Consider the following 72089-nt stretch of genomic DNA (forward strand, 5'->3'; position numbering starts at 1 on the left):
CAACTCTGGCAAAACAGTTCACCTTCCAACGTTTTCCCCTTCAAATTCTAAGTAATTTTTTAAATGTATGTGTCTATTCACTACGCGGTGCATGTGTACTCACCTAGTTGAGGTTGCAGTGGTCGAGTCCTAGCTCCTTCTTCTAGCTTCAACTTCCAATTGTGACCTCTTGTGTCTGTGTCCCATCTCTGGAACATCCCGTCTTTGTCCACCTCGTCTATTCCGCGCAGTATTTTATATGTCGTTATCATGTCTCCCCTGACCCTCCTGGCCTCCAGTGTCGTCAGGCCGATTTCCCTCAACCTTTCTTCGTAGGACAATCCCCGTAGCTCTGGCACTAGTCTTGTTGCAAACCTTTGCACTTTCTCTAATTTCTTGACGTGCTTGACTAGGTGTGGATTCCAAACTGGTGCTGCATACTCCAGTATGGGCCTGACGTAAATGGTATACAGAGTCTTGAACGGCTCCTTACTGAGGTATCGGAACGCTATCCGTAGGTTTGCCAGGCGCCCGTATGCTGCAGCAGTTATCTGATTGATGTGCGCCTCAGGAGATATGCTCGGTGTTATACTCACCCCCAGATCTTTTTCCTTGAGTGAGGTTTGCAGACTTTGGCCATCTTAACTATATTGTGTCTGCGGTCTTCTTTGCCCTTCCCCAATCTTCATGACTTTGCATTTGGCGGGGTTAAACTCAAGGAGCCAGTTGCTGGACCAGGCTTGTAGCCTGTCCAGGTCTCTTTGTAGTCCTGCCTGATCCTCATCCGATTTGATTCTTCTCATTAACTTCACATCGTCCGCAAACAAGGACACTTCTGAGTCTATCCTTTCCGTTATTAACTTTTTTCACTAAGGTATTTGAGGAGGTAGATCATGGTAATGAATATGATATTGTGTATATGGACTTCAGTAAGGCTTTTGACAGGGTCCCACATCAGAGACTATTGAGGAAAATTAAGGCACATGGAATAGGAGGAGAATTTTTTTCCTGGATAGAGGCATGGTTGACAAATAGGCAGCAGAGAGTTTGCATAAATGGGGAGAAATCAGAGTGGGGAAGAGTCACGAGCGGTGTTCCACAGGGGTCAGTGTTGGGCCCCCTGCTGTTCACAATCTACATAAACGACATAGATGAGGGCATAAAGAGCGACATCGGCAAGTTTGCCGATGACACCAAAATAGGCCGTCGAATTCATTCTGACGAGGACATTCGAGCACTCCAGGAAGATTTGAATAGACTGATGCAGTGGTCGGAGAAGTGGCAGATGCAGTTTAATATAGACAAATGCAAAGTTCTAAATGTTGGACAGGACAATAACCATGCCACATATAAACTAAATAATGTAGATCTTAATATTACGGATTGCGAAAAAGATTTAGGAGTTCTGGTTAACAGTAATCTGAAACCAAGACAACAGTGCATAAGTGTTTGCAATAAAGCTAATAGAATCCTTGGCTTCATATCAAGAAGCATAAATAATAGGAGTCCTCAGGTTGTTCTTCAACTCTATACATCCTTGGTTAGGCCTCATTTAGATTATGCTGCACAGTTTTGGTCACCGTATTACAGAATGGATATAAATTCTCTGGAAAATGTACAAAGGAGGATGACAAAGTTGATCCCATGTATCAGAAACCTTCCCTATGAGGATAGACTAAGGGCCCTGAATCTGCACTCTCTAGAAAGACGTAGAATTAGGGGGGATATGATTGAGGTGTATAAATGGAAGACAGGAATAAATAAAGGGGGATGTAAATAGTGTGCTGAAAATATCTAGCCTAGACAGGACTCGCAGCAATGGTTTTAAGTTGGAAAAATTCAGATTCAGGAAGGATATAGGAAAGTACTGGTTTGGTAATAGAGTTGTGGATGAGTGGAACAAACTCCCGAGTACAGTTATAGAGGCCAGAACGTTGTGTAGCTTTAAAAATAGGTTGGATAAATACATGAGTGGATGTGGGTGGGTGTGAGTTGGACCTGATAGCTTGTGCTACCAGGTCAGTTGCCGTGTTCGTCCCTTAAGTCAATGTGACCTGACCTGACTAGGTTGGGTGCATTGGCTTAAGCCGGTAGGAGACTTGGACCTGCCTCGCATGGGCCAGTAGGCCTTCTGCAGTGTTCCTTCGTTCTTATGTTCTTATGTTCTTATGTCATTCACATATACCAAGAACAGCACAGGTCCTTGGACTCACCCCTGTGGAACCCCGCTTGTCACAGGCGCCCACTTTGACACCTCGTCACTTACCATGACTCGTTTTTGCCTCCCTATAAAGTATTCTCTTATCCATTGCAGTGCCTTTCCTGTTATGTGTGCCTGATCCTCTAGCTTTTGCAGTAACCTCTTGTGAGGAACTGTGTCGAAGGCCTTCTTGCAGTCCAAAAAAATGTTTTGCTCCTTCTTTCCCTACAGTCCCCTTATTTGTGACTGAGGTAGCAGTCTCTGTTGACAATCCCAAAATGTTTTTTAGTTCTTTAGGCCGTTTCAGATTTTTCAGTTCCTCTTCTAAACTCTGTATCCTGGCCTCTGCTGCTTTGACTTGCACCTCCCACTTCCTGCTTTCCATGTCTATCCTCTCTTCCATTCTCATGCTAAGTTCTTCTAGTTTCTTTTCCCATTCATGTTCCCTTTTTGTGAGCTCTGCTGCCCAATCTTCCTTTGCAGTTTCCTCCTCCTGTCCCTGGTTTTTTTTTCTTGTTGCTCTCTGGCAACCCATTTTTGTTTTATCCTGATTGCCTCAGAGTGGGAAACCTATGTAATTCTGTATGTTAGGTTAGTATTGTGTATGTCAGTGTGGGGGGGGGGGGAGGTAGAGGAGGAACTGTGGCTAAGTGGGAGAGTAGTGGGAAGGGGGAGTGGAAAGGAGAGTGAAGCAAGTGGGTGAGAGGGAGAGGGGGAAGGAGGGAGAGGTGGGGAGGGGGAGGGTGAAAGAGGGAGGGGAGGGATCAGGTGAAGGAGTGAGATGTCGGTGGGGGAGGGGGGAGTGTATGTGTGAGTCTGGCAATGTGTGTGTGTGTGTGTTGTGTGTGTGTTGCGTGTGTGTGTGTGTGTGTGTGTGTGTGTGTGTGTGTGTGTGTGTGTGTGTGTGTGTGTGTGTGTGTGTGTGTGTGGGTGGGTGGGTGGGTGTGTGTGGGTGTGGGTGGGTGGGTGTGGGTGGGTGTGGGTGGGTGGGTGTGGGTGTGTGGGGGTGTGTGTGGGTGTGTGTGGGTGTGTGGGTGTGTGGGTGTGTGTGGGTGTGTGTGGGTGTGTGTGGGTGTGTGTGGGTGTGTGTTGGTGTGTGTGGGTGTATGGGTGTGCGTGCACACACTAGGCTACGCTACTCTTTTGAAGATTATAAAATTTTTTCACAATCAATTCCTTATTAATATACACTAATATATACTATATAATATTAATTGTGTACACTTGTGTTTGTGTGTGTTTACTAGCTTGTCGCTGTCAGGGGGGGGTTCACTAGGCTACACAACTCTTCTGGAGTTTACCTGGAGATATTTAGATAATTTACTAAACATTATCAGGGTTACCACTATCTATCTCCTGGTACTGAAATAGGGAGAGAGTGATGGTATAGCATACAACCAGCAGGGCGAGACACTGAGACTTTAGACACTAACCAAAATTAACCACAAATAGGCAAGTGATGTCGTCTGCACAACAATGGAGGTTCCTGCTGGTTGGCTGCTATCAACTCCTTTAATTTTGTAACTCCTTCAGGAACTTTATCATGCATTCAAGTTTTTATTTTCTTTTTCTTTTAAGACTTGGTATTCCCTCTTTTTTCTTTAGTACAGTATTATGGTCATAACAAGTCTGATGATGTTAGCTACCTTCACAACACCAACAGCTGGGGATTGACTAATTTTTTCTTACTTTCAGTATTTACTTAATCACTCTTTTATGACCTTATCACTACACTGCTGTTATAACCAACTAACATATGTATTTGTTAATATTTCAGATCACACCGTTAACCCAATTAACTGTTTGATTATTTTGTGTCAACACTGCAGCCAGCAGCCTGATCAGCTGACTGCTACCCTCCCTCACTCACTCACAATTCATTCAAATTTAAATTGTAAAAATTCTTGATCTTATCACATTATTCGCACTCTTGAAAGCTATTACACTCTTGTAGGTATGTTCACTGATTCACTCACGTACGATGACCGCTAATAATATCTTAGGACAGCCACTAGAACGCTATATCCTGGGAGCACTATTCAGCGATACTGCTTCACGTGTGTGTGTGTGTGTGTGTGTGTGTGTGTGTGTGTGTGTGTGTGTGTGTGTCTGTGTGTGTCTGTGTCTGTCTGTGTGTGTCTGTGTATATGTCTGTGTGTGTCTGTGTCTGCATGTGTCTGTGTCTGTGTCTGTGTCTGTGACAAGTTAATAGTAGTCAAGAGCATTTGTCTTGTCGTTAGGCACTTCGCTTGTTGAGTGGTATGTACTCACCTAATTGTGGTTCCAGGGGTCGAGACTCAGCTCCTGGCCCCGCCTTTTCACTGATCGCTACTAGGTCCTCTCTCTGCTCCCTGAGCTTTGTCATACCTCGTATTAAAGCTATGTATAGTTCCCGCCTCCACTACATCACTTGCTAGGCTATTCCACTTCCTGACGACTCTATGACTGCAGAAATACTTCCTAACATCCCTGTGACTCGTCTGGGTCTTCAACTTCCAAGTGTGACCCCTTGTTTCTGTGTTCCATCTCTGGAACATCCTGTCTCTGTCCACCTTGTCTATTCCACGCAGTATTTTGTATGTCGTTATCATGTTTCCCCTGACCCTTCTGTCCTCCAGTGTCGTCAGGCCGATTTCCCTTAACCTTTCTTCGTAGGACATTACCCTTAGCTCTGGAACTAACCTTGTCGCAAACTTTTGCACTTTCTCTAATTTCTTGACGTGCTTGACTCGGTGCGGGTTCCAAATTGGTGCTGCATACTCCAATATGGGCCTGACGTACACAGTGTACAGTGTCTTGAACGATTCCTTACTAAGGTATCTGAATGCTATTCTCAGGTTTGCCATGCGCCCATATGCTGCAGCAGTTATCTAGTTGATGTGTACCTCCGGAGACGTGCTCGGTGTTATGGTCACCCCGAGATCTTTCTCCTTGAGTGAGGTTTGCAGTCTTTGTTCGCCTAGCCTATATTCTGTCTGAGGTCTTCTTTGCCCTTCCCCAATCTTCATGACTTTGCATTTGACAGGGTTGAATTCGAGAAGGCAGTTGCTGGACCAGGTGTCCAACCTGTCCAGGTCCCTTTGTAGTCCTGCCTGATCCTCATCTGATTTAATTCTCCTCATTAATTTCACATCATCTGCGAACAAGGACACTTCAGAGCATATCCTTTCCATCATGTCATTCACACTTACCAAAAATAGCACTGATCCTAGGACTGACCCCTGTGGGACCCCGCTCGTCACAGGTGCCCACTGTGATACCTCATCACGTACCATGACTCGTTGTTGCCTCCCTGTCAGGTATTCTAATTCACTGCAGTGCCCTTCCTTTTATATGCGCCTGATCCTCCAGCTTCTGCACTAATCTCTTGTGAGGAACTGTGTCGAAGGCCTTCCTGCAGTCCAGGAAAATGCAAGCAACCCATTCCTCTCTCTCGTGTCTTACTTCTGTTACTTTATCATAAAACCCCAGTAGGTTTGTGACACAGGCTTTGCCTTCCATGAATCCGTGCTGGTTGCCGTTTATTATCTTGTTCCATTCCAGGTGCTCCACCACTCTTCTGATAATCTTCTCCATGACTTTGCATACTATACACGTTAAGTCTGTTACTTCAGACTTAATACCCGTTTTTATGCAACAGTTCAAGCGATCTCGGACATACAGTACCACCCCACCCCCCTTCCCAATACTTCTATCTACTTGGAACAATTTAAAACCCTGAATGTGACATTCCACAGGCATGTCCCGACTTTTTGAATTAAACCACGTCTCAGTTATGACAAATACATCAATGTTACCTGCACTAGCAACTAATCTCAATTCGTCCATCTTATTCCTAGCACTACGGGTATTAGCATAATGTATATTTAAAAACCCTCCTTTTTCTTTACTCTTCCTGCTCATTTCTGTTTTTCCACTAAACCTATTACTGTCCTTGTCACCTAGTGCCACTGGCTTTCCAATATCCACCACATTCTGCCTATTACTAGTTCCCCTAGTACTCATATTACTACACTGGGACTTCACTGTTTTCCTTCCAAAGCCCATACCACTAACTATTCCTAGTTTAGTCCTAACAGCTCCCTCCACTGCAGTTGCCAGTGCCCCCACCCCAGACCTAGATAAGTGAACCCCATCCCTGGCATACATGTCATTTCTGCCATAGAAGAGGACCCAGTTGTCAATGAATGTTACTGCATTTTCCTTACAGTATTTGTCCAGCTAGCAATTGACACCAATTGCCCTGGACTACCGTTCATTTCCAACTCCTCTCCTTGGCAAAATACCACATATGACAGGGTTCCCACCCTTCCGGCAACTAACTACACGAATACCACCTGGTGGTTCAGACTTTCACTCACTCATTTGACCATAAACAGAAATATTAATCTCAATCTTAAAATAATGAATCCTGTGATACTCCAATACTGAAACTATGTACTGTGCCAAAACAAAAGCATTCACATTGCTAAACTCACAAACTAGTATTTAGTCACTTAGCCATAATACCAACTTACCTCGTAATTTGTAATATTTTACAATTAAGAATAAAACTAAGTCTGCCCGAAATGCCTAGCCATGCTAAGCGTTCTAGTGGTACACTCTGTAATCACTATTTTACTACATGTAAACCAAACAATAACCAAATTTCTGTAAACTCAGCATTGTAATCCTTATAGAGAATAAACTTTGAATTTGAATTTGAATTTGAATTCCTCCTAAGTATCTCTCTTGCTGACCTATACCTGTTAATCAGGTCCTCACTCCTACGTCTGCCAACATCGTTGCCTCCAGCACTGAGACAGATAATAGGATTGCTCCCATTACCTCTCATGATGTCATCCAGATGGCTAACAATATCCTTCATCCCAGCCCCAGGAAAACACACCTTCTGCCTCCTACTCCTATCCTTAAAGAAGGCCCTATCCATGTACCTAACCAGGCTATCCCCAACAACAACAATGGTTTTACCTTCCTTGGCGTCGTTCGTTGTGATGTTCCCAGTAGTCGACTCACATTCATCAGGTAGCACGGAGAATGGGTTCGATGTTCCCACAACAGTTTCCTGGATCTTCGTTGATTCTACCTCTCCATCCGTCCTTTTGATCCATAACTTTGTCCCATGCTTTCCAGCCACTCTCCAGGTTCCTTTCTTGGCTTGAGGATTCTCAACAGGAGGGTTACTACGAATCTTGTTTTCCTCAGTCAGTCACTGTATCTCAAGCCATCCTCAGTTCTTCCTTTAGCTGCTGGTAGAGTTGCTCAAGAGAGGACATCTTGTTCAGATTCACAGAGACCACACAAGACACGTCTTCACAGAGTTAAGTATAGGTCAACACTTTGTGTGTGTGTGTGTGTGTGTGTGTGTGTGTGTGTGTGTGCGTGTGTCCACACTCTCCTAATAGATCTTTAGATAAAAAAAAATATAATTTTTAGATTAGTGAAACTATAATAATATATGATATTTTATAAGTACAGATATAGGCGTTGCTACAGTTACCAGTACTAGTGTAAACAAGCAAGCAAACCCTAAGATAAACAGTTTCAGTAAAGCTATTTCCACATAGTGTCTTTATAAAAAACATTAACAGAAGGTAATTAAAAGTGTGTGAGAAACCCACAGGCCGGGCATCCATATTAAACAGGAGACATTTAATCAGAGGGGTTGTACCTCTTTAAACAGGCACTGGAATTTCCTAGTGAAGGATTTTTTGGAAGCGGATCTTTGTTTTTATTGTGGACTAAATGATGAGATTAGATGTGCAGGTGAAGGCCTTTGCTGCAGGATTAATTCTATATCATTAAGCACGAGAAATATTTAAGAAAAAAAAATGAGGGATATACTAAAGGTGAACGAAATATACAAGATTCACTAGATACGATATACCCCGTAGCAACCAGCGAAGAGACGGGGCCAGGAGCTGTGAATCGACCCTTGCAACCACAATTAGGCGAGTACAATTAGGTGAGTACCCGAAATCCACGAAAGATGCAAGAGATACAGTAGACACGTAAGGGTTGCATGACATACACATGTGATGAATGGTTTGAAAAACCGACAAGTAGAAGATTGAGACACTTATGCAGCATATGGGAATCTTTATTCAGGAAACGTTTCGCCACACAGTGGCTTCATCAGTCCAATACAAAGAGGAAGGTGTAAGGAGAGGAGGAGAATGAGGTAATCAGTCCCTCAACCTGGAGTCGATGTGTTCAGTCCATCAAGATTGATGGACTGAACACATCGACTCCAGGTTGAGGGACTGATTACCTCATTCTCCTCCTCTCCTTACACCTTCCTCTTTGTATTGGACTGATGAAGCCACTGTGTGGCGAAACGTTTCCTGAATAAAGATTCCCATATGCTGCATAAGTGTCTCAATCTTCTCCATGACATACACAATTTGTCGTTACCGTCAAATTACCGCCCAATAAGCCTGACCTCAATTGTAGGCAAATTACTAGAGTCAATTATAGCTGAGATTATAAGAAGCCATCTGGATAAGCATAGCTTGATTAATGATACACAGCATGGATTCACAAGAGGCCGGTCTTGTCTAACTAATTTATTAACTTTCTTCAATAAAGCTTTTGAGGCTGTTGACCACGATAAAGAGTTTGATATTATTTACTTAGATTTTAGTAAGGCTTTTGATAGAGTTCCGCACCAAAGACTGTTAAAGAAAGTGGCAGCTCATGGCATTGGGGGAAAAGTGCTCTCATGGATCGAGTCATGGCTCACAGACAGGAAGCAGAGAGTGTCCATAAATGGGGTTAAATCCGAGTGGGGATCTGTAACAAGTGGCGTTCCACAGGGATCAGTCTTGGGCCCGTTGTTGTTTATAATGTATATCAATGACCTTGATGAGGGAATTACTAGTGATATGAGCAAATTCGCCGATAACACAAAGATAGGTAGGATAATTGATTCAAACGTAGACGTTAAGGAACTTCAGGAGGATTTAAACAAACTATATTCTTGGTCAGAAAAGTGGCAGATGCAGTTCAATGTAGATAAATGCAAGGTTCTGAAGCTCGGGAGTGTCCATAACCCTAGCACTTATAAGTTAAATGATGTAGAACTTAGCCATACAGATTGCGAAAAGGTAAGAACTTAAGAAAGGAGGAACACTGCAGCAGGCCTGTTGGCCCATACTAGGCAGGTCCTTTACAATTCATCCCACTAACAAACATTTGACCTACCCAATTTTCAATGCTACCCAAGAAATAAGCTCTGATGTGCAAGTCCCACTCAAATCCAACCCATCCCACTCATGTATTTATCCAACCTAAATTTGAAACTACCCAAAGTCCTAGCCTCAATAACCCAACTAGGTAGACTGTTCCACTCATCTACTACCCTATTTCCAAACCAATACTTTCCTATGTCCTTTCTAAATCTAAACTTATCTAATTTAAATCCATTACTGCGGGTTCTCTCTTGGAGAGATATTCTCAAGACCTTGTTAATATCCCCTTTATTAATACCTATCTTCCACTTATACACTTCGATCAGGTCTCCCCTCATTCTTCGTCTAACAAGTGAATGTAACTTAAGAGTCTTCAATCTTTCTTCATAAGGAAGATTTCTAATGCTATGTATTAATTTAGTCATCCTACGCTGAATGTTTTCTAACGAATTTATGTCCATTCTGTAATATGGAGACCAGAATTGAACTGCATAATCTAGGTGAGGCCTTACTAATGATGTATAAAGCTGCAGTATGACCTCTGGACTTCTGTTGCTTACACTTCTTGATATAAATCCCAGTAATCTATTTGCCTTATTACGTACGCTTAGGCATTGCTGTCTTGGTTTAAGGTTGCTGCTTACCATAACCCCCAAGTCCTTTTCGCAATCTGTATGGTTAAGTTCTACATTATTTAACTTATAAGTGCTAGGGTTATGGACACTCCCGAGCTTCAGAACCTTGCATTTATCTACATTGAACTGCATCTGCCACTTTTCTGACCAAGAGTAGAGTTTGTCTAAATCCTCCTGAAGTTCCCTAACATCTACGTTTGAATCAATTATCCTACCTATCTTCGTGTCATCGGCGAATTTGCTCATATCACTAGTAATTCCTTCATCAAGATCATTGATATATATTATAAACAACAACGGGCCCAAGACTGATCCCTGTGGAACGCCACTTGTTACTGATCCCCACTCGGATTTAACCCCATTTATGGACACTCTTTGCTTCCTGTCTGTGAGCCATGATTCGATCCACGAGAGCACCCTTCCCCCAATGCCATGAGCTGCTACTTTCTTCAACAGTCTTTGGTGCGGAACTCTATCAAATGCCTTACTAAAATCTAAGTAAATAATATCAAATTCTTTATCGTGGTCAACAGCCTCAAAAGCTTTACTGAAGAAAGTTAATAAATTAGTTAGACAAGACCGGCCTCTTGTGAATCCATGCTGAGTATCATTAATCAAGCTATGCTTATCGAGATGGCTTCTTATAATCTCAGCTATAATTGACTCTAGTAATTTGCCTACAATTGAGGTCAGGCTTATTGGGCGGTAATTTGACGGTAACGACTTGTCCCCTGTTTTAAAAATAGGAATTACATTAGCCATCTTCCACATATCAGACACTGCACCTGTTTGAAGAGATAAATTAAAAATATTAGTTAATGGTTCACAGACTTCCATTTTGCATTCCTTTAGAACCCTTGAAAAAACCTCATCAGGACCCGGTGACTTATTTTGCTTCAGTCTGTCTATCTGCTTCACAACCATTTCACTAGTGACTGTGATGTTACATAATTTATCTTCTTCTGATCCACTATAAAAATTAATTACCGGAATATTATTAGTGTCTTCCTGTGTAAAAACCGAGAGAAAATAATTATTTAAAATCGAGCACATTTCATTCTCTTTGTCAGTAAGATGCCCATAGTTATTTTTAAGGGGACCTATCTTATCTCTGACTTTTGTTCTATAGACCTGGAAAAAACTTTTTGGGTTAGTTTTAGAATCCCTAGCAACTTTAATTTCATAGTCCCTTTTAGCTTTTCTTATCCCCTTTTTAATGTCCCTCTTAATGTCAATATACTGATTCATAAGATGACCCTCGCCTCTTTTGATACGCCTATAAATTCCTTTCTTATGCCCTAGTAGATATTTCAGCCTATTATTCATCCATTTTGGGTCATTTCTATTTGATCTAATTTCCTTATAAGGGATAAACGTTCTTTGAGCAGCATGTATTGTGTTCAGAAAACTGTCATATTGATAGCTCTCTTCGTTACCCCAGTCAACAGATGATAAGTGTTCTCTAAGCCCATCGTAATCTGCTAGGCGAAAATCTGGGACTGTTACTGAGTTATCCCTACTATCATACTTCCATTCAATTCTACATGTAATTGATTTGTGGTCGCTGGCACCCAGTTCCTCTGAAACTTCTAAATTATTAACAAGGGATTCATTGTTTGCCAGAACTAAGTCAAGCAGGTTATTACCCCTTGTAGGTTCTGTCACAAACTGCTTCAAAAAACAATCCTGAACTACTTCTAAGAAATCGTATGATTCTAAATTCCCAGTTAAGAAATTCCAATCAATATGACTAAAGTTAAAGTCTCCTAGAATTACTACATTATCGTGCCTTGTGGCCCTAACAATTTCCTCCCATAGTAGTCTCCCCTGGTCCCTATCTAAATTTGGGGGACGGTATATCACACCTAAAATTAATTTTTCATGCCCCTCTGAAAATTCTATCCAAACAGACTCTGTATGTGTTACTTCAGACTTAATACCTGTTTTTATGCAACAGTTCAAGCGATCTCGGACATACAATGCCACCCCACCCCCCTTCCCGATACTTCTATCTACTTGGAACAATTTAAAACCCTGAATGTGACATTCTGCAGGCATGTCCCGACTTTTTGAATTAAACCACGTCTCAGTAATGGCAAATACATCTATGTTACCTGCACTAGCAACTAGTCTCAACTCGTCCATCTTATTCCTAGCACTGCGACTATTTGTGTAATAAATATTTAATGACCCTCCTATCTCTTTACCCTTCCTGCTCCTTTCTGTTATTCCACTAAACCTATTACTGTCATTGTCAATTAGTGCCACTGGCTTTCCAATATCCTCCTCATTTTGCCTATTACTAGTTCTCCTAGTACTCATGTTACTACCCTGCGACTTCACAGTTTTCCCGCCAAAACCCATACCACTAACTATTCCTAGTTTAAAGACCTAACAGCTCCCTCCACTGCGTTGGCCAGTGCTCCCACCCCACACCTAGACAAGTGAACCCCATCCCTGGCATACATGTCATTTCTGCCATAGAAGAGGTCCCAGTTGTCAATGAATGTTACCGCATTTTCCTTACAGTATTTGTCCAGCCAGCAATTGACACCAATTGCTCTGGACAACCATTCATTTCCAACTCCTCTCCTTGGCAAAATGCCACATATGACAGGTTTGCCACCCTTCTTCCTAATTATCTCTATTGCTGACCTATACCTGCTAATCAGGTCCTCACTCCTACGTCTGCCAACATCGTTGCCTCCAGCACTGAGACAGATAATAGGATTGCTCCCATTACCTCTCATGATGTCATCCAGACGGCTAACAATATCCTTCATCCCAGCCCCAGGAAAACATACTCTCTGCCTCCTACTCCTATCCTTCAAACAGAATGCCCTATCCATGTACCTAATCTGGCTATCCCCAACAACAACAATGTTTTTACCTTCCTTGGCGTCGTCCGTAGTGATGCTCCGAGTAGTCGACTCACATTCGCCAGGTAGCATTACACCACTTGTAGAATTCGTCATGACGTTCTCGATGGTCTTCGTTGGGGTTTCTAGGGATGTCTCACTCACGTCTGCCAATGCTTCCTTGGTGCTCGTTGTGGCATTCCCAGTAGAACACTCACATTCGTCAGGTAGCACCGAGAATGAGTTGGAAGTTTCCACGGCAGTCTTCTGGTTTCTCGTTGTTTCTGCCTCTCCAACCGTTTTCTTAATCTTCAGCTTGGTTCCATGTTGCCCGACCACTGACCAAGCTCCCTTCTTAACCTGGGGACTCACAACAGGTGGATTACTACGAATCCTCTTGTTCTCCTCCGTTAATCGCCGTATCTCCAGTTTAGCAACTCTGAGTTCTTCTCTCAGCTGCTGGTAAAGCTGCTCAAGAGAGGGCATCCTGGTTCAGATTCACAGAGAGCACACAAACAGGTCTTCACAGAGCTAAGTACACGTCACCACTGACTAAGTACACGTCACCACTGACTAAGTACACGTCACCACTGCTCGCTTCACACGGTGAGGGCCTGGGTTCGATTCCCAGCCAGAGTAGAAACATTGGACGTGTTTCTTTCCACCTGTTGTCTATGTTCCCCATCAGTAAAATGGGTACCTGGGTGTTAGTCGACTGGTGTGGGTCGCATCCTGGGACACTGACCTAAGGAGGCCTGGTCAAAGACCGGGCCGCGGGGGCGTTGACCCCCGGAACTCTCTCCAGATAACTCCAGATAAACTCTCCAGATAAGTACAGGTCAGCTATAGATTTCATTAAGTCTAAGGGAGGGATCCCAATCATATGTAGCATCTTGCCTAGAAGGGGAGTAGGAAATGAATGGTTGTCTAGGGCAATTGGTGTAAATTGCTGGCTAGACAGATACTGCAAGAAACTTGCAATCCCATTCATTGACAACTGGAACAACTTTTATGGCAAACATGATATGTATGCAGGTGATGGGGTACATCTCTCTGGGGCTGGGGTGGTAGCACTTGCAGACTCGATTGAGAAGGCCATTGGTGAAATGCCTATGATTTTAAACTGATGGAAGATAGAGGTATGGGTGTGTGTGGGAAACAAGCAGGTTGCAACACTAGGGTTGGAAACAGTAAATGTATAAAAGGCATTCAGCATGAAGTTATAAATAAAATCAATAGATCAGGTCAGCAAACAAAGGGGGACAGCAGAGGGCAGCAAGGGACTAGCTCCCTTAAGGTTTACTATACTAATAGCAGGAGTGTAAGAAATAAGATAGATGAGCTAAGATTAATTGCAAGTGCAGGAAACATAGATATTATTGCTATAACAGAGACCTGGCTCAATCTGAAAGATAGAGAGATGCCCTCTGAATGTCACATACAAGGCTATAAATTATTCCACACTGACAGGGTCAACAAGAAAGGTGGTGGAGTAGCGATGTATGTCAGAGACAATTTAAATTGTTGTGTTAGACAAGATATTAAATTAGAGGCGTCAGCCACTGAATCTGTTTGGTTACAGCTTCTCGAGGGCCGAGAAAAACTAATTTTGGGTGTGATTTACAGGGCCCCAAATCTTGATAGGGAGTGCAGTAAACTTCTATGGGACGAAATTCGTAAGGCATCTACATACGAAAATGTTGTGCTAATGGGAGATTTCAGCTATAGACAGATTGACTGGAGCAATTTTACAGGAAATTTAGAATCAGGTGACTTTCTTGATACGATCCAGGATTGTTTTTTAAAACAGTTTGTGACAGAGCCAACTAGGGGAAATAACCTCCTTGACTTGGTTCTTGCCAGTAGGGAAACACTAATTAATAATCTTGAGGTTAATGATGAGCTTGGGGAAAGTGATCACAAATCACTCAGTTTTAATATATCATGGAATTCCCCTAATAATGACAATCAAGTCTCTGTCCCTGACTTCCGCTTGGCTGATTTCATAGGACTGAAAAATTACTTAGGTGGGCTGAACTGGAATGACCTGACTAAGGGTCAGGTAGGTGGTGATGGTTACCGATATGACGCTTTCCAGGGCATAGTTCCAGCTGCTCAGTCAAATTATGTTCCAAATAGGGAAATCAGATCAAACAAAAATGATCCTAAATGGATGAACAATAGATTAAAATATCTAATTGGTCAAAAGAGAGGCATATATAGGCAAATCAAAAGAGGAGAGGGGCAATTAAGAAATCGATATATTCAGTTAAAGAGAGAAATAAAAAAAGGAATTAGAAAAGCAAAAAGAGATTATGAGGTTAAAGTTGCAAGAGATTCGAAGACTAACCCAAAATGATTCTTTCAGGTATGCAGAAGTAAGATCAGGGACAAGATAGGCCCACTCAAAAGTTCCTCGGGTCAGCTCACTGACAGTGATAAGGAAATGTGTAGAAGTTTTAACACATACTTCCTCTCAGTTTTTACACAGGAGGATACCAGCGATATTCCAGAAATGATAAATTATGTGGAACAGGACGATAATAAACTGTGCACGATTAGGGTCACAAGTGACATGGTCCTTAGGCAAATAGATAAATTAAAACCTAACAAATCCCCAGGCCCTGATGAACTGTATGCAAGGGTTCTAAAGGAATGTAAAGAGGAGCTTAGCAAACCTTTGGCTAATCTTTTCAACATATCACTACATACTGGCATGGTGCCAGATAAGTGGAAAATGGCAAATGTGATACCTATTTTCAAAACAGGTGACAGGTCCTAAGCTTCGAACTATAGACCAATAAGCCTAACCTCCATAGTGGGAAAATTTATGGAATCAATAATTGCCGAGGCAGTTCGTAGCCACCTTGAAAAGCATAAATTAATCAACGAATCTCAGCATGGTTTTACAAAGGGGCGTTCCTGCCTTATGAATTTATTAACTTTTTTCACTAAGGTATTTGAGGAGGTAGATCATGGTAATGAATATGATATTGTGTATATGGACTTCAGTAAGGCTTTTGACAGGGTCCCACATCAGAGACTATTGAGGAAAATTAAGGCACATGGAATAGGAGGAGAAATTTTTTCCTGGATAGAGGCATGGTTGACAAATAGGCAGCAGAGAGTTTGCATAAATGGGGAGAAATCGGAGTGGGGAAGCATAACGAGCGGTGTTCCACAGGGGTCAGTGTTGGGCCCCCTGCTGTTCACAATATACATAAACGACATAGATGAGGGCATAAAGAGCGACATCAGCAAGTTTGCCGATGACACCAAAATAGGCTGTCGAATTCATTCTGACGAGGACATTAGAGCACTCTAGGAAGATTTGAATAGACTGATGCAGTGGTCGGAGAAGTGGCAGATAAGAACATAAGAACATAAGAAAGGAGGAACACTGCAGCAGGCCTGTTGGCCCATACTAGGCACGTCCTTTACAATTCATCCCACTAACAAAACATTTGCCCAACCCAATTATCTATGCTACCCAAGGAATAAGCTCTGATGTGCAAGTCCCACTCAAATCCAACCCCTCCCACTCATGTACTTATCCAACCTAAATTTGAAACTACCCAAAGTCCTAGCCTCAATCACCCAACTAGGTAGACTGTTCCACTCATCAACTACCCTATTTCCAAACCAATACTTTCCTATGTCCTTTCTAAATCTATACTTATCTAATTTAAATCCATTACTGCTCCATCCTGTCACTTCATCTCCATATTGTTTCATACTATGGAAGAATGCTCTTCCCCAGACTGAGGGACTGACCACCTCAAAACTTTAAGGGTGATGGACTGATTACATCGTCTTCAAGTATCTTCTGCTTCTATCAACTTTTCTGTACTCGACTGAAGAAGCCTACTGTGTACCTGGAGTTTACCTGGAGAGTGTTCCGGGGGTCAACGCCCCCGCGGCCCGGTCTGTGACCAGGCCTCCTGGTGGATCAGAGCCTGATCAACCAGGCTGTTGCTGCTGGCTGCACGCAAACCAACGTACGAGCCACAGCCCGGCTGATCAGGAACCGACTTTAGGTGCTTGTCCAGTGCCAGCTTGAAGACTGCCAGGGGTTTGTTGGTAATCCCCCTTATGTATGCTGGGAGGCAGTTGAACAGTCTCGGGCCCCTGACACTTATTGTATGGTCTCTTAACGTGCTAGTGACACCCCTGCTTTTCATTGGGGGGATGTTGCATCGTCTGCCAAGTCTTTTGCTTTCGTAGTGAGTGATTTTCGTGTGCAAGTTCGGTACTAGTCCCTCTAGGATTTTCCAGGTGTATATAATCATGTATCTCTCCCGCCTGCGTTCCAGGGAATACAGGTTCACGAACCTCAAGCGCTCCCAGTAATTGAGGTGTTTTATCTCCGTTATGCGCACCGTGAAGGTTCTCTGTACATTTTCTAGGTCAGCAATTTCACCTGCCTTGAAAGGTGCTGTTAGTGTGCAGCAATATCCCAGCCTAGATAGAACAAGTGACCTGAAGAGTGTCATCATGGGCTTGGCATCCCTAGTTTTGAAGGTTCTCATTATCCATCCTGTCATTTTTCTAGCAGATGCGATTGATACAATGTTATGGTCCTTGAAGGTGAGATCCTCCGACATGATCACTCCCAGGTCTTTGACGTTGGTGTTTTGCTCTATTTTGTGGCCAGAATTTGTTTTGTACTGTGATGAAGATTTAATTTCATTGTGTTTACCATATCGGAGTAATTGAAATTTCTCATCGTTGAACTTCATATTGTTTTCTGCAGCCCACTGAAAGATTCGGTTGATGTCCGCCTGGAGCCTTGCAGTGTCTGCAATGGAAGACACTGTCATGCAGATTCGGGTGTCATCTGCAAAGGAAGACACGGTGCTGTGGCTGACATCCTTGTCTATGTCGGATATGAGGATGAGGAACAAGATGGGAGCGAGTACTGTGCCTTGTGGAACAGAGCTTTTCACCGTAGCTGCCTCGGACTTTACTCTGTTGACGACTACTCTGTGTTCTGTTAGTGAGGAAATTATAGATCCATCGACCGACTTTTCCTGTTATTCCTTTAGCACGCATTTTGTGCGCTATTACGCCATGGTCACACTTGTCGAAGGCTTTTGCAATGTCTGTATATATTACATCTGCATTCTTTTTATCTTCTAGTGCATTTAGGACCTTGTCGTAGTGATCCAATAGTTGAGACAAACAAGAGCGACCTGTTCTAAACCCATGTTGCCCTGGGTTGTGTAACTGATGGGTTTCTAGATGGGTGGTGATCTTGCTTCTTAGGACCCTTTCAAAGATTTTTATGATATGGGATGTTAGTGCTATCGGTCTGTAGTTCTTTGCTGTTGCTTTACTGCCCCCTTTGTGGAGTGGGGCTATGTCTGTTGTTTTTAGTAACTGTGGGACGACCCCCGTGTCCATGCTCCCTCTCCATAGGATGGAAAAGGCTCGTGATAGGGGCTTCCTGCAATTCTTGATGAACACGGAGTTCCATGAGTCTGGCCCTGGGGCAGAGTGCATGGGCATGTCATTTATCGCCTGTTCGAAGTCATTTGGCGTCAGGATAACATCGGATAGGCTTGTGTTAGCCAAATTTTGTGGCTCTCTCATAAAAAATTCATTTTGATCTTCGACTCTCAGTCTGGTTAGCGGCTTGCTAAAAACTGAGTCATATTGGGACTTGAGTAGCTCACTCATTTCCTTGCTGTCATCTCATTTCCTTGCTGTCATCTGTGTGGGACCCATCTTGCTTAAGTAGGGGCCCAATACTGGATGTTGTTCTCGACTTTGATTTGGCATAGGAGAAGAAATACTTTGGGTTTCTTCCGATTTCATTTATGGCTTTTAGTTCTTCCCGCGATTCCTGACTCCTATAAGATTCCTTTAGCTTGAGTTCGATGCTTGCTATTTCTCTGACCAGTGTCTCCCTACGCATTTCAGATATATTGACCTCTTTTAGCCGCTCTGTTATTCTTTTCCGTCGCCTGTAAAGGGAGCGCCTGTCTCTTTCTATTTTACATCTACTCCTCCTTTTTCTTAGAGGAATAAGCCTTGTGCATACATCGAGTGCCACCAAGTTAATCTGTTCTAGGCATACGTTGGGGTCTGTGTTGCTTAGTATATCTTCCCAGCTTATATCGGTTAGGACTTGGTTTACTTGGTCCCACTTTATGTTTTTGTTATTGAAGTTGAATTTGGTGAATGCTCCCTCGTGACTAGTCTCATTATGTCGGTCTGGGGCTCCACGCATACATGTCTGAACCTCAATTATGTTGTGATCTGAGTATATTGTTTTTGATATGGTGACATTTCTTATCAGATCATCATTGTTAGTGAAGATGAGGTCTAGTGTATTCTCCAGTCTAGTAGGCTCTATTATTTGCTGGTTTAAATTGAATTTTGTGCAGAGATTTAAAAGCTCGTGTGAGTGTGAGTTTTCATCAGAGCTGCCTCCTGGTGTTGTTACTGCAACAATATTATTTGCTATATTCCTCCATTTTAGGTGTCTTAAGTTGAAATCCCCCAGGAGCAAGATGTTGGGTGCAGGAGCTGGAAGATTTTCCAGACAGTGGTCAATTTTTAACAGCTGTTCCTGGAATTGCTGGGATGTTGCATCCGGAGGCTTGTAGACTACCACAATGACTAGGTTTTGGTTCTCGACCTTTACTGCTAAAACTTCCACTACATCATTTGAGGCATTTAACAGTTCTGTGCAAACAAGTGACTCTGCAATGTACAGGCCAACCCCCCCCCCCCTTTTGCCTGTTCACTCTGTCACATCTGTATAGGTTGTAACCTGGGATCCATATTTCGTTGTCTAAGTTATCCTTTATGTGGGTCTCAGTGAAAGCCGCGAACATTGCCTTTGCCTCTGCAAGCAGTCCACGGATGAAAGGTATTTTGTTGTTTGTTGCTGGCTTTAGACCCTGTATATTTGCAAAGAAGAATGTCATCGGACTGGTGGTATTGTTTGTACTGGGGGGGGGATTTTTTTTCCGGCATTAGTATCTGTATCTGTTGGTTTGGAGTGGAGGCCATCGACTGTGGTTCCACTCCAGGAATGACTGGATTTGGTGTACGATTTCTGCCATTTCCTGCCAGTTTTTTTCCTTCCTGGCACTAAAAAACCTCTCCCTCTTGAGTGGCTGTGGCTACCCAGGTTTTCCCATGGTCTGGATGTTTTGTATCTTTTTGTACCCTTTAGATGGTGTGCCTGGCAATTTAAGTTATAGCACAGTCTTTCCTGTACTGAAGAGGTACACATTTCAGGGTGAAAAAGCTTACAGGAAGGGAGTTTGCATTTTCCTGTTGTCATATGGGCATGGCATTTTCTAGGGTGGTCATAGTTGCACGTCCCGTCTGTTTTTCCAGATTTCCCATGTCTGCAGATACCAAGTGCATAGTATGTGCACAGGCTTGGTTTCCGTTTGCTTTGGGTTTCTGTGACTGTATTCCCTGTTGGTGCATGTTTCCCTGTCTTATTCCTATCCTCCCTAGCAACAACAATGGAGCTCCCACCAGTTGTTTTTGGTAATATATCCTCACTATAGCTAGTGGAGTCCTCTTGTTTGCTATTTCCTGTGGTATTTCTAGTTTGCAATATTGGTTTTATCTTATCTTTGACTACACTTGTTTTCCCACTACTGCTCCTGTCCCCTATGAGGTCATTTATATGTATTCCTTCCTGCGTATAATTCCTGACTACCTGGACAAAATCTCCAGCTTCACCATTACTGTCTCCCAGGACAGCACCTCCAGCTTCACCATTACTGTCTCCCAGGACAGCACCTCCAGCTTCACCATTACTGTCTCCCAGGACAGCACCTCCAGCTTCACCATTACTGTCTCCCAGGACAGCACCTCCAGCTTCCCCATTACTGTCTCCCAGGACAGCACCTCCAGCTTCACCATTACTGTCTCCCAGGACAGCACTATCAGCCCCACATTTACTGACTACCAGGACATCACCTCCAGCCTTACAGTTTCTGACTACATGGCCAGTATCAAGGGCAGTACCATTCAGCCCAGACTTTTTATGTTCCCATCTGTTGTAGAAAGCTTCCAGGTTGTCTATGAAAGCAGCTTTGATGTTATCCTCTTTTAATACCCTTGTGATTTTAGTCCACAGATTTTCCTCATTTGGGCATACCCAAAAACACTTCCCTGTTTTAATACTGCTTGTAGCTAACTGTTGCATATGTGTCTTACCTAACAACCTGTCGGTATTTTATACCATTTTAATGTTCAATTAATCAAGCTATGCTTATCGAGATGGCTTCTTATAATCTCAGCTACAATTGACTCTAGTAATTTGCCTACAATTGAGATCAGGCTTATTGGGCGGTAATTTGACGGTAACGACTTGTCCCCTGTTTTAAAAATAGGAATTACATTAGCCATCTTCCACATATCAGACACTACACCTGTTTGAAGAGATAAATTAAAAATATTAGTTAATGGTTCACAGAGTTCCATTTTGCATTCCTTAAGAACCCATGAAAAAAAATTATCAGGACCCGGTGACTTATTTTGCTTCAGTCGGTCTATCTGCTTCACAACCATTTCACTAGTGACTGTGATGTTACATAATTTATCTTCTAGCCCACTATAAAAATTAATTACTGGAATATTGTTAGTGTCTTCCTGTGCAAAAACTGAGAGAAAATAATTATTTAAAATCGAGCACATTTCATTCTCTTTGTCAGTAAGATGCCCATAATTATTTTTAAGGGGACCTATCTTATCTCTAACTTTTGTTCTATAGACCTGGAAAAAACTTTTTGGGTTAGTTTTAGAATCCCTAGCAACTTTAATTTCATAGTCCCTTTTAGCTCTTCTTATCCCCTCTTAATGTCAATATACTGCTTCATAAGATGACCCTCACCTCTTTTGATACGCCTATAAATTCCTTTATTATGCCCTAGTAGATATTTGAGCCTATTATTCACCCATTTTGGGTCATTTCTATTTGAAATGTCCAGAGTTCTAATGTCCAGAGTTCTGGCTGTTTTCCCTACATATACTTTGTCACACCCCCCACATGGTATAGTGTAGATTCCTGCACTTATGCCAGAATCATGCTTGGGATTTTGTATCAGGTTTCTAATAGTAGTTGAAGAGCTGGTAGATATTTTAGCCAGTTTTCTGTCAAACATTTTTGAAACATTAGTGGCAACATTGCTGACCGGTAAAATGATGTAACTTGGAGGCTTTTCTTCAATTTGATAGGTGTTGGTCTTGCTGAGGATACGTGTCGCACGTTTCCTGCAGTCACGTATGAAGTGTAGGGGAAAGTGCAGTGAACTTATGTTCTTATGTTCCCTCTCTCTACCTCCCTCTCTCTGTCTCCCGCCTGCCCTCACAACCTTGGTACACCCTCCCTCCACCCCCAACCATGGAACATTCATAAGCTTTCAAGTCTTTCTGCTTTCTTGGATTTCTCATATCGCCTGGCTTCTTGTTAATGGTCTGCCTCCCTGCTCCTCCTCCTCCTCCACACACACACACACACACACACACACACACACACAAGAGAGAGAGAGAGCAAACAAACAAACGCAGACAAACGAGCTGCAGAAGAGAGATATTCATCACTGGTCGAGCTTCCGTCACAGGAAGTCGTTTTCCTGACTTGTGCAACATTATGAATGTGAGAGAGTACTGAAGAGAGTAAGGAGGCGAGGGTTAGTGGGGAACTGGCGAGAAGAGTGAGAGAAAGTGGTATAAAGGGAAGAGGAATGGAGGAAAAGAACAAGAGAGGTATAAGACCATTGTTCCCAAGATCTCCCACCTGACCCCATTTTGTTACCACAAGACTGGCAACCATCACCAGTGCCTGAATACCCTCTCCCTCATTATATATATATATATATATATATATATATATATATATATATATATATATATATATATATATATATATATATATGTATGTATATATATATATATATATATATCTATATATATATATATATATATATATATATATATATATATATATATATGTATATATATATATATATATAAATATATATATATATATATATATATATATATATATATATATATATATATATATATATATATATATATATATATATATATATATATATATATATATATAGGTAGTAGGTTGGAAGACAGTAACCGCCCAGGGAGGTACTACTATCCTGCCAAGTGAGTGTAAAACGAAAGCCTGTAATTGTTTTACATGATGGTAGGATTGCTGGTGTCTTTTTTCTGTCTCATAAACATGCAAGATTTCAGGTACGTCTTGCTATTTCTACTTACATTTAGGTCACACTACACATACAAGTACAAGCATATATATACACACCCCTCTGGGTTTTCTTCTATTATCTTTCTAGTTCTTGTTCTTATTTATTTCCTCTTATCTCCATGGTGAAGTGGAACACAGCTCTTCCTCCGTAAGCCATGCGTGTTGTAAGAGGCGACTAAAATGCCAGGAGCAAGGGGCTAGTAACCCCTTCTCCTGTATATATTGCTAAATTTAAAAGGAGAAACTTCTGTTTTTCCTTTTGGGCCACCCCACCTCTGTGGGATACGGCCGGTGCGTTGAAAGAAGAATATATATATATATATATATAGTTTCAGAACTGGGTTAAGGGAGATAATGATCTGAGGATGAATAAGATTCAGACAGCGAACCGATTGGGAGTGAGCATTTAAGTGAGGGAATGAGGGTGCTGAAAGATTAAGATTGCAAGAGGGAGAGAGGGAGAGGGAAGGGGCGAGAGAGAGAGAGAGAGAGAGAGAGAGAGAGAGAGAGAGAGAGAGAGAGAGAGAGAGAGAGAGAGAGAGAGAGAGAGAGAGAGAGAGAGAGAGAGGGAGGGAGAGATGGTAAGGATCCATCTTCTTTAATGCTGTACGAGTACACTGCAGGTCTACCAGGACACACACACAGACACACACACACACAGACACACACACACACACACGGATGTTAGGAAGTATTTCTTTAGTCACAGAGTTGTCAGGAAGTGGAATAGTCTGGGAAGTGATGTAGTGGAGGCAGGATCCATACATAGCTTTAAGAAGAGGTATGATAAAGCTCATGGAACAGGAAGAGCGACATAGTAGCTGCCAGTGAAGAGGCGGGGCCAGGAGCTGTGACTCGATCCCTGCAACCACAACTAGGTGAGTACACACACACACACACATACCAGCTATCAATGAAGAGGCGGGGGCAGGAGCCATGAATCGACCCCTGCAACCACAATTAGGTGAATACACACACACACACACACACACTTTTACAAGGATCAGTATTAGAACCAGTACTGTTTCTGGTTTATATGAATGACAGTCCAGATGGGACTGCATCAGATGTATCCGTTTGTTGATAATGTAAAAGCAATGAGGAGAACATAAATAGAGGAGTAGAGAGGAAGACGAAATACATCTGAACAAACTGCAAAACTGGTCAGTTAAGTGGTTGCTTGAGTTCAACCCCAGCAATGTAAGGTAACGAAGATTGAACTGAGAAAAGGACAAGACCAGATACAGATTATAGAATATGGGGGACAGAGGCTGCAGACCTCAGAGTGCAAGACTTGTGGGCGAGCATGACACCAGAGGCTCCCATCTGCCTAATAACGTCTGCAGATAATTATTCGTCTGGCAAATCTAAAAGCTTCAAGATTCTTAGTAGTCATTCTAAGCCCTTTATACAACATTTGAGAACCAGTATGGAGCTCACCTTAAACAAAAAAAAAATTGCGAAAATGAAGAAAGAGCAAAGTTATGCAACGATATTTGCTCCTGAGTTAAGGGGTATGAGCTACGAGGAGAGGCTAACGAAACTTAATCTAATGACAATGGAGCACAGATTAACTAAGGGAGCCACGATAACACAAAATACTTTGAGTTATTGATATGATAGTCTGAATCAAGCTGGTTAAGAGGCAAGAAACAGGTACTCAGGGGACACAGCTAGATGTTTAAGGCACAGATGAGCTACAGGGATGTCGAGAAGTATTTCTTCATTCTCAAAGTGGTTAGAAAGTGGAATGATCTCGACGAAGTAGTGGAGGTAGGCTCCATACATAGTTTTAAGAGCAGGTATGTAGGTTTATTTAGGTACAAGTACACGAATACAGTTACACGAATTATCATATATAGTAACGTGTAAATTACCTAGGATCACTCAAAATAAGTTAAATTGGCTTATTTCCATTGGGATCGCGAGATTAGGAGGAAGTGAATCTGGCCAGCAGAAAGTTGAAAGGTGGGGTTCAGGAGCTAAGACTCAACCCCTGCAACCACCAATACAATAAGCGAGTACACTACATTTTCAGAAATTTTAAATTTTAATACCTAGTTTATTATTACTAGTACAATAACCTACGAAGGTAATCCTACATCAGTACCGCCAAGGGGCAAATATCATTCCTGGTAATCTTTTTTTTTTTTTCCATTTGCCAGTAACACGACCAATGTCCGCAAACAGTGCGGCCGACATCCAGGACCCACAGCCGCCCCCACCAGCAACAACCAGAACAGCAACAATACCTTCACCATATGATGCTTCCTCCGAGGGGCCTGCTCTGGATGTCTTCAATGATTCTGCCTTACTCGAGGTCCTGGTAAACCACACTTGGGCGTGGGAGATGGGTGTGCCTCTTCCCTGGCTCGCCCACCACGCCTCCACTCCCATCCCTGTAGAGCTGCATTTGGTGGTCGCCATCATGCTCACTATCATAGGCGTCATGGGCACTGCTGGTAATGCAGTGGTAGTCTGCATCTTCACCAGGTGACCTCTCACTCTCACCTTCAACACTTTACATATCTTCTAGCTGCATAAGTTCAATTCGCCTGCTAGCAAAGTCCTAGATATTATTAAATTGCCATCAATTTATCCACTAGGGGAGGTCTCAATCTTCTATTTAGTGTCAAGGTTGTCACCCGCCTGTCCACACCCATAATTATAAACCACTTATCCACCTAGAAAGTTTTCAAACAAACGCTGAGAACTCGATTCTGACGTATACTTCTCCTGAGAAAGAAAGTGTTCACACTTAACTAGACATTATGAAAGTACAGGCAATCCCTTATCCGATTTGTAAGTGATTTTACACTCACGTATCCACTTTTTAAGTGTTTCCCTATTCAGTAAACAAGAGCTTCCGTATGCCTAATCAGAGGAAACAAGAGACTCTAAACACTAGTTTTCTTCAGTAGATTCTTAACAAAATTTTCACCCACCTATGGCGTAGAAACTTTAAACTGATCTTTCTCCCAAAAATACACTTTCTATCCACCTATTCTTTCAGTTGCTATCCCTCTATCTGCATAGCAGCAGTTCTTCGCTTGAATATTACCATGTACGAATCCGCTCGTAGTTTTAAAAACTAAACATTAGAAAAAAGTTTTCTTATTCTAATTCTAGTAAAGGTACTCTTATTTACATGTACACTTGCATAAAAGAGTTGTAATATTGTAGATAATAGAGAAAAGTGATGCATCCAGGGAGGAAGTGACGTAACAGGTTTGGAAGTGACATAAGTTAGGCAGTGATTCTACGACCACTAAGTGAAATCATGAGTTAAGGAGAGGTGTAACTTACTATGAAGTAGCGTAGTAATGAGCAGACACAAGAGATACAGCTCACCTACATAAATTCAGCTAAGTAATGCTGCACACTCACCTCACTGGATAAACTCATCAAAATTCCTCTGTTTCCTTTGGATTCCCGCCCTCAAAATATTTTTAATTTGGTTGCTTACTGCCTGCATCACCTGTCTTCCAGTGTGAAAGCAGTGCATGAGGAGAGTGTTGGCAGATAATCTGGCAAGTCTGTTAAATATTTATTGCAATATTAGCTTGTTATAAATATTACAAGTTTTGTAACCAATTGTGTCCCTCCCACACAAGCCTCCCTCCCTTCCTTCATTCTCCATCCTCCTTCTTCTGCCCTCCACACTTCATCGACCCCTCCCTCTCTCGCTGCCTCAGCTTGTGGTCTCCCTCACAGGTTCCGTCGCCTACGTAGTGCTGCTAACACGTTTATCGTCAACCTGGCTGCCAGTGACCTGCTCACCTCGCTTCTCCACTACATGGCTGCCTACTCCTCCTTCAAGCACCAGTGGGTCTTTGGCAAGATCGGTGAGTGGGAGGAAAGGAGGCAAGGAAGGTGGGGAGGGAGGCAAGGAGGCAAGGAAGGAAGGTGGGGAGGGAGGGAAGGAGGCAAGGAAGGAAGGTGGGGAGGGAGGCAAGGAGGCAAGGAAGGTGGGGAGGGAGGGAAGGAGGCAAGGAAGGAAGGTGGGGAGGGAGGGAAGGAGGCAAGGAAGGAAGGTGGGGAGGGAGGGAAGGAGGCAAGGAAGGAAGGTGGGGAGGGAGGGAAGGAGGCAAGGAAAGAAATTTTTACAAAACTGAATACAATAATACACAAATAACCCGCACATAGGAGAGAGGAGCTTACGACGATGTTTCGGTCCGACCTGGACCATTTACAAAGTCAGTGTGACTTTGCTGCCTATTTGTCTACCCAGGAAAAAATTTCTCCTCCTATTCCGTGTGCCTCTGATGTGGAACTCTATCGAAAGCTTTACTGAAGTCCATATACACAATATCATATTCATTACCATGACCTACGTCCTCAAACACCTTAGCGAAAACAGTTAGTAAATTAGTAAGACAGGAACGCCACTTAGTAAAACCGTGTTGAGATTTGTCAATTTATGCCTATCAAGATGGCTACGAATTGCCTCGGCAATTATTGATTCCATAAATTTTCCCACTATGGAGGTAAGGCTTATTGGTCTATAGTTCGAAACTAAGGACCTGTCACCTGCCTTGTAAATAGGTATTACATTTGCCATTTTCCACTTATCAGGCACTATGCCAGTTTCTAGTGATATGTTGAAAAGATTAGCCAAAGGTTTGCAAAGTTCCTCTTTACAGTCCTTTAACACCCTTGCAAACAGTTCATCAGGGCCTGAGGATTTGTTAGGTTTTAATTTCTCTATTTGTCTGAGGACCATGTCACTAGTTACCCTAATCGTGCATAGTTTATTATCGTCTTGTTCTACATAATTTATTATTTCTCGAATTTCGCTGGCATCTTCCTGAGTAAAAACTGAGAGGAAGTAAGAATTTAAAATTCCACACATATCCCCTATCACTGTCAGTGATCTGACCTGAGCTACTCTTTAGTGGGCCTATCTTGTGTCTAATCTTACTTCTGTATACCTGAAAGAACCCATTTGGGTTAGTCTTTGAATCCCTTGCGACCTTAGCCTCATAATCCCTTTTTGTTTTTCTTATTCCTTTTTTTTTATTTCTCTCTTTAATTGAATATGTTGATTTGTTAACTGCCCATCCCCTCTTTTGATACGCCTAAAAATTTCTCTCTTTTGACCAATGAGATGTTTTAATCTATTGTTCATCCATTTGGGATCATTACTGAGCTGACTAATTTGTACTCACATTGTTTTAAATTATACTGGACTCTCCAGTGGGTTAAATGTATCAGTGCTGCAAGTTTAAAATCTTGGAGAAAGGGCATTTTCAATTCATTGCACAGAAAATAACTTCACTTATTTTTTTTTTTAAACTGAAATGGATAAATTAACACCTACATTCGTCTAAGTAAGATTCACCATTGAAAGTTTGAAGCCTATCAGAAGAAGCGTTCGTAAGTTATCGAAAGGAAACCTTGGAGAAAAAATAAAAACCGACAACCATCAAATATTTTCTTCCAAGGGGACGTTTATTGACACAAACTCCACCCTTCTTTATTTCCTCCTTCCCTCTTCCCCCCACCATTACTACTACTGTACTCTACCCTCAACTCTTCCTCTCCCACTCTGATGCCATCACAAACAACGAACATGTTAAAGAGTCAGATTAACGGAGGATCCAACCTCTACCACTCCTTACGTTGAATGACTCACACGAGTTTAGCGCATTAAATGTATTACAATGCCATGACACCCACATTGCCTGCTCCCTACCACAGGTTGCAACATCTACGGAGGAGGAGTAGGAATATTCGGTCTAGTCTCTATAGTCACCCTATCCTGGATAGCTGTGGAGCGCCTCACTGTTATTCGCACTTCTGCCGCCTCCAAGTGGCGTATTACTAGAGCCACGGCCATGAAGGTTAGTGCCACGGTTAGGAAAGTTAGTGTCACAGTCATGGTTAGCTAGAATTACGCCTGTTTTTTGGTGGCTCGCCATCAATTTAGCTAAAACATTAAATAACTGTGTTATGTTCATCTGTATTTTCCAAACCGATTACTGCTGATTCTGTTGAGCCTATTGTGTGTAGATGAATCTGTCCTCGCTAGATGGCCACAGCCATTTAATGAATTTTAGGTTAGATTAGGTAAGGTTCGTCAAGAAACAGGACAAGTGTTTCCTGACGCGGGTCTTGGATGATGACCCGCCGTTGGAGCTTCTGGTCATTTGACCGAGGCCTTCCGCTGGCCTACCGGTCTATCCCTTTAAAAATTATGGTCATAGTTATAACCATTTAGTAATTTTAGTGAAGCCAGATTCGTTTATACAGACGTTGTTGCTTTGAGTCAGCAGTTGTCAGTTTGGACAATACAGCTGTATACAACACCGGAAGTTTTAATGCTACAAAAATTTAATTAAGGTTAACTGAGTCGGGTCACCAAGGCCCGGCGTGTGGTGCCAGGTTAGGCTCACTCTGTATTGGACTGTAAAAGCTTCTGGTGAGACGAACTTAGCCTAATTAATATTTACAAGCGTTGCACGTGTATCTAATTTTTATCGGTATTATATATCTGGTGTGATACAGCCATGGCCAGAGGAAGCACCGGTCAATGGCCAGAAGGCCATACTTGCGGCTCTCGGGAAAGCTGGAGCTCCTACCGTTTTACGCAATTATATAACACACACAAAAGACACACACATAGAGGGTTTTAAGTACCTATAATTACTTGTACCACACATGATTTATTACAGTGCAGTGACTCGTAAATTCATTTCAGGTTCTAAAATTTTAAATTTGTGCTAACATTACCTCAAGGCCTAGATAATGCATTTTTTTATTAATAATATTTATGGAAAGCGCTAAACTCGCAAGAAGCCCTCAGTTCTCGAATGTATAAATGAAAAGCATTAATATTTCAGTTGATCGTTGCCATTTGGGTGTACTGTGCAGCCTTGGCCCTGCCACCCTTCTTCGGCTGGAGTGCCTACGTTCCCGAAGGTGAGGTTTGTGCAGTTACCTCTTTGTAGCTGCAGGAGCAGAATTATGCTCGTAGTGTCCTGTTTTCAATATTGTTTTAATTTTTAAGTTGATAATAATAGTTGTACGAGTGTTAGACATTAACATACCCCAAAGAGTTCTAAATTAATCTCGTTATTATTATATTCATGCTAAGCGCTAAACCCAAATAGGTCATTTAATGGAAGACGTGATGGAGGCTTGACCCTCCGTCTGCTGAGTGCCAGACAGTTAAATATCTTAACCCGCTTCCTATCTGTACTTACCTAGTTTAAATTAATATTGTAAACACAGTGAATATGGTAATTATAAATACATACACACAAAAAACTGCTAAACCTGTACGCACCTAATTGTACTCACCTAATTGTGGTTGCAGGGGTCGATACTCAGCTCCTGGGCCCGCCTTTGAAGTCCTGCCTGATCCTCATCTGATTTAATTCTCCTCATTAACTTCACATCATCTGCGAACAGGGACCCTTCTGAGTCTAACTCTTCCATCATGTCGTTCACATATACCAAAAATAGCACTGGTCCTAGGATCGACCCCTGTGGGACCCCGCTCGTCACAGGTGCCCACTGTGATACCTCATCACGTACCATGACTCGTTGTTGCCTCCCTGTCAGGTATTCTCTGATCCATTGCAGTGCCCTTCCTGTTATATGTGCCTGATCCTCTAGCTTCTGCACTAATCTCTTGTGAGGAACTGTGTCAAAGGCCTTCTTGCAGTCCAAGAAGATGCAAGCAACCCACCCCTCTCTCTCGTGTCTTACTTCTGTTACTTTATCATAAAACCTCAGTAGGTTTGTGACACAGGCTTTGCCTTCCATGAATCCATGCTGGTTGGCGTTTATACTCTTGTTCCGTTCCAGGTGCTCCACCACTCTCCTCCTGATAATCTTCTCCATAACTTTGCATACTATACACGTCAGTGGCATAGGTCTATAGTTCAGTGCCTCTTTTCTGTCTCCTTTTTTAAAAATGGGAACTACATTTGCCGTCTTCCATACCTCAGGTAGTTGCCCAGTTTCAAGGGATGTGTTGAAGATTGTGGTAAGTAGCACACAGCATATCTGCTCCCTCTCTAAGGACCCACGGGGAGATGTTGTCTGGTCCCATTGCCTTTGAGGTATCAATGTCCCTTAGCAGCTTCTTCACCTCCTCCTCGTTTGTTTGTATGTCATCCAACACTTGTTGGTATATTCCTTGCTGGTGTCCCCCTCTGTTCTGTCCCCCCAGAGGCCTTCCTGTCTCCACTGTAAATACTTCCTTAAATCTCATATTGAGCTCCTCACGTACTTCTTGATCGTTTCTTGTGAGTTTCCCACCTTCTTTCCTCAGCCTTATCACCTGGTCTTTGAATGTTGTCTTCCTCCTAATGTGTCTATACAGCACTTTCAGGTCAGACTTGACTTTCGATGCTATGTCGTTCTCGTACTGTCACTGGGCCTCCCTCCTTATCTGTGCATACTCGTTTCTGGCTCTTCTACTAATCTCCTTATTTTCCTGGGTCCTTTGCCTCCTGTACCTTTTCCATTCTCTGGTGCACTCAGTGTGTGTGTGCCCCCACTTCTAAGTATTCATACTGCTAATAAATACCAGGAGTAATACCAGTAATTCTAAAACTTACCAACAGTAATTCTAACATTTGTTACTTCTTATAAAATACAGAAAGTAACTAGGTTGTAAAATTTAGCTTGTCTCAGCTTCTACAGTGTCTGACGTTACCCCTCGCTAGACCGCTTTACTCCTCACACTCGCATCAACCCTATCTTCACCTTATCTGTGTTATTTCTACTCTAATTCTGGTAATAGCTTGCAGGAGTGAGTGACCAGTATCTAACAGTGATGCAGAGGCCAGAATCTGACCACATGCAACCACAGTAGGTGAGCAATACTTGCGCTGGCAGCGGCGCGATGACAAGTTACCAGATGCTGATGACGTAGTCGTCGTACATAGGCCTTCTATCACTATTTTGAAAATCCTTCACCCGTGATGTTTATAACCATATATGCTCATACATCCCGTGGATCAGTGAGTGCATCAACGGGTAGAATGCTTATTTTACCCGTTGATGTACCCCTGACTTTTCCACCCGAGACTATTTTATACTAGACTAATACTCGCATGCTTCGTCTGAAAGCACAGGCGATTATAGCAGATAAAATGACAGACAGTAAACTTTACCTTCACCACCCACTATCAGGTACATTCATCCATAATCAGGAACACAGCCATAGTGGGACTGTCGAAGATAAGAAGAACCTCTGACGTCTGTGTATCTCCACCAGGGCTCCTGACATCAGTGTACCTCCACCAGGGCTCCTGACATCACTGTACCTCCACCAATGCTTCTGACACCATTGTACCTCCACCAGGGCTCCTGGCATCATTGTACCTTCACCAGGGCTCCTGACATCATTGTACCTCCACCAGGGCTCCTGACGTCAATGCATCTTCCACAGGGCTGCTGACGTCGTGTTCATGGGACTACATCAGCAGGAGCAGCAGCAACCGGAGCTATTACGTGTACCTGCTGGTAGGAGGGTTCGCGGTGCCGGTTGTCACCATCATCTATTGCTACTGCTACATTCTGGTGGCCCTTTCTCACCACTCCCGCCACTTGCTTCCTCAAGCCTCTCCCAGGTCATTATACAGTTATGCGGAACCAAAAAAATCCCGCTGGGATAATGCAAGACCTGGGGAACGGGAGGCAATCAGGTTTCACTCTCACTCTCTCTGTCTCTCTCTCTCTCTATATATATATATAGAGGTGGTACCTCCCTATATATATATATATATATATATATATATATATATATATATATATATATATATATATATATATATATATATATATATATATATATATATATATATATATATATATATATATATATGGAGGTACCACCTCTATAACTGGACTACATAACTATATATAGCCTATTTGGCAAGGGTTCACTTTGTTTTTCCCATAAATCAGCGGAAATTGATGTGAGCATAATGAAAAATATATATCATGGATTTAATATAATATTAATTATGCTTAAGTTGACTAGTGATATATACAGCAGAATTTAGCTAAAAAAATTGTGTTAGTTTTAAGGAGGTTAGGTGAGGTTTCAAAGTTAGTTTTGGTCCAAAAATAAAAATCATTATATAACTTTTAATGCAAAAATAGCTATTGATTTTTTTTTTGGAGGGGGGGAGGCAGTTCAGTCTTTAATGGAGTTCGGCAAGTTCGGCTTATTTAGTACGACACACATGTATATACATATGTCTTCAACATGGATTGGCTCTGGTGGTACCCATTCTTCTATATCTTCAGAGAGATCACTCAGAATCTTTGGTCTTGGGAAGTCTTCCTTGTGTACGAAACGTCTGACTCTTTGTTGGAGGGATATTCTGTGGGTCCTATGGGGAGATGATGTAGTCAGTGGTGTAAGTTGGCTGGAGGGCGTTTTCTCAATCTGGTATACAGAGCTCTTGCACTGTGGAAGACAGGAATAAATAAAGGGGATGTAAATAGTGTGCTGAAAATATCTAGCCTAGACAGGACTCGCAGCAATGGTTTTAAGTTGGAAAAATTCAGATTCAGGAGGGATATAGGAAAGTACTGGTTTGGTAATAGAGTTGTGGATGAGTGGAACAAACTCCCAAGTACCGTTATAGAGGCCAGAACGTTGTGTAGCTTTAAAAATAGGTTGGATAAATACATGAGTAGATGTGGGTGGGTGTGAGTTGGACCTGATAGCTTGTGCTAACAGGTCGGTTGCCGTGTTCCTCCCTTAAGTCAATGTGACCTGACCTGACTAGGTTGGGTGCATTGGCTTAAGCCGGTAGGGACTTGGACCTGCCTCGCATGGGCCAGTAGGCCTTCTGCAGTGTTCCTTCGTTCTTATGTTCTTATGTTCTTATATAGTTGTCGCTTCTTTAGTTTGTCAAACCTGACATTTATTACGTCGATCTCCCCCTTAAGGGAGGTTCCTTGAGGCTGGCGAGGGGCTCTTCATCTAGGGAATTGGATCTGTGCTCCAGTTCCCTGAATTGAGCCTGAATACCTTCCATCCCCCCCCTACATGCGCTGTATAATCTTACGGGTTTAGCGCTCCCCCATGATTATAATAATAATACGTCGATCTCCTGTTGGAGAGGTGGTGGGGGAAGTTATGGTGAGGAAGAAAGGAGATAGCAAACTGGTCACCGCCATACCCTCTTGATGACATGAAATTGGGCTAAAAGTGACAGTAAGCATGTTGCCTCTCAGATGAATGAGCAGACTAGAACTCAGGATAACTCAGGAATACTAATATCAGTGTTCAGAGTGAATCCGCCGTCGTGTCCCTATCGTGAATGTCGCCTGAATCTAGTATCATAGTATCATATAATCTATCGAATGTCTATAATACTTCTGCTTGTGTCTATGTTTCTACTTACGTTTTCGTCCCTCCGTATGTGCGTGTCTCTCACTCTGACCATTTATGTATCTGCAGGTCACCGTCAACTCGATGCAACGACCTACGTACGGCACAGATGGTGCTGACACTGATTATGCTGTTCGCCATCAGCTGGAGTCCTTACGCTACTGTCAGCCTCATAGGTCAGTTCGGGGAGGTGCGGGTCCTGACGCCTTGGGTAACTTCGCTGCCAGCACTCTTCGCCAAGGCCTCAGTCATCTATAACCCGATCGTGTACGGCATGAGTCACCCAAACTTCCGCGCCTCGCTACAGTACCTTTTCTCCAACATAGCCAGCACACAGCAGCAGATGCACTACAAGCCATCTAATGCCGCCAGACATGTCTCCGTCAACTCTGTCTTGGCTCTGCAAGACGATTCCACACACCGGCACTGGCACTCTGAAGACTTCTACACGGCCGCCAATAGGAACTACTCCATAGCGATTATGTCAGATAAAGACGAATCGTGCGACTGTCTATTAGCACCAGATGTCACTGCGATCGCCAACGGGGACAGCGCCAACCTGTCTGAACCGGATCTCCTGCGCCACGACGACAGAATCATCCCCGCGCATTTTATCACTTACCTGACATACCACAGGGAGAAGCGCAGGTTCCTTCGATCGGCGCTCTTCTGTTCAGAGTCATCACTAGAGCGCTACGACCGTCGGTCTGAGGCGCAGCGCTGCCCGCGACAGAAGTACCTGGGAGGAGGAGGGGGCCTTATGCCCACAACTACCCCCAACTGCGTGTTGAAGCAGACGGGGCCAGAGACGTGGGACCACGTAGCCCTCTTAGCCCCCTCCCTTCCACTGCATAATGTCAGTAACATGTCCCTGGGCTCCGCCTCGCCAGACCTCCGACGTACCTCCTTCTCCACCATCTGCTCCAGAAGCCCCAGGCTCTCCCTCAACAAACTCAGTGTGAGTACCTGACTTCATTTACTGAGGCTAGGCTGGATCCTTAATATCAGCCCTTCTTTCTCCATTCCGTTTTCTCTTCTTCTAAACCCCTTCGAAGAAGGTGCGTTGTTGCCAGTGTTCTTGATTCTTGGCAAGAAGTAAATCGGATCTCTCCTTCCTCTAATCATAAGTGACTGTCTTCCATTTTACCAGTTTCTCACTCAACATAATACGCCACTGCTAAATACTATATGATCGATGTAAAAAATTACGAATATATAAATAATAAATCTTTTGTTAAATGGTTGACAGCTAACTGTTTTAGTTAGGTAGTACGTCAATATCACGATTACTGGACGGGGCATCCAACCTCTACCACTCCTTGCACCCACACGAGTTTAGAGCTTCATATAAATATAATAAAACAATCTTCTACTGAATGCAATTTGGACCCCTTCCCTTTTGGTCCACGATCCTTCCCTAGTTTGTCACTTTTCTTGCAGTATTTGTATGACCCTTATGGGTCTGGCACTTTCTAAGGATACAGTATATTAATAATCTTAAAATAGTTTGCTGTCTCATAACTTACTTCATAACTGCCTCGCTCAGTAGACATTTTCCTGAAAGGTTCTTTTCCAAGAAAAAAAATCTGCATGTACAACACGTTTCCACGGTTATTTCACCGATAGTTTACAGGCTAAGAGCTGTTATCCCATCCCAGCTCATTTCAAAGCCCAGCCCTATCTAAGGTATACTACCACCCCGTGAGATGCGACCCTCAACAATCTGCTAACACTCAGGTAGCTACTTACTGCTAGGTGAACAGGGGCAGAAGGTGTAAGGGAACATACCCAATGTTTCTACCTGCGCCGGGGATAGATTCTCGCTTCTTCCCCCCATTCACTTTTCTGATTTCATTTTTGTTTCTTCAAGTCTAGAATTATCACTATTCCTCCTCCTTCAGCATCTCTTGATTTTGTGGCTGTCCACTACTCTCTTTCACCTCTTCTACTTGTCATCTCAGAGGTCCATTTAAGCCCATCTGCAAAAGATATCTTTGGCCAATTCATCCACTCCTCACTCTTCTATTCTATACTTGTTAGCTTCAGTTTTTCCTGCACTCAACCAACCGTCTATCTCACATTTCCTCATTTCCATGTTGACAATCTGTCGAATCTACTATTTGATCACTCACGATTTTGTTTTCAAATTCCCTCCTAAGGCTCGGGTCTAATCCCTCTATCATTAGTTGCATTAAGTCCCATTTTCTCTCACTCATCCTCCCTACTCCCCAAAAGCCCTTCGTGTACCTAACTCCTAAGCAACATTCTTCTTTTGGTATCCCCAGAGTCTACTAACCTACTTCACAGTTTCCCATATTTCACTACAATATCTAAGTTCAAACCCCTCCACGATGATCGATCTTGCTGCCTTCTATTAGTGTTAAGACAAGATTAGATAAGATTTTGTTCGGATATTTAACCCCGGAGGGTTAGCTACCCAGGATAACCCAAAGATTAAGGACCCAATTGGGGTCCTCAATCTTGTTTACCTGGAGAGAGTTCCGGGGGTCAACGCCCCCGCGGCCCGGTCTGTGACCAGGCCTCCTGGTTGATCAGAGCCTGATCAACCAGGCTGTTACTGCTGGCTCCACGCAAACCAACGTACGAGCCACAGCCCGGCTGGTCAGGTACCGACTTTAGGTGCTTGTCCAGTGCCAGCTTGAAGACTGCCAGGGGTCTATTGGTAATCCCTCTTATGTAAGCTGGGAGGCAGTTGAACAGTCTCGGGCCCCTGACACTTATTGTATGGTCTCTTAACGTGCTAGTGACACCCCTGCTTTTCATTGGGGGATGTTGTATCGTCCGCCAAGTCTTTTGCTTTTTGTTTTTGTCCCCCAAGATGCGACCCACACTAGTCGACTAACACTCAAGTACCTACTTACTTGCTAGGTGACACCCAATTCACTTTTTTTCTATTAAACACTTCGCAAATCCGATGCTCTACTCTTTCACTGCCCCCTGTACACTTTATTTATCCCACACAATTCTTAAAAAGATTACCCAGGAGAGAGAGAGAGAGAGAGAGAGAGAGAGAGAGAGAGAGAGAGAGAGAGAGAGAGAGAGAGAGAGAGAGAGAGAGAGAGAGAGAGAAATATTTGTTCCAACTGATAATTTTAAGCCTGTCATGAACATGTATTTTTCTTTTCCTGTGGACTTTTTTTTTAACTCCCATTTACCGATAATTAATAACTAAATGGTTCTGGTGTTGTTACAGATGTTCCTCTCCTCTCCTCCCCAGGTGAGCAAAACTTCTCGTCACGACAACTGTTGCCAATGCGCTGCGAGCGACCTAGCCCAGACGGTCACCGTGGCCACCTTCAACACTGCCAGGAGACGTTCATCTACCATCCATGTCTGTATTCGGGGTAACCTCCACCAGTTTATCGATGTCTAGGGCCATCCTTTAGTCTGCTGCAAAGGAAGCCCTTTCTTCATATGCTTAGGGCTCTTGTGATGAGAGAAATGTTACGCCAAACTTTAGGGTCCTTACAATATAAACAGCCCTATATAGACGCTAAGTCCTAGGTCTTTCGGCACAATAAACTAGCCACTTCGGTGGCAAAATCTAAAATCTAATCTAATCGGAAACTCCAAGGTTTTTGTGATGGAAAACCTTTTGCCAGACATCTAGGGACATAATTTACGACAATGACTAGATTTTGTCGTTTACAGTCTTGGATTCTCCTTGAAGCCATATAAGATTATTAGTGCTATTTTCAACACTTTTTCGAATCTTCTTTTAATACTGTTTTTGTTTATAACATGAAGTGGTATAAACCTTGGTAATAAATACCGACAAGTTGGTTTAGAAAGACACGTAAGCAAACACTAACATATTTATTAGAAAACGTTTCGGTCCTGGGACCTTGATCACTTCTAACATACAGAGGTAGAAAGACATTATATATATATAGGCGGAGAGTGAGATGTGACACACGTGACCTGAGGAATGTCATAAGAACATAAGAATGGAGGAACACTGTAGAAGGCCTACTGGCTCATGCGAGGCAGGTCTTTATCAAAACAACCTCTACCTATGATGAGGACGGGTAGACGATGAAATCATGTGACTCCTGTGTTGTTGGGTTGGTGCTGCTTAAGTATCATGTATGCCAATGTTTTTGAAATTTTGTAGTTTCCAGTGTTGCGTTCTATAGTGTCGGTGACGCCGACGGTGCCTAGAAGCCTCACTAATCGGCGTCACCGACACTATAGAACGCAACACTGGAAACTACAAAATTTCAAAAACATTGGCATACATGATACTTAAGCAGCACCAACCCAACAACACAGGAGTCACATGATTTCATCGTCTACCCGTCCTCATCATAGGTAGAGGTTGTTTTGATAAAGACCTGCCTCGCATGAGCCAGTAGGCCTTCTACAGTGTTCCTCCATTCTTATGTTCTTATGACATTCCTCAGGTCACGTGCGTCACATCTCACTCTCCGCCTATATATATAATGTCTTTCTACCTCTGTATGTTAGAAGTGATCAAGGTCCCAGGACCGAAACGTTTTCTAATAAATATGTTATAGTGTTTGCTTACGTGTCTTTCTATAACATGAAGTAAACGCCGAGGATCCTTATATAAAATTTTGGGGTGCCTACGCCAGTTGCAGATGAATCTTGGTTACAACTTGATACTATGTCAGACTAATCTTTGTTACAGCTCCTTGAATCCTACGTCAGATGCAAAGGAATTTATCCCCAGAGAAAACGGCACACACGTCAGCACATGACAAGCTCAGGAATATTTCGAATGATTCAGAGATGGAGTTATTTTAACAGCTCACGACTAACCCACAAAATGAACTGGTAACTAAACTACACCATACCCCCGGCCGGGATTGAACCCGCGGTCATAGAGTCTCAAAACTCCAGCCCGGCCGGGGGTATGGTTTATTTGCAATCGTGTCATTACGATTTCTTAAGTCAACTAAACTACACTTCTGTTAGTCCTGGACCACATTCACTACCGAAAAAAAGTTTTCTTTTTATAGATAATTTGTGGGTCATTTGTGAATTACTCCAGCTACTCTATTGTGAATATACTTTACCAGCAGTTAATGAAGTTTTCTTGGATTAGAGATTATCCATTCATTATGCAATATATTGTTGCAAAGTGCTCACGCCAGTTTGTTTTAACTCTGCTGGCATCTACCAGATTTTAAATAATGTAATCAAAATGCGTATAAAAAATGACTAATATAATTAAAAGTATGAAACTCCCATGTACCTTTCGAGGCTGAACATCAAAATGGTATACAATACCGACAGGTTGGTAGGTAAGACACATAGGCAACAGTTAGGCAACTTTATTCCGAAACGTTTCGCCTACACAGTAGGCTTCTTCAGTCGAATACAGAAAGTAGGCAGGAACAGTAGAGAAGACGATGTAATCAGTCCATCACCCTTAAAGTCGTAGAATTTGAGGTTGTCAGTCCCTCGGCCTGGAGAAGTTCAGTTCCATAGTCAGGAACTAACTGAAGATCAAGCGACAGTGCGGAGACTTAAATACTGTCGGAAGGAGAGGTGTAGAGTAGTAGTAGTAGTGAGAATGTAGCCACTGAAATGTCAGGTCCCTCTCAGATCCAACAATTCTCACTTGAAAAGTTTGTCCAAGGTGTTTTCTGTATCAAGATGCCATGTGTTGCAGTGTCTGACAAGATGAACATCAAAATGGAGGCTATTGTGTTTACTGTTCCTTCAACTTATTATAAGAAAAATCTTGCCACTGGGGGAAAATATACATATATTTTCCAGACTTTTAATAAACAAACAAAAAAAAAAGAACATTAATTAGTGTCATTCGACTCAACGGGAAAATGAACTCGAGAAAATAAGAATGAAGGAACACTGTAGCAGGTCTAGCGTAGACCAATAGGCCTTTTGCAGTATTCCAAATTCAGTTTCTTTATTTCAACATTATACATCGTGTGTACAAAAACTGACAACATTTAAAAGCGTCCATGGAAAATCCCTGATTATGCGAAGTATTTAGCGTAGTCTTAAACCTTGCTTAAGACTACGAGGACAAACATTGTACATATATCACACAAATAACCTGCACACTGGGGAATGAAACTTATGACGACGTTTCAGTCCGACTTGGACCACTAACTATTAAGAAGACCATAAGAACATAAGAACGAAGGAACACTGCAGAAGGCCTACTGGCCCATGCGAGGCAGGTCCAGGTCTCCTACCGGCTTAAGCCAATGCACCCAACCTAGTCAGGTCAGGTCACATTGACTTAAGGGAGGAACACGGCAACCGACCTGTTAGCACAAGCTATCAGGTCTAACTCACACCCACCCACATCTACTCATGTATTTATCCAACCTATTTTTAAAGCTACACAACGTTCTGGCCTCTGGTGTAACTAGTTAATGGTCCAAGCAGGACCAAAACGTCGTCATAAGTTTAATTCTCCTATGGGCAAGTTATTTGAGCATTCTTCCAGTCACAATATTGTACAAGAATGGTATACAATACCGACAAGATGAAATTAAGACACATGTGCAACATCTGGGTATTGTAATAATGTTGGTAGAATTACCGTTAACGGCTTTGTCAAGCCGTTAACGGCTTGACAAAGCTCCTGGAGAGTGAAACGTTGTCACAATAAATATGTCACATTAGTTGCACTTGTGTCCTTTTACTTTACAACATCTGGGTATCTTTACTGTAGACGTTTCGCCATCCAGTGCCTTTATCAAAACAAATTCCAGGACATAATTTGAATACAGTAGAACTATATACAGAAGATGATGTAATCAGTCCCTTAGCCTTGGAGTTGGTGCAAAGAGCTCCGTAGTCGTGGATATTCTTGAGCAGAGGAAAGGAGTCTGGCTCTTATATACTAATGTCAGGTGGAAAGGGGACGTGTAGGAGACGAGGGCATAGTCACTGGTAGGCGGGATTCCCCAGTGGAAGTAGGTCCTACCCATTTCTGATTACCTCATCTTCTGTATATAGTTCTACTGTCTTCAAATTATGTCCTGGAATTTGTATTGATAAAGCCACTGGATGGCGAAACGTCTACAATGAAGATACCCAAATGTTGCACATGTGTCTTAATTTCATTTTGTCGGTATTGTATACCATTCTTGTGCAACTTGTCAGACACTGCATCAACATGGAATCTTGATTCTGAGGACATGCACATAACCTTCTTCACGGCTGCAACAACTACTACTACAACTAACCCATCTCTTTGGGTAGGACCTACTTCCACTGGGGAATCCCGCCTACCAGTGAATATGCCCTCGTCTGCTACACGTCCCCTTTCCACCTGACGTTAGTATATAAGAGCCAGACTCCTTTCCTCTGCTCCAGAATATCCACGACTACGGAGCTCTTTGCACCAACTCCAAGGCTAAGGGACTGATTACCTCATCTTCTGTATATAGTTCTACTGTCTTCAAATTACGTCCTGGAATTTGTATTGATAAAGCCACTGGATGGCGAAACGTCTACAATAAAGATACTCAGATGTTGAACATGTGTCTTAATTTCAGTCACAATATTGTGTGTCTTTATTCTTTACATATATTCTGTTTTGTTAGCGGGTTGGTTTTGTAAAGGACCTGCCAAGTACGGGCCAAAAGGCCTACTGCAATGTTCCTCCTTTCTTATGTTCTTACGTTCTTATATCACAGGATGAGGATCGAACCAATGGCAGGAGAGTACATGGTGAAGACCCCGACGTAGTTGGATGCGTTAGTTTTGTTTGATATAATTGCGTTTGGGAGATGAAGTGATTTTTAATTATAGCTCTAAATTGACTGGCAGACAGGGGACTTTTTGCGGGTTCGAGCAATGAGTTCCAAATCTTGGGACCCTGTATGTGCATTGTATTTTTGCATAGGGTGAGGCGAACACGAGGGATGTCGAAGAGAGTTTTGTGCCTTGTGCTGTGCCTGTGTGTTCTCTTGTAGCTATCAAAGAGAAGTTTGAGAGGAGGGTTTGTATTAGAGTTTAATGTTCTATATATATAGCAGACACAGTAATATGAGTGTATATTTTGTATATTAAGTTCCAACTCTTTAAGAGTGGAGGGGTGTGTTGTCTAGCGAAGGTATTGATGATCATCCCCACGGCAGCTTTCTGTTGGGTGATTAATGATTTAAGGTGATTAGTCGTAGTATAGCTCCAAGCACAAATACCATAGGTGGGATAAGGGTAGATCAGAGTGGTATAGTATAAGTAGTGCTTTTTGGAGTACGTGATATCGTATTGTATCAGCAAGATATTGTGGTCCACTGTATCGAATGCTTTCCGCAGGTCTACGAAGAGTCTCAGAAGATATACAATTTTTTCAAGCGTTGCATAAAGCAGTTCAAGCATTTCTCTAATTGCACCATTCGTACTTTTTTTTCGGCCTCAGCTCAAACTGGAAATAAGTCGTAAGTGTAATATAAAGTTGGTAGAATTACCGACAATATGTAAAGTAAAAGGACACAAGTGCAACTAATGTGACATTTTATTGTATGTATGTATGTATAATGTTCGCCAAGACCATAGTCCTGGCACGGGTCCCAATCTTGCGATGACCCGTCTCTGGCTCCCGATGGAGAAAGGTTTCCACAATGATGCGACGCATGCCGCTCAAGCGCCCCTCTGGTCAGTTCAACTGGTGCATCTCATAAGCGACACCATATGTAACTATGGACACTAGAGAGGAGGAGGAGGATATGTCATTATCACAGGTAACAGCTTGTCTGGTTCGTTGACCCCATGGTACACTAGTGTGGCCGTAGTCATCTCTGGGTCCTCTTCGGGAGGGAATATCACCCCTAGTTGCCTGCGGAGTGTCTCAGTAACTTCGCACTCTAGAAGATAGTGTGTTAGGGGCCGCTGGACAACGTGCTGACAGTACTGGCACATCTCCTCAGCCTTGTCTACCATCATCTTGGCTGTGGGAAAGCCCAAACGAAGCCGATGGATGGCGGTACACTGCGCTCGGGACCAGCTTCTATCATATGGCGGGGGTTCTCCCTGAGTCGCTGCTCGGTACCACTGTTGAGATGGGGTATCACCTAAGACCTCCCCCATAAGTTTCGTGGCTCTGGCAGCCACCAGTTTGGTCTGTCGTAGGCTGATTGGGACAGTAATCCCAACATGTGGATAGTCTGAACATCAAAATGGTATATAATACCGACAGGTTGTTAGGTAAGACACATATGCAACAGTTAGACAACTTTATTCCGAAACGTTTCGCCTACACAGTAGGCTTCTTCAGTCGAATACAGAAAGTAGGCAGGAACAGAAGAGATGTGAAGACGATGTAATCAGTCCATCACCCTTAAAGTCGTAGAATTTGAGGTTGTCAGTCCCTCGGCCTGGAGAAGTTCAGTTCCATAGTCTATGGAACTGAACTTCTCCAGGCTGAGGGACTGACAACCTCAAATTCTACGACTTTAAGGGTGATGGACTGATTACATCGTCTTCACATCTCTTCTGTTCCTGCCTACTTTCTGTACTCGACTGAAGAAGCCTACTGTGTAGGCGAAACGTTTCAAAATAAAGATACCTAACTGTTGCATATGTGTCTTACCTAACAATGTGGATAGTCTGTTGCTGCCTTGGCTGCATCATCTGCCGCCTCATTTCCCCGGATGCCAGCATGGCTGGGGATCCAGTTCAATGTCGATCTATTACCCTGAACTTCTAAGGCTGTCATTATGCTCAGGATCGATGTGATGAGGTGAACATTATCCTGTGGTTGAGGATGGGAGAGGACATTTTATTGTGACAGAGGGTATATAAAGGCTCAGAGTGAGGTGCAATACTAGTGAGGTACCATTTCGATGTTCACTAGTGGTGGTAGTAGTAGTAGTAGTGACAAAAATAATACAATATGGTAGAGCAATTAATTCGTACATGAGTAAAAGGATATAAAAGCTATTACTTGGGTAACATAAAAATAGGTTGGACAAATATAGACTGGAAAGAGGCAGGTTGCTTCAGTGTTCACTCTCTGTAATGTGCTTTGTGCAGTATAACAGGAGAGACTATGTGATGGCAATAAGTCACTCTGTCTGACTTTTTTGGGTTATCCTAGGTTCTCTACACATGCTGCTACGTATGATAATTCTATGTAACTGTATTTGTGTATACCTGAATAAACTTACTTACTTACTTACTTACTAAGTAAGTTGTGATATATGTATTAGATAGGAGTAAATTTGCTTACATATTATTTCTTCGAAGATTTTAGATAGTAAGGGCAAGTTTCATAAGTTTTAGGTATACAAAAATACAGTTATATAGATTATCATACATAGCAGCATATGTGCGAGGTGTAGCTTTGTTGTGGTGATATGGCGAGGTGTAGTCTTGACCCTTTATATGCTTTCCTTTGATGTTTAGTTTTTATAGTTCCTTGATAATGTGAGAAGTCACGAAAGCGCTTGGAATTTCGCTATTCTTTTACAGTTTTGCATATTGATATCACCTGTTTTCTGTGATGTTATTGCATATATATATGTGCTTGTATATACATGTGTAGTGTGACCTAAATGTACGTGGAAGTAGCAAGACGTACCTGAAATCTCGCATGTTTGTGAGATAGAAAAAAGACACCAGCAATCCTACCATGAGGCCTGGTCTCAGACTGAGCCGCGGAGGCGTTGACCCCCGAAACCCTCTCCAGGTAAACTCCAGGTCCAGGTAAATCATGTACAACAATTACAGGCTTTCGTTTTACACTCACTGGCAGGACGGTTGTACCTCCCTGGGCAGCTGCTGTCTACCAACTTACTACTACAAATGTACATATAAAAGACTTGCATGGTTCATGACAATTAGGTGATATTCAAAATCATTTCTTTGGGTAGTATACAATGTGTACTTGACATGTAATAAAATATTGTTAAGGACAAAGACAGCCACTAGCATGTATGAGCATTTCAGGCAGACTGTAGATGCAATGACTATTCCAAGTAACCAAACTCAGTACAGCATTGCGTAAACATCAGTTCTTTAGTGGAGAAGCCAAAATAAAGCAGTGAAATGTAGTTACGAATAGGGATGGGGTAAATAATTTGACTACAGAAAAAAAATTCTTCCCATTATTCACAACGTCTGTTCAATTCAAACAATAATGGCGACTGTCCTTCTGCGCAGGCACAGCTTCCCGTTTTCGATAACATAAATTTTATTAAATACAGTATGGCCATCTATTTACATATAACTACTGTATTTCTGGAAAATAAACACAGTATTTTCCACACTGCGGCCGGGCGGAGTTCGTTGCTAAATGACTCAAATTGCTCATTTGGCAATAGTGGAGGACCTGGGTACATATAAAATCTGGCATCCACACGGCGACATATTACACAAAATTTAATCAGCCTTTTTACACTTTGCCGTCCTTGTGGAATCCAGAAAGTTTCCCTAATACAATTTAAGGTATCTTGTACCCCACCATGCATTACATTTTTATGGGCATTTAGAACAATTAAATTTGTTAGATGATGAGTTTTGGGCAGTAAGATAAGGTGTTTAGCATAATCACCCAATTCAGCATTTTGTAACTTACCTCTGCACCTAATTACACTGTTCTCTAAATACAGACCAAATTTCTCTATTATGGAACCTTTCACAATTTTTCTTTCCATCATCAATTTAATCTCATTTCCATAGATTTCCTCCTGTACCCTCTTTATCCAATACTCAAGAGGATGCGAAAACTTATATGATATATTCATCTTGTTTAGAAATTTAAACACCAACTTAGTTACATTGATTAGTTTGGGTAAAGAAGAATACCTATTTATATCAATGGCTAAGGGAGGACAAACTATTGGAGCGGTGGCCACAGTAATTTCAACAGGAGCAATATACGCTTTTTGTACAGGTCAATTAGCTTTATTTACCAACCAGCTCGGTCCTTTAAACCATATCAGCTGGATTCTCCTCACCAGGTATATGATTAAATGTTAACATATGCTGACCCAAACTATTATACTTCTCTTGCATCTGATTAATTTCAGCGACTCTGTTTTGTATGTACACAATTTTACTGTTTCCATTACGAATCCATTGTAAGGATACCTCATTATCAGACCAAATTACAGTGACGCTAATATTTATCTCCTGCAACTTATTTCTTATATAATTAGCTAATTTGACACCTACATAAATGGCTGTTAATTCCAACTGAGGTAAGGTACGTGATTTAATTGGAGACACTTTAGCCTTAGACATAACAAGAGAAATAACACTATTACATTGAAGGTAAGCAACTGCTCCATATGCCAATTTTGAAGCATCACAAAAAATGTGGAGTACATTTTTCCCATTTGGATTGGCCACCTCTCGTGGGAACTCCAACATTGGAATTTTCTCATAATCATGTATTAATTCATCCCACCTGTTAATGAATTCCTCAGGTAGAATTTCATCCCAAGCACATTTAAGTTTCCATGCTTCCTGTATTAATAATTTCCCTCTTATAATAAGGGGTGACACCAAACCTAGTGGATCAAAACATCTGAAACTTCAGCAAGCAAAACTCTCTTAGTTAATTTATTGGGCATACTGTAATTATTAGGTTTTAACATTAACAAATCTCTCTCAGTATCCCAAGTTAAACCCAATACATTACTACATCCTCTATGGAAGAATTATACTGGGGCACGATTTCATGAGTAAGACACACACTTATGGTATTTGTAGTTTCCTCTAGTCATGAATTATTATTACGAGGAATCCTACCATACATTAGGTGCCTCCTGCAGTCTTCAAAAGGGTGACACCACATTTCTTTACCATACCCTTTACAAAGGAGGCATAATAGTCACTACCTATCAAAATATTTATTGGGCCTACAGAATCATCATTTACACCAGAAGGTGCTAAATTTACATTATGTGAAAGTCTTTCTGTAGCTTTACTAAGTCCTACTGCAGTTATTTTCTCTGGAAGTCTATCTACAATTACTGCATTAACACGTTTTTTCTCATTGCCCAACCTGACAGTTACATAAACAGTGTCATACAATTGAGCCCTTTTATCCGAGAGAAAACCAGATAATTTTAAAGTTGTGGGATCTCCCATCTGTACTTTCATACCATCAAGACATTTACGTTTTATGAAAGTACGCTGGGATCCTTGGTCCAATAATGCATTTACATTTTTTGATTTGTGCCTTTTATCGTCAATTTTTACCTGTAACACAGGTAAGGTTACTTCAGCAAAACCATCATTATTAACAATAGCAGCAATTTTTACATTAGCTACTGTTGTGTCAGGATTGTCAACATTATCATCATTATCAACATTATCATATAGACCCTTACACATGCCTACATGGTGTCTTCCTTTGTGACATTGATAACAGTTGTTTAATTTGACATGACAATCCTTTACATTGTGATTACCCAAACACCTGATACATCTTTCAACTTTATCATTCCATGAATTGTATGCATTGCAATACTTAGAAAAATGAGTACCCTTGCAGAAAAGACAATCTCTCTTTTCTCTGACTGATTTCTTATTAACTGGGCTACTCTTAGGAGGGTACTTATTCTTCTTACCTTGTGGAGAATCATTATTTCTGATTCCTGCTACTTGATATGCACCTATGCAACTCTTTTTAGGAAATGAATTTTGATTATTACTATTGGTATAATTTTTCCCTTTATGAAACTTGACAGATACCTCAGAATTATTATGTATTGCACCTTTAAAATGAGTTGGTTGGCTGGTCTGCAACTGAATAATTAATTCTTGTAGACCTAGTCTTATTTCCTCCAGACCAAAATAACCCTTGTGATATTTATTCGAGAGTCATTCAAGTGTTTTGCAGCATAATTTATTCTGTACCATGGCACTCGTCCGTGGCACTCGTCCGTGGACTGCTTGCAGAGACAAAGGCAATGTTCGCGGCTTTCACTGAGACCCACATAAAGGATCACTTGGACAACGAAATATGGATCCCAGGTTACAACCTATACAGATGTGACAGAGTGAACAGGCAAAAGGGGGGGGGGGGTTGGCCTGTACATTGCAGAGTCACTTGTTTTCACAGAACTGCTAAATGCCTCAAATGATGTAGTGGAAGTTTTAGCAGTAAAGGTCGAGAACCAAAACCTAGTCATTGTGGTAGTCTACAAGCCTCCGGATGCAACATCCCAGCAATTACAGGAACAGCTGTTAAAAATTGACCACTGTCTGGAAAATCTTCCAGCTCCTGCACCCAACATCTTGCTCCTGGGGGATTTCAACTTAAGGCACCTAAAATGGAGGAATATAGCAAATAATATTGTTGCAGTAATAACACCAGGAGGCAGCTCTGATGAAAACTCACACTCACGCTAGCTTTTAAATCTCTGCACAAAATTCAATTTAAACCAGCAAATAATAGAGCCTACTAGACTGGAGAATACACTAGACCTCATCTTCACTAACAATGATGATCTGATAAGAAATGTCACCATATCAAAAACAATATACTCAGATCACAACATAATTGAGGTTCAGTCATGTATGCGCGGAGCCCCAGACCGACATAATGAGATTAGTCACGAGGGAGCATTCACCAAATTCAACTTCAATAACAAAAACATAAAGTGGGACCAAGTAAACCAAGTCCTAACCGATATAAGCTGGGAAGATATACTAAGCAACACAGACCCCAACTTATGCCTAGAATAGATTAACTCGGTGGCACTCGATGTATGCACAAGGCTTATTCCTCTAAGAAAAAGGAGGAGTAGATGTAAAATAGAAAGAGACAGGCGCTCCCTTTACAGGCGACGGAAAAGAATAACAGAGCGGCTAAAAGAGGTCAATATATCTGAAATGCGTAGGGAGACACTGGTCAGAGAAATAGCAAGCATCGAACTTAAGCTAAAAGAATCCTTTAGGAGTCAGGAATCGCGGGAAGAACTAAAAGCCATAAATGAAATCGAAAGAAACCCAAAGTATTTCTTCTCCTATGCCAAATCAAAATCGAGAACAACGTCCAGTATTGGGCCCATACTTAAACAAGATGGGTCCTACACAGATGACAGTAAGGAAATGAGTGAGCTACTCAAGTCCCAATATGACTCAGTTTTTAGCAAGCCGCTAACCAGACTGAGAGTCGAAAATCAAAATGAATTTTTTATGAGAGAGCCACAAAATTTGATTAACACAAGCATATCCGATGTTATCCTGACGCCAAATGACTTCGAACAGGCGATAAATGACATGCCCATGCACTCTGCCCCAGGGCCAGACTCATGGAACTCTGTGTTCATCAAGAACTGCAAGAAGCCCCTATGACGAGCCTTTTCCATCCTATGGAGAGGGAGCATGGACACGGGGGTCGTCCCACAGTTACTAAAAACAACAGACATAGCCCCACTCCACAAAGGGGGCAGTAAAGCAACAGCAAAGAACTACAGACCAATAGCACTAACATCCCATATCATAAAAATCTTTGAAAGGGTCCTAAGAAGCAAGATCACCACCCATCTAGAAACCCATCAGTTACACAACCCAGGGCAACATGGGTTTAGAACAGGTCGCTCCTGTCTGTCTCAACTATTGGATCACTACGACAAGGTCCTAAATGCACTAGAAGACAAAAAGAATGCAGATGTAATATATACAGACTTTGCAAAAGCCTTCGACAAGTGTGACCATGGCGTAATAGCGCACAAAATGCGTGCTAAAGGAATAACAGGAAAAGTCGGTCGATGGATCTATAATTTCCTCACTAACAGAACACAGAGAGTAGTCGTCAACAGAGTAAAGTCCGAGGCAGCTACGGTGAAAAGCTCTGTTCCACAAGGCACAGTACTCGCTCCCATCTTGTTCCTCATCCTCATATCCGACATAGACAAGGATGTCAGCCACAGCACCGTGTCTTCCTTTGCAGATGACACCCGAATCTGCATGACAGTGTCTTCCATTGCAGACACTGCAAGGCTCCAGGCGGACATCAACCAAATCTTTCAGTGGGCTGCAGAAAACAATATGAAGTTCAACGATGAGAAATTTCAATTACTCAGATATGGTAAACATGAGGAAATTAAATCTTCATCAGAGTACAAAACAAATTCTGGCCACAAAATAGAGTGAAACACCAACGTCAAAGACCTGGGAGTGATCATGTCGGAGGATCTCACCTTCAAGGACCATAACATTGTATCAATCACATCTGCTAGAAAAATGACAGGATGGATAATGAGAACCTTCAAAACTAGGGAGGCCAAGCCCATGATGCCACTCTTCAGGTCACTTGTTCTATCTAGGCTGGAATATTGCTGCACACTAACAGCACCTTTCAAGGCAGGTGAAATTGCCGACCTAGAAAATGTACAGAGAACTTTCACGGCACGCATAACGGAGATAAAACACCGCAATTATTGGGAGCGCTTGAGGTTCCTAAACCTGTATTCCCTGGAACGCAGGAGGGAGAGATACATGATTATATACACCTGGAAAATCCTAGAGGGACTAGTACCGAACTTGCACACGAAAATCACTCACTACGAAAGCAAAAGACTTGGCAGACGATGCACCATCCTCCCAATGAAAAGCAGGGGTGTCACTAGCACGTTAAGAGACCATACAATAAGTGTCAGGGGCCCGAGACTGTTCAACTGCCTCCCAGCACACATAAGGGGGATTACCAACAGACCCCTGGCAGTCTTCAAGCTGGCACTGGACAAGCATCTAAAGTCAGTTCCTGATCAGCCGGGCTGTGGCTCGTACGTTGGTTTGCGTGCAGCCAGCAGCAACAGCCTGGTTGATCAGGCTCTGATCCACCAGGAGGCCTGGTCACAGACCGGGCCGCTGGGGCGTTGACCCCCGGAACTCTCTCCAGGTAAACTCAATAACCAGTCTGATTCCTTCAGATTATATTTATTACTTAAAGTTTTGGGAGTGCTCTCCAGTTTAACTCTAAACTGCTGTAAACCTTTGTAAGTGTGATCTGGAGATTTTAAATTAACAATGATATTCACTAGATCCAACCTACTTTGTTCTATATTACCATAAGTGACTTTCAACAAGTCAACTGCTTCCTTGTAAGAGTCATTTACATTGGGAAAGGCTTGTATATGTATGTGAGCATCTCCTCTTACCTGTCCTTTGAGGTAAAATAATTTAGTTACACAGGCTAGGTCACTCCTGTCATGCACAGCTGCTTTAAAAATTGACCAAAACTCCTCCCAATTTTCTCCAGGATTAAACACAGGCAAACACAATTCTGGGAGTTTTGGCAAAGACATATTATTTGTTGGAGCAGACTCACCAACTGCCTGGTTTACACATTTTAATTTATTCAAGGCCTGACTTTTACAAGAAAGAATCTTTTCTTCTAATTCATAATACTGATTAATCATGAGATCTATTTCAGTCTCATCTACACAGTTTACTAATAAATCTCCTTCATATTTGTTGTAATATAATTTGTATGAATCATATCTATTCCCTAAAGCATCTAAATACAATTTTAAATCATCAGTATTCACAGTTTCTTGATTCATTAATTCCAAGCACTTATTATATGCCTTGGTTACATGAACTTTCTTAGCCTGTAGTGATGCTTTCTTTACTCTATATTCCATATGTTTGTCTTCATTAATTTCCTCATTTTCAGCCATGATGCAATGTATTAAATTCAACCCAATTAATAACAGTGATTACAACTCACAACACTGACACAACCTACCTTTGAATAAATCCCAGCTACTTGAGCTCAGCAATTACATGTAAAAAATTATAATATAAACTTTAAATGCACAATACAAACTTGACTCATCAAAATTAATATTATACAAATTAATAAATCCTTGCCAGAATTTGGCATAGCAAAATTAATATTATACACAATATAATCTTTATCCACACTTGTCTTATCAATTACACATACACTGATATAAATCTTGGCCAGAATTGTCTTATCAAATTAGTATTATGCAAATTAATAAAACTTAGCCAGACTTGAGCTTAGCTTATCAAAATTAATATTGTAATTATTATAATCCACTACACATTAAGTAAATTTGTGAACTTAACATCCACCTCCTTCTGTTATTTCACATATAATTATTAAGTAATTAACTAATTAATTTTATTATTTTTATTATCACACTGGCCGATTCCCACCAAGGCAGGGTGGCCCGAAAAAGAAAAACTTTCACCATCATTCACTCCATCACTGTCTTGCCAGAAGGGTGCTTTACACTACAGTTTTTAAACTGCAACATTAACACCCCTCCTTCAGAGTGCAGGCACTGTACTTCCCATCTCCAGGACTCAAGTCCGGCCTGCCGGTTTCCCTGAATCCCTTCATAAATGTTACTTTGCTCACACTCCAACAGCACGTCAAGTATTAAAAACCATTTGTCTCCATTCACTCCTATCAAACACGCTCATGCATGCCTGCTGGAAGTCCAAGCCCCTCGCACACAAAACCTCCTTTACCCCCTCCCTCCAACCTTTCCTAGGCCGACCCCTACCCCGCCTTCCTTCCACTACAGACTGATACACTCTTGAAGTCATTCTGTTTCGCTCCATTCTCTCTACATGTCCGAACCACCTCAACAACCCTTCCTCAGCCCTCTGGACAACAGTTTTGGTAATCCCGCACCTCCTCCTAACTTCCAAACTACGAATTCTCTGCATTATATTCACACCACACATTGCCCTCAGACATGACATCTCCACTGCCTCCAGCCTTCTCCTCGCTGCAACATTCATCACCCACGCTTCACACCCATATAAGAGCGTTGGTAAAACTATACTCTCATACATTCCCCTCTTTGCCTCCAAGGACAAAGTTCTTTGTCTCCACAGACTCCTAAGTGCACCACTCACTCTTTTTCCCTCATCAATTCTATGATTCACCTCATCTTTCATAGACCCATCCGCTGACACGTCCACTCCCAAATATCTGAATACGTTCACCTCCTCCATACTCTCTCCCTCCAATCTGATATCCAATCTTTCATCACCTAATCTTTTTGTTATCCTCATAACCTTACTCTTTCCTGTATTCACCTTTAATTTTCTTCTTTTGCACACCCTACCAAATTCATCCACCAATCTCTGCAACTTCTCTTCAGAATCTCCCAAGAGCACAGTGTCATCAGCAAAGAGCAGCTGTGACAACTCCCACTTTGTGTGTGATTCTTTATCTTTTAACTCCACGCCTCTTGCCAAGACCCTCGCATTTACTTCTCTTACAACCCCATCTATAAATATATTAAACAACCACGGTGACATCACACATCCTTGTCTAAGGCCTACTTTTACTGGGAAAAAATTTCCCTCTTTCCTACATACTCTAACTTGAGCCTCACTATCCTCGTAAAAACTCTTCACTGCTTTCAGTAACCTACCTCCTACACCATACACTTGCAACATCTGCCACATTGCCCCCCTATCCACCCTGTCATACGCCTTTTCCAAATCCATAAATGCCACAAAGACCTCTTTAGCCTTATCTAAATACTGTTCACTTATATGTTTCACTGTAAACACCTGGTCCACACACCCCCTACCTTTCCTAAAGCCTCCTTGTTCATCTGCTATCCTATTCTCCGTCTTACTCTTAATTCTTTCAATTATAACTCTGCCATACACTTTACCAGGTATACTCAACAGACTTATCCCCCTATAATTTTTGCACTCTCTTTTATCCCCTTTGCCTTTATACAAAGGAACTATGCATGCTCTCTGCCAATCCCTAGGTACCTTACCCTCTTCCATACATTTATTAAATAATTGCACCAACCACTCCAAAACTATATCCCCACCTGCTTTTAACATTTCTATCTTTATCCCATCAACCCCGGCTGCCTTACCCCCTTTCATTTTACCTACTGCCTCACGAACTTCCCCCACACTCACAACTGGCTCTTCCTCACTCCTACAAGATGTTATTCCTCCTTGTCCTATACACGAAATCACAGCTTCCCTATCTTCATCAACATTTAACAATTCCTCAAAATATTCCCTCCATCTTCCCAATACCTCTAACTCTCCATTTAATAACTCTCCTCTCCTATTTTTAACTGACAAATCCATTTGTTCTCTAGGCTTTCTTAACTTGTTAATCTCACTCCAAAACTTTTTCTTATTTTCAACAAAATTTGTTGATAACATCTCACCCACTCTCTCATTTGCTCTCTTTTTACATTGCTTCACCACTCTCTTAACCTCTCTCTTTTTCTCCATATACTCTTCCCTCCTTGCATCACTTCTACTTTGTAAAAACTTCTCATATGCTAACTTTTTCTCCCTTACTACTCTCTTTACATCATCATTCCACCAATCGCTCCTCTTCCCTCCTGCACCCACTTTCCTGTAACCACAAACTTCTGCTGAACACTCTAACACTACGTTTTTAAACCTACCCCATACCTCTTCGACCCCATTGCCTATGCTCTCATTAGCCCATCTATCCTTCAATAGGTGTTTATATCTTACCCTAACTGCCTCCTCTTTTAGTTTATAAACCTTCACCTCTCTCTTCCCTGATGCTTCTATTCTCCTTGTATCCCATCTACCTTTTACTCTCAGTGTAGCTACAACTAGAAAGTGATCTGATATATCTGTGGCCCCTCTATAAACATGTACATCCTGAAGTCTACTCAACAGTCTTTTATCTACCAATACATAATCCAACAAACTACTGTCATTTCGCCCTACATCATATCTTGTATACTTATTTATCCTCTTTTTCTTAAAATATGTATTACCTATAACTAAACCCCTTTCCATACAAAGTTCAATCAAAGGGCTCCCATTATCATTTACACCTGACACCCCAAACTTACCTACCACACCCTCTCTAAAAGTTTCTCCTACTTTAGCATTCAGGTCCCCTACCACAATTACTCTCTCACTTGGTTCAAAGGCTCCTATACATTCACTTAACATCTCCCAAAATCTCTCTCTCTCCTCTGCATTCCTCTCTTCTCCAGGTGCATACACGCTTATTATGACCCACTTCTCGCATCCAACCTTTACTTTAATCCACATAATTCTTGAATTTACACATTCATATAACTAATTAATGACTTCACTAATTACCTGCGGTTCAAGAAGGACCAATGGGCAAATTAAATGTGGAAAATTGCATTTACTTGGATGTATAATTATATACATAACAGTAAATGAACAATGATAACTATTATTAATCAGTTAGACATGTAGGAATTTGGGACACTTATGTCGCAAAAAATGTCCCCCTTCGATACCTACAACTGTCATATCCACAAGTTGCTCTGGACCTATTAATTAAATGAAATATACATACCCCAGGAATGCTGGCAAATATATAAATTTGTGGACCATATATTAAAAATAATAAATGGTTATATATATACGCAATTATATAACATAAGGAAAATATATCTTAATATCACTCACCAATTTGACTGGAGATTAATGTGTATCATATTCAGAAAACCTCACTCTAACTAAATCTATGAAAATAATGCTGGCCAGAATTATACACAAATCTAGAGAGCTTATCTGAGGTTCCTGGAGCTGTCTTGTCCAGTCGTCTGAAATCTCAAGTTATGCAGGAATGCATATCCACCAATTTCGCCTCCTATTTGAGAGGTGTCAGCACAATTTTAACCTCTAGAGCACGAAAAATTCTTCTCCATTCACCAATGTTTCTAATACAAAATCAAAACCAAGATGGCGAGTCTCGTCTTCCCAGACGCAGGCTTTCCGTTTTCTATGACATAAATATTATTAAATACAGTATGGCCATCTATTTACATATAAATACTGAATTTCTGGAAAATATATACAGTATTTTCCACACCCTCTTTGAAAGAGTCATCCATAAATAGGAGGTGGTTGTACCTAAAAATTAGTGTTATGATATACCTGGAGTATACCTGGAGAGAGTTTAAGGTACGTTGCATCTGATAAGAAAAGTTTGGTAAATAATCAGGGTTAATGTGTATATGAATAAACAAAAACCTATAGGAAAAGTTGTAACAGATATTAAAAAAAAAACACCGGACCTAATAAAAACAATTATAAATAAAATACAATAATAAACTATTACTATTATTATTAATAGGAAATACAGATGAATATGTGTATCACCAGACCACCACCAGCAACAGCCTGGCTGACCAGGCAAGCACTGTACAAGCCTGGTCCATGACCGGGCTCCGGGACTAGAAAAAACTTTCGGAACTCAACAAAGGTATAGTGTCAATAATCAGGCACTGTATAACTCCTGCAGGTTTAGCGCTTTCCAGTGAAGGTAATAATACTCTGATTTCTAAAATCTATTTACTCAAAGGTTTCACCTTGACCCAAACACCATTACAACACTTACCTTATGTTGTCAGGTACTGATGTTGACCAGGTACCGATGCTGACCAGGTACTGATGTTGACCAGGTACTGATGTTGACCAGGTACTGATGTTGACCAGGTACTGATGTTGACCAGGTACTGATGTTGACCAGGTACTGATGTTGACCAGGTACTGATGTTGACCAGGTACTGATGTTGACCAGGTACTGATGCTGACCAGGTACTGATGTTGACCAGGTACTGATGTTGACCAGGTACTGATGTTGACCAGGTACTGATGCTGACCAGGTACCGATGTTGACCAGGTATTGATGTTGACCACGTACCGATGTTGACCAGGTACCGATGCTGACCAGGTATTGATGTTGACCAGGTACTGATGTTGACCAGGTATTGATGTTGACCAGGTACTGATGTTGACCAGGTATTGATGTTGACCAGGTACCGATGTTGACCAGGCACCGATGCTGACCAGGTACTGATGTTGACCAGGTACTGATGTTGACCAGGTACTGATGTTGACCAGGTACTGATGCTGACCAGGTACCGATGTTGACCAGGTATTGATGTTGACCACGTACCGATATTGACCAGGTATGGATGTTGACCAGGTACCGATGTTGACCAGGTACCGATGTTGACCAGGTACCGATGTTGACCAGGTACCGATGCTGACCAGGTACTGATGGTGACCAGGTACTGGTGTTGACCAGGTACCGATGCTGACCAGGTACCGATGTTGACCAGGTACCGATGTTGTCCAGGTACTGATATTGACCAGGTACTGATACTGTCCAGGTACTGATCACTTTATTCACTAGACTGCAGCTAGTGACTGCGCCACTAAACTAACACCAAACATGATGACATAACGGTGATGCATCAATGTTACTGTCTGCATCACTAAACTAACATTAAACAAACATGACTAACAGCAAGTATGTCACTATAAAAGTGCTAAAGGTTTAAACAGCTTCAACAACGACCTCAACTGAACATTATGGTGTCCATCTACTGCAACTTTAGTCCAAACATTTTTTCAAAATTTGTATTCTCACTAATATGGTTTCCGTGGCTACTATTTTTTTAATAAACTTTAGAGTATAATTATTATGTTTATGTTGTTTGGTATTTTGAATCAGTGAAATAACTGGTTTAATACGAGATCTTCGCAATTTTGAAGATTTTGCAACATGATTCACAGCAGCGATACATTTAAAAACAAATTTCAACCAGCACTGTATGAACCTTGTGAATTTTTTTAATAATTTTCCTGTGAGTTGTGTGTGGTAGTTGATAGAAAAATAATGTTTATGTAATAGTGTAGATGTGTATCTTTAATGCAACTTTTGAAAGATGGAAATAAGTCACTGACTTTTTTTGGGTTATCCCAGGTTCTCTACACATATGCTGCTATGTATGACAATCTATGTAACTGTATTTGTGTATACCTGAATAAACTTACTTACTTACTTACTTACTTAAGTCATATGAGAACCTATATTCTCTACACTTTATTTATTGTGATCTGTTAATTAAGTAAAATGTAATCGGTGCAATTTACAGGAAAAGAATATTCTGATAAGGAAAATGTACTACGCACCTGGAAATATCACTGAATATAATTAAATATATGTGTATAATGGTGGAACGTCAATGTTAACTAACAAGTATGGCAGAATTTAGTCGTGAATCATCGAGGCCGATATAAAGAATATCGGCAAATACTGTGGACCATGAAAAGAGTGAAAACGTGAGTTTGGGAGGGTTCGGATATATTGTGAAACAGCCATAATAAGGCTGATAAGAAAGATAATACTAAATGCAGTGATGGTGACCACCGAGTGTACTACAATAATTTATGTTCGCCTCTTAGTGTGAATTAAGATTCACAACAGATAAGGTAGCTAGTAATAACTAGCCGATATTAGTTGCCTCCCTATGGGGGGGGGGAGGACGTTAGGATATATCAAGACCATAATTTGGTAAGATATATTTATAATGTAAATGAGCCACTGATTAATGAATAAGTGTTAAAGCACACGAAATTACTTAAGTCAGTTTTTATTATTATTATACAGCCTACAACCTACATTGCCAGTGTTGCTTAAATTTTCCTAACATTTAAGAACCACATATATCCTAATCTAAGGTCCCAAAGTGTGAGATGGGGAGCTGAGACAGTGGGCATTGAAGGAGACACAGTGTTGTGACCCATTGTCACTGAAGTCCCACATGTTTCCGAGGTACATCAGTATCAGTAAGAATAATCTGTTTCGATGTGCCAGAGTTCTCCCCAGTTATGTGGGTGAAAGGTTAATTCATGATTATTTTTTTTTTATTATCACACTGGCCGATTCCCACCAAGGCAGGGTGGCCCGAAAAAGAAACACTTTCACCATCATTCACTCCATCACTGTCTTGCCAGAAGGGTGCTTTACACTACAGTTTTTAAACTGCAACATTAACACCCCTCCTTCAGAGTGCAGGCACTGTACTTCCCATCTCCAGGACTCAAGTCCGGCCTGCCGGTTTCCCTGAACCCCTTCATAAATGTTACTTTGCTCACACTCCAACAGCACGTCAAGTATTAAAAACCATTTGTCTCTATTCAGTCCTATCAAACACGCTCACGCATGCCTGCTGGAAGTCCAAGCCCCTCGCACACAAAACCTCCTTTACCCCCTCTCTCCAACCTTTCCTAGGCCGACCCCTACCCCGCCTTCCTTCCACTACAGACTGATACACTCTTGAAGTCATTCTGTTTCGCTCCATTCTCTCTACATGTCCGAACCACCTCAACAACCCTTCCTCAGCCCTCTGGACAACAGTTTTGGTAATCCCGCACCTCCTCCTAACTTCCAAACTACGAATTCTCTGCATTATATTCACACCACACATTGCCCTCAGACATGACATCTTCACTGCCTCCAGCCTTCTCCTCGCTGCAACATTCATCACCCATGCTTCACACCCATATAAGAGCGTTGGTAAAACTATACTCTCATACATTCCCCTCTTTGCCTCCAAGGACAAAGTTCTTTGTCTCCACAAACTACTAAGTGCACCACTCACCCTTTTCCCCTCATCAATTCTATGATTCACCTCATCTTTCATAGACCCATCCGCTGACACGTCCACTCCCAAATATCTGAATACATTCACCTCCTCCATACTCTCTCCCTCCAATCTGATATCCAATTTTTCATCACCTAATCTTTTTGTTATCCTCATAACCTTACTCTTTCCTGTATTCACTTTCAATTTTCTTCTTTTGCACACCCTACCAAATTCATCCACCAATCTCTGCAACTTCTCTTCAGAATCTCCCAAGAGCACAGTGTCATCAGCAAAGAGCAACTGTGACAACTCCCACTTTATGTGTGATTCTTTATCTTTTAACTCCACGCCTCTTGCCAAGACCCTCGCATTTACTTCTCTTACAACCCCATCTATAAATATATTAAGCAACCACGGTGACATCACACATCCTTGTCTAAGGCCTACTTTTACTGGGAAATAATTTCCCTCTTTCCTACATACTCTAACTTGAGCCTCACTATCCTCGTAAAAACTCTTCACTGCTTTCAGTAACCTACCTCCTACACCATACACCTGCAACATCTGTCACATTGCCCCCCTATCCACCCTGACATACGCCTTTTCCAAATCCATAAATGCCACAAAGACCTCTTTAGCCTTATCTAAATACTGTTCACTGATATGTTTCACTGTAAACACCTGGTCCACACACCCCCCACCTTTCCTAAAGCCTCCTTGTTCATCTGCTATCCTATTCTCCGTCTTACTCTTAATTATTTCAATAATAACTCTACCATACACTTTACCAGGTATACTCAACAGACTTATCCCCCTATATTTTTTGCACTCTCTTTTATCCCCTTTGTCTTTATACAAAGGAATTATGCATGCTCTCTGCCAATCCCTAGGTACCTTACCCTCTTCCATACATTTATTAAATAATTGCACCAACCACTCCAAAACTATATCCCCACCTGCTTTTAACATTTCTATCTTTATCCCATCAATCCCGGCTGCCTTACCCCCTTTCATTTTACCTACTGCCTCTCGAACTTCCCCCACACTCACAACTGGCTCTTCCTCACTCCTACAAGATGTTGTCCCTCCTTGCCCTATACACGAAATCACAGCTTCCCTATCTTCATCAACATTTAACAATTCCTCAAAATATTCCCTCCGTCTTCCCAATACCTCTAACTCTCCATTTAATAACTCTCCTCTCCTATTTTTAACTGACAAATCCATTTGTTCACGATTGTACTTGTTAAAATTCATCCACATAATTTCACACAAACCCTGCTGGTTTAGTGCTTTACTACAAATAATGATGAAGATCTAATACATATTGGTAACAATAAGTGATATTAACAGTTAGCTTAGTTGTGTAGCCTGATTGGTTTATTTATTATAGCCCCGTCCCCCAATAAGGATTATAGTCACAATAGGTCATTATTAAATCCCACTGGGCATACATCACAAAAAATATGGCAATTATTTCTTATATTAGATTTCTTTCATTTATCTAAAGTAACATAAGATAAAATTTTGTTCGGATTTTTAACGAGGAGGATTAGCTATTCAGGATACCCAATTTAAGCCAGTGCATTGTCGGAGGTTGTCGGTCTTATTTCCGGGATGCGACCCACAATAGTCGTCTAATGACCTATGTACTGCTAGGTCAACAGGGGCATCAGGTGTAATGAAACGTGCCCAACAATTCACCCGCGCTGGGATCAATCCCGTCCCTCAGTGTGAGACGAGGATACTATCAGCTGAGTCACGGGCTAACAAGAAAAGCTAGATTTGTAAGTAAGTAAGTAAGTAAATTTATTCATGTATACACAAATACAGTTACATAGAATTATCATACATAGCAGCATATGTGTAGAGAACCTAGGATAACCCAAAAAAGTCAGACAGAGTGACTTATTTCCATTGGGGTCCTTTTACCTTATTATTATAATATAAAGGTTATAATATTTTCTTATTATTCTACAATGAAGATAACATCTTATTATCATACTAAAAAGACTATCTACTACACGAGGGTCATTAAGACTATCTACAATACGAGGGTCATTACTAGGGATAAGGTAAAATTTACACGTATTTTAGCTAAAAAATAGAAAATCATTCCCCTCCCTTTCTGTAGCTTCATTCATCAGACACTTTTTGGCAGTCTTCTTGAACTGGTTCATGCTATGACTGGCTTTGGCATGTGCGGGTAGTCTGTTCCATTCCTTTATTGCTGTACAATAAAAGGTGTTTGACGCCTGGCCACTGACTGTGGGTACTACAAAGTTGTGCTCTCTCCCCCTAGTACTATGATTGCTTTGGTTCCCAACCTTGACAAAATTGACAGCAAGATATTCTGGACACTGTTCGTGAGCAATTTTATAAACATGATTTAGCTTCAGTTGTTTTACTCTGTCTTCAACATTCAGCATATCCAACTGCTGTAATTCATCCTGGCCTACATGTTCTCTTGGTCCCAGCCCCAGGATGAATCTTACGATTTTGTTCTGGGTGATTTGCAGTCTATCTTTCAGTTTTTTTTTGTCAAGGCAGAGTACCATGAAGAGCAAGCGTAATTTGGTGTAATAAATTTGCATCAATCAAAAAGTCACAGAATGCACTTGTACTAAAAGTAAGATATTCTGAAAGGAGAGCACCAAGGCGCTGAAAAATATCGGAAATGAATTTTGCATGCTCTTTTGTTAGCGAAACAATTGAGTAAAAGGTGTCTGAGTTAACGAAATTGACCAATCATACAAAGTTAGTTTAATATGTTTATTATGCAACCCATACCCATCCTGTGGGCGGTAGTCACACCATACCCATCCTGTGGGCGGTAGTCAAAAGATTACAGAGGTACATAATGGGTCCAGGGACTGGACTCCAAAGTTTTGATAGCTGAGCAAGGTACAGAGGTAATGAACTCACAATTACAAAGGAAATGAGGTCATAATTTACAAAGGTAATGAACTCACAATTTACAAAGGTAATGAACTCCAGGTAGGTCTGGTCACAATCTTGACAAGTTACAAAGGTATTTACAGATTACAGAGGTACGTAATGGGTCCAGGGACTGAGCCCCCAAAGTTTCGATAGCTAAACTAGGTACAAAGGTAATGAACTCACAAGTTACAAAGGTAATGAATTCTGTAAGAATGGTTACTTACGTTTATACATGGCTACAATCATGAACAAATTATAGAGTAATGAGCAATTCACACTTCCACACCCGGTCACAACTGTAATGAGTTATTGGTGCAAATATTGATTGTTGAGTCACACACACACACACACACACACACAAACTCTCTCTCACACACACACACACACACACACACACTACAGTAGCAACCGGTGAAGAGGCGGGGCCAGGAGCTAAGAATCGACCCCTGCAACCACAAATAGGTGAGTACAAATAGGCGAGTACACACACACACACACACACACACACTCATACACAAACTCATACACACACACACAGACACACACACACAGACACACACACACACACACACACACACACACACACACACACACACACACACACACACACACACACACACACACACACACACACACACACATAAACCCATACACACACACACCCATACACACACACACGCACGCACACACACACACACACACACACACACACACACACACTCAGAAGTGTCCCTGTTCGCAGATGATGTGAAGTTAATGAGGAGAATTAAATCAGATGAGGATCAGGCAGGACTTCAAGAGACCTGAACAGACTGGGCACCTGGCCGACAACTGGCTTCTCGAATTTAACCCCACCAAATGCAAAGTCATGAAGATAGGGGAAGGGCACAGAAGACCGGAGATAGAGTATAGGCTAGGTGACCAAAGACTGCAAACCTCACTCAAGGAGAAAGATCTTGAGGTGAGTATAACACCGAGCACGTCTCCGGAAGCACACATCAACCAGATAACTGCTGCAGCATATGGGCGCCTGGCAAACCTGAGAACAGCATTCCGATACCTTAGTAAGGAATCGTTCAAGACACTGTACACCGTGTATGTCAGGCCCATACTGGAGTATGCAGCACCTGTTTGGAACCCGCACTTGATAAAGCACGTCAAGAAACTAGAGAAAGTACAAAGGTTTGCGACAAGGTTAGTTCCAGAGCTAAGGGGAATGTCCTATGAAGAAAGATTAAGGGAAATCGGCCTGACGACACTGGAGGACAGGAGGGTCAGGGGAGACATGATAACGACATATAAAATACTGCGTGGAATAGACAAGGTGGACAAAGACAGAATGTTCCAGGGAGGGGACACAGAAACAAGAGGCCACAATTGGAAGTTGAAGACACAGATGAGTCAGAGAGATATTAGGAAGTATTTCTTCAGTCATAGAGTTGTCAGGCAGTGGAATAGCCTAGAAAGTGACGTAGTGGAGGCAGCAACCATACATAGTTTTAAGACGAGGTTTGATAAAGCTCATGGAGCGGGGAGAGAGAGGGCCCAGTAGCAACCGGTGAAGAGGCGGGGCCAGGAGCTAGGACTCGACCCCTGCAACCACAAATAGGTGAGTACAAATAGGTGAGTACACACAGGAGCAGAGATGCTGTGCGTGCCCCTAACCACAATCTTTAACACATCCCTTGAAACTGGGCAACTACCTGAGAAATGGAAGACAGCAAATGTAGTCCCCATATTTAAGAAAGGAAACAGAAATGAGGCACTAAACTACAGACCTGTGTCTCTGACATGTATTGTGTGCAAAGTCATGGAGAAGATTATCAGGAGGAGAGTGGTGGAACACCTGGAACCTGGAGTTTACCTGGAGTTTACCTGGAGAGAGTTTCGGGGGTCAACGCCCCCGCGGCCCGGTCTGTGACCAGGCCTCCTGGTGGATCAGCGCCTGATCAACCAGGCTGTTGCTGCTGGCTGCACGCAAACCAACGTACGAGCCACAGCCCGGCTGATCAGGAACTGACTTTAGGTGCTTGTCCAGTGCCAGCTTGAAGACTGCCAGGGGTCTGTTGGTAATCCCCCTTATGTGTGCTGGGATGCAGTTGAACAGTCTCGGGCCCCTGACACTTATTGTATGGTCTCTTAACGTGCTAGTGACACCCCTGCTTTTCATTGGGGGGATGGTGCATCGTCTGCCAAGTCTTTTGCTTTCGTAGTGAGTGATTTTCGTGTGCAAGTTCGGTACTAGTCCCTCTAGGATTTTCCAGGTGTATATAATCATGTATCTCTCCCTCCTGCGTTCCAGGGAATACAGGTTTAGAAACCTCAAGCGCTCCGAGTAATTGAGGTGTTTTATCTCCGTTATGCGCGCCGTGAAAGTTCTCTGTACATTTTCTAGGTCGGCAATTTCACCTGCCTTGAAAGGTGCTGTTAGAGTGCAGCAATATTCCAGCCTAGATAGAACAAGTGACCTGAAGAGTGTCATCATGGGCTTGGCCTCCCTAGTTTTGAAGGTTCTCATTATCCATCCTGTCATTTTTCTAGCAGATGCGATTGATACAATGTTATGGTCCTTGAAGGTGAGATCCTCCGACATAATCACTCCCAGGTCTTTGACGTTGGTGTTTCGCTCTATTTTGTGGCCAGAATTTGTTTTGTACTCTGATGAAGATTTAATTTCCTCATGTTTACCATATCTGAGTAATTGAAATTTCTCATCGTTGAACTTCATATTGTTTTCTGCAGCCCACTGAAAGATTTGGTTGATGTCCGCCTGGAGCCTTGCAGTGTCTGCAATGGAAGACACTGTCATGCAGATTCGGGTGTCATCTGCAAAGGAAGACACGGTGCTGTGGCTGACATCCTTGTCTATGTCGGATATGAGGATGAGGAACAAGATGGGAGCTAGTACTGTGCCTTGTGGAACAGAGCTTTTCACCGTAGCTGCCTCGGACTTTACTCTGTTGACGACTACTCTCTGTGTTCTGTTAGTGAGGAAATTATAGATCCATCGACCGACTTTTCCTGTTATTCCTTTAGCGCGCATTTTGTGCGCTATTACGCCATGGTCACACTTGTCGAAGGCTTTTGCAAAGTCTGTATATATTACATCTGCATTCTTTTTGTCTTCTAGTGCATTTAGGACCTTGTCGTAGTGATCCAGTAGTTGAGACAGACAGGAGCGACCTGTTCTAAACCCATGTTGCCCTGGGTTGTGTAACTGATGGGTTTCTAGATGGGTGGTGATCTTGCTTCTTAGGACCCTTTCAAAGATTTTTATGGTATGGGATGTTAGTGCTATTGGTCTGTAGTTCTTTGCTGTTGCTTTACTGCCCCCTTTGTGGAGTGGGGCTATGTCTGTTGTTTTTAGTAACTGAGGGACGACCCCCGTGTCCATGCTCCCTCTCCATAGGATGGAAAAGGCTCGTGATAGGGGCTTCTTGCAGTTCTTGATGAACACAGAGTTCCATGAGTCTGGCCCTGGGGCAGAGTGCATGGGCATGTCATTTATCGCCTGTTCGAAGTCATTTGGCGTCAGGATAACATCGGATAGGCTTGTGTTAATCAAATTTTGTGGCTCTCTCATAAAAAATTTATTTTGATCTTCGACTCTCAGTCTGGTTAGCGGCTTGCTAAAAACTGAGTCATATTGGGACTTGAGTAGCTCACTCATTTCCTTGCTGTCATCTGTGTAGGACCCATCTTGTTTAAGTAGGGGCCCAATACTGGACGTTGTTCTCGATTTTGATTTGGCATAGGAGAAGAAATACTTTGGGTTTCTTTCGATTTCATTTATGGCTTTTAGTTCTTCCCGCGATTCCTGACTCCTAAAGGATTCTTTTAGCTTAAGTTCGATGCTTGCTATTTCTCTGACCAGTGACCTCTTTTAGCCGCTCTGTTATTCTTTTCTCCCTAAAGGGAGCGCGCATTTACGGAACAGATATATTGACCTCATTTTGGAAGGCAAATCCTGTGTCACAAACCTTCTGGAGTTTTATGACGCTCTGTTATTGCGTTTTTAGACTACGTGACACAGCACTGTAAAGCTGGGGATCAGCGCCTGTCTCTTTCTATTTTACGGAACAAGATTATAAATGAAAACCAGCATGGGTTCATGGAAGGCAAATCCTGTGTCACAAACCTTCTGGAGTTTTATGACAAGGTAACAGAAGTAAGACACGAGAGAGAGGGGTGGGTTGATTGCGTTTTCCTAGACTACAGGAAGGCCTTTGACACAGTTCCCCACAAGAGGTTAGTGCAGAAGCTGGAGGATCAGGCGCATATAACAGGGAGGGCACTGCAATGGATCAGGGAATACCTGACAGGGAGGCAACAACGAGTCATGGTACGTGAAGAGGTATCATAGTGACGAGCGGGGTCCCACAGGGGTCAGTTCTAGGACCAGTGCTATTTTTGATATATGCGAACGACATGATGGAAGGAATAGACTCTGAAATGTCCCTATTCGCAGATGATGTGAAGTTGATGAGAAGAATTAAATCGGATGAGGATGAGGCAGGACTGCAAAGAGACCTGGACAGGCTGGACATGTGGTCCAGCAACTGGCTTCTCGAACTCAACCCTGCCATATGCAAAGTCATGAAGATTGGGGAGGGGCGAAGAAGACCGCAGACAGAGTATAGGCTAGGTGGACAAAGACTACAGATCTCACTCAGGGAGAAAGACCTCGGGGTGACCATAACACGGAGCACGTCACCGGAGGCACACATCAACCAAATAACTGCTGCAGCATATGGGCGCCTGGCAAACCTTAGAATAGCGTTCCGATACCTTAATAAGGAATCGTTCAAGACACTGTACACTGTGTATGTTAGGCCCATACTGGAGTATGCAGCACCAGTCTGGAACCCACACCTGGTCAAGCACGTCAAGAAGTTAGAGAAAGTACAAAGGTTTGCAACAAGGCTAGTCCCAGAGCTCAGGGGAATGTCGTACGAGGAAAGGTTGAGGGAAATCGGACTGACGACACTGGAGGACAGAAGGGTCAGGGGAGACATGATAACGACATACAAGATACTGCGGGAAATAGACAAGGTGGACAGAGTTAGGATGTTCCAGAGAGGGGACACAGAAACAAGGGGTCACAACTGGAAGCTGAAGACTCAGACGAGTCACGGGGACGTTAGGAAGTATTTCTTCAGTCATAGAGTCGTCAGGAAGTGGAATAGCCTAGCAAGTGAAGTAGTGGAGGCAGGAACCATACATAGTTTTAAGAAGAGGTATGACAAAGCTCAGGAAGCAGAGAGGGAGAGGACCTAGTAGCGATCAGTGAAGAGGCGGGGCCAGGAGCTTGGACTCGACCCCTGCAACCTCAACTAGGTGAGTACAACTAGGTGAGTACACACACACACACGTGCATGTACTCACCTATTTGTACTCACCTATTTGTGGTTGCAGGGGTCGAGTCACAGCTCCTGGCCCCGCCTCTTCGCTGATTGCTACTAGGTCCTCTCTCTCCCTGCCCCATGAGCTCTATCATACCTCGCCTTAAAACTATGTATGGTTCCCGCCTCCACTACGTCACTTTCTAGGCTATTCCACGGCCTGACTACTCTATGACTGAAGAAATACTTCCTAACATCCCTTTGATTCATCTGAGTTTTCAACTTCCAATTGTGACCTCTTGTGTCTGTGTCCCTTCTCTGGAACATCCCGTCTTTGTCCACCTTGTCTATTCCGCGCAGTATTTTATATGTCGTTATCATGTTTCCCCTGACCCTCCTGTCCTCCAGTGTCGTCAGGCCGATTTCCCTCAACCTTTCTTCATAGGACAATCCCCGTAGCTCTGGGACTAGTCTTGTTGCAAACCTTTGCACTTCCTCTAATTTCTTGACGTGCTTGACTAGGTGTGGATTCCAAACTGGTGCTACATACTCCAGTATGGGCCTGACGTAAATGGTATACAGAGTCTTAAACGAATCCTTACTGAGGTATCGGAACGCTATCCGTAGGTTTGCCAGGCGCCCGAATGCTGCAGCAGTTATCTGATTGATGTGCGCCTCAGGAGATTTGCTCGGTGTTATAATCACCCCCAGATCTTTTTCCTTGAGTGAGGTTTGCAGTCTTTGACCATCTAAACTATATTGTGTCTGCGGTCTTCTTTGCCCTTCCCCAATCTTCATGACTTTGCATTTGGCAGGGTTAAATTCAAGGAGCCAGTTGCTGGACCAGGCTTGTAGCCTGTCCAGGTCTCTTTGTAGTCCTGCCTGATCCTCATCCGATTTGATTCTTCTCATTAACTTCGCATCATCTGCAAACAAGGACACTTCTGAGCCTATCCCTTCCGTTATGTCGTTCACATATACCAAGAACAACACAGGTCCTAGGACTTACCCCTGTGGAACCCCGCTTGTCACAGGCGCCCACTCTGACACCTCGTCGCGTACCATGACTCGTTGTTGCCTCCCTGTCAGATATTCTCTGATCCATTGCAGTGCCTTTCCTGTTAAGTGTGCCTGATCCTCTTGCTTTTGCAGTAACCTCTTGTGAGGAACTGTGTCGAAGGCCTTCTTGCAGTCTAAAAATATGCAGTCGATCCACCCCTCTCTCTCTTGTCTTACTTCTGTCACCTTGTCATAAAACTCTAGTAGGTTTGTGACACAGGATTTTTCTTCCCTGAAACCGTGCTGGTTGTCAATTATACACTTGTTTCTTTCCAGGTGCCCCACCACTCTCCTCCTGATGATCTTCTCCATGACCTTGCATACTATACACGTTAGTGATACAGGTCTGTAGTTTAATGCCTCATGTCTGTCTCCCTTTTTAAAAATTGGGACTACATTTGCCATTTTCCATACCTCAGGGAGTTGCCCAGTTTCAAATGATGTGTTGAAGATCTTTGTTAGTGGCTGTGTGTGTGTGTGTGTGTGTGTGTGTGTGTGTGTGTGTGTGTGTGTGTGTGTGTGTGTGTGTGTGTGTGTGTGTGTGTGTGTGTGTGTGTGTGTACTCACCTAATTGTGGTTGCAGGGGTCGAGACCCCAAACGTTTCCGTTTGAATATCCCACCAGGAAGGATAGTATTACCAATATCTAGGGAGGTTAGTCTTGGGAAATGATCAGACGCTATATCTGTTACAATGGAAGACTCACAGCTTGCAGAAGTAATGTTGAAGCCCAGACACAGATCAAGGACGCCTCCATAGATATGTGTGGGTTCAAGGTCACCTACAATTTGCACATTATCATGACTGTTTAAGAGTGACAACAGTTGATTACCATTACGATTACCAAACTGAGAGTTTCCAGTGCTTTTGTGTCTTGCATTATAATCGCCAATAATGAGAGTAGGTTCAGAATGAGCACAAGTTGGGAGCTCCAAGTAATTAATGATGAGGCTGTTGGTCCAAGACTGAGGGAGCTCCCCAGTTACATAGCTCATGTTATATAATTCAAGTAATGGATTACCTGGTACTCGACACAGCAATCTGAGTATGTTTTAAGTAATACCATCCTCACCAGGCGACGTGGAGTTGCCCTTAGTTAGTGCTGCATCAAGTTCATAATTAGTGAAAGGAATGTTGCAGTCACCTTCCTTGATGAGCAGAAAGCAAACAAGTCTCTCCCTTGCATCATATTTGTCATTTAATTTTTCCTGTGTGGTACTGGGAAGATTGTCACAGCTAGATGTAGCAGCCCAAGCACTGACTAACTCATTCGCCCTATGTAAGGAATGAGGGTGCGCGATTTGCCCAGTTCTGTTACCCTTAATTCTATTTATGTCCCTCCATGTCCTCTTTGAAAGCATACAGCTTAGCCAATTTATCAGCTCTATCATGCATCCGAAGACCAATGTGAGATGGAATCCACAGCATCCACAGTCCACTGTCCACAATCTTACCATACCTGTGTCTGGCTTCTGACACGAACATGCCACAATTTATGCTTAATGAGTTGAGAGCATTTATGGATGACAGAGAATCAGTTACAATTAAAGTGTCATTTCAGTGCAAGGAGTATGGCAAACAGTTCTGTCTGAAGGGTAGAGGCCCAATTATTGATGCGTGCTCCAATTTCTTTAAGAGAGCCATCACTCTGTAAGACAACAGCACTACCAGCTGCACCAGTGGATTGGTGAACAGAACCATCAACGTAAATAATTTGCGAGAGTGTGTGTTGTGTGACTAAGTTATCAATACAGCTTAAGGCATCAAGTTTGGCTTCAAGGCGAAGTTTTAGTTGTGATTTAAGAAGTAGTTTGGGGGGAAATGGAGGAACGGTAGTTTGGAATGGGATAATATCCCATGGAGCGGAGAAGTGCCGCTGTTACCTTAGTTGACATAGATCATGTATCTGATTCATGCGGAGGTCGATTCCAGTTTCTTCGATCCATCTGGAGGGGTGTTCACCAGTGCTGAGGAAAGTTTGGAGGGCTTCTGTGCAGGGGTTTGAATGGGCTTGCCTGAGCATATTAACCCCAATTAGGATATTTCTTTCAGTAACACGATCTCTGATGCTTGGAATATCAAGTTCTTTTTGCATATTTATAATTTTGGCAATACGAGGGCATCCTAAAATGATCCTCATTGCTTCGTTCTGCAGTTTTTCCAGCCCTCCAAGCTTCCAGTCAGACACAAGAGCAAGTAGTGGCGCAGCATAATCAACCAATGATCTAATATAAGCAAGATACATCATTTTCACAATTTTAACATTAGCACCACACTTGGGGTGAAACCCAGCCACAACTCTAGGTGCTCTCAGTCTTTCTTTGTATTGGCGACAAAGTCTTGTTACAACAGGTCCAAGTAGTGGGACCTCAAAGCCTAGATACCTGTATCTGCTTACATATTCTAGAAGAGACCCATCATGCAATTGGATCTGAAGAACTGTGCCTCTCTGTCGAGGAGGACGCCTATTGAGTATCTTTGTTTTATCGGTAGAGAGTATCAACCCCAGGTCCTGACACGAGGCTAGTACATGATTAAGAATGTTTTGGGTGTTGGAGAATCCGGTGGTGTGAATCATTACATCATCAGCAAACTAATCATATAATGATGGGGCTGACTAGGCATAGCATTAAGTAAGGCATTAATTAAAATATTGAATAGTGTGGAACTGAGCACACCTCCCTGTGGGGTTCCTAATTCAAAGTCTTTAGTTACACTTCTATGTCCCTGGAACAACACAGACGACTTTTATACAAGCAGCTAGTAAGAGATATTGGGCGAAATGCATTTTGTTGATTGGGCTTAAGAATTGGAATGATGAGGCTGTTGGTCCAAGACTGAGGGAGCTCCCCAGTTACATAGCTCATGTTATATAATTCAAGTAATGGATTACCTAGTAC

General features: G+C 42.3%; 1 protein-coding gene across 1 annotated transcript; it reads left to right on the forward strand.

The window, feature by feature from the left end:
* Positions 1-23702: 23702 nt before the first annotated feature.
* Positions 23703-38366, forward strand: LOC128691041 (rhodopsin, GQ-coupled-like). The gene is made up of 7 exons (XM_070089225.1): positions 23703-25616; positions 26838-26968; positions 28824-28966; positions 29966-30044; positions 32530-32710; positions 34558-35446; positions 37727-38366. Exons 1-7 carry the CDS (start codon positions 25300-25302, stop codon positions 37880-37882), a joined length of 1896 nt encoding a protein of 631 aa, XP_069945326.1. The 5' UTR covers positions 23703-25299; the 3' UTR covers positions 37883-38366.
* The last annotated feature ends 33723 nt before the right edge of the window (positions 38367-72089 follow it).

This window comes from Cherax quadricarinatus, chromosome 27, assembly GCF_038502225.1.
Source record: "Cherax quadricarinatus isolate ZL_2023a chromosome 27, ASM3850222v1, whole genome shotgun sequence".
NCBI classification, from domain to species: Eukaryota; Metazoa; Arthropoda; class Malacostraca; order Decapoda; family Parastacidae; genus Cherax; species Cherax quadricarinatus.

What these genes read in the sequence shown, in the direction of transcription:
- LOC128691041 (XM_070089225.1), top strand. Translation starts at nt 25,300, where the DNA reads ATGTCCGCAAACAGTGCGGCCGACATCCAGGACCCACAGCCGCCCCCA. An exon ending in GTGGGTCTTTGGCAAGATCG is followed by an intron (nt 26,969 to 28,823) that starts GTGAGTGGGAGG and finishes TCCCTACCACAG; the next exon opens with GTTGCAACATCTACGGAGGA. An exon ending in GAGTGCCTACGTTCCCGAAG is followed by an intron (nt 30,045 to 32,529) that starts GTGAGGTTTGTG and finishes CATCTTCCACAG; the next exon opens with GGCTGCTGACGTCGTGTTCA.